General features: G+C 39.4%; 1 protein-coding gene across 1 annotated transcript; it reads right to left on the bottom strand.

The window, feature by feature from the left end:
- Positions 1–15997: 15997 nt before the first annotated feature.
- Positions 15998–51926, bottom strand: LOC147822569 (cytochrome P450 3A14-like). Its single transcript, XM_087196538.1, has 9 exons — positions 51819–51926; positions 51474–51562; positions 49833–49981; positions 40826–40953; positions 38383–38449; positions 37344–37504; positions 35164–35390; positions 18635–18797; positions 15998–16492 (listed from the first exon to the last, which is right to left on the bottom strand). Exons 1-9 carry the CDS (start codon positions 51909–51911, stop codon positions 16397–16399), a joined length of 1173 nt encoding a protein of 390 aa, XP_087052664.1. The 5' UTR covers positions 51912–51926; the 3' UTR covers positions 15998–16396.
- Between the last annotated feature and the right edge of the window lie 1143 nt (positions 51927–53069).

The raw sequence follows: 53069 nt of genomic DNA, 5'->3' as shown, positions 1-53069 counted from the left end.
AAGATAGCCTATTTAATAAATGGTGTTGGAACAACTGGATTTCAACCTGCCAGAGATTAAAAGTAGACCCATACCTATCACCATGCACTAAACTACCCCCATCTCAGGGTTCGCTGGTGTCCACACTCACGTGGCCACAAGGCTAAAACGGCCTCATCCGCAAGTGGGACCCGGCGTCTCATGGGGCCGGGAAAGGCCAGGCTGGAACCACCCGTGTGAGGCCTCGGACCCCCGCACCTCAAGGACCATGGTCACCGCACAGGCTCGGGTGTGCCTTGCTGGCCGCGCAGGCTCGCTGCGTGCTCTGCCCTTTGGCATCCAGGGGAGCGAGGAGCTTCCGGGGCGCAGAAGCCCAGCAGAGGCGGCCCCCCTACAGGCCTCCTCCCGGACCAGGACAGCGGGGACACTGCCACGCAGAGGACCGTGTGGAAGCCAGGAGAGCAGCTCAGAGAACAGGCAGGGAGGAAGCCGGGACCAGCGCGGCGCAGAATGCACTCTCCCTGTCAGCTCAGCGCAGCCACCGGGGTCCCTGAGAGGCCTTCGGGACAAGGAAGGAAGCGCCTGTCGCAGGACGCGGAAGGCCCCGGGCCACAGGAAGGCAGAGCGCCAGGGCGGCGAACAGCTCACTTGAGACCCCCCTGTGCCACTGCCGAGCTCAGCTCAGGCGCCCAGCGGAGCCCTCAGGGCGATGATCCCTGCGGGGGGCGTCACTGTGGCCTCAGGAACAAACCATCAGATAACCGGGAAAGGGCAGGGTCCTCCTAGGCAGAGGAGTAAGGAGTGCTTGTTGGAGATGCTCCGCCCTCTGGGGAGCCCAGGTCCCCGCCCGCCCTTGCTCGGAGCTGTGCCAGGCCAGCATTCTCTCGGTTTTCCTGGAAGCTAAACCTCTTCCAAACAAAAGTTAATCAAGAAATTTAAAGACCTACATTTAACAAGCAAAAGTTCAGGGTGTGATATCTAAGGTCACTACGGAAAAACCAGAGACCAGATACATCACTCCTAACTGCAAGAGCAAAGGAAAAGTCAGGTGTGGTGGTGCTTCCCAGCAATCTCAGATCTGGAACACTGAGCAAGACCTATACTCTCTCTCTCTCTCTCTCTCTCTCTCTCTCTCTCTCTCTCTCTCTCTCTCTCTCTCTCTGAAAAAGAAACAGTGAGGTGAATTACTTCTGAAGAAATAACGAAAAGCTTCAAGCCTACTTCGAGGAAGCAAGACAGAGAGGAAGACAGAATAAGGTGGTAGAAATAAGCACGAATATACGAACATATTCTCTTTCCCCTGGCAACCTGAGCGCGGGATCTCAGCGCAGGGCTCTGCTGCCCTCCGGTGGCCGCTCGGTGTCACTGCACGCCCCGCCTGCTCTGGTCCCAGGAGGAGAGAGCTCCAGCTTGGGAAGCTGACCTGCAGGGATGCGCGCCCCTCCTCCTGCCCCCAAGGTCACCCTCCCATCCCTCTCCCTTGGGGACAGCTTAGAGCTACCTGTCCGCAGAGCCTCACGCACTCACAAGCCGCCTCTGGGAGGTGATGGCCTCATGGGCGTGGTACACCTGGGTTGTCAGGAGGTGGGATCTGGGCTGAGAGAAATCGCCTGGTTCAGGGCCCGGAAGCCTTCATCTCGCTGCCTCTGCTCCCTGGACTCTGCTTTCTGTCTGCCAGGCCCCTCTGCCATGCCGCGCTGCCTTCGAGCTGCTGACTAGGCACTGAAACCTCTCCCAAGTGCGAGCCGAGATAAACCTCTCCCCGGTTAACTTGTGTGTGTCCGGTAGCGTGTCTCGGTGACCAAGTCACTCCCCTCGAGGTCCTGCCCTTGACACCTGCACGGCACGTGAGTGACACCTCTCGGGGGCAGGTCCAACCTTGGCTCTTGGGGAGGTTCTGGAGACGCGGTGGGGCAGCCCCTGGTGAGTCCTGGACGGGTCTAGGCCCCTGCCCCAGGTGTGTGGTCAAAAACAGTAGGGTGTGTGGGTGCAGGAGTGGCTCTGCCTGTGTCCGACGCTCTCCACAAGGCCCCCGGCAGCTTCCCGGCCGCACCCGTGCCCACCTCAGCCTGAGGGTGCGGGCCCACCTGAGCCACACTAGAGCTCCTGACCTGGCAAGACCCGTGGGGTCCTGAGCCTTCCACGAGCTCTAGAAAGGCTCCATCGGTCTCTGGGAGGGCCTGACTCCCCTGCTGCTCAGCCACCACACAGCGCCCAGTCATGTCCTGTCCTCCTGGGATTTCTTCCACAGCTAGCAAGTGCAGTCATTGAATTCTGACAAACATGCCATGGCCACTGAGGGGGTAAAAATAGCCTTCTCAAAAAATGATACTGGGAGAACTGGATGGTCACATGTAAAAGAATAAAAGAGGACAACTGAATACAAATCCTAAGTCAAAATGTATCAAAAATATAAATATAAGGGCTACAATTATACAAGTCTTAGAAGAAAGCAAAGGGAACAAATTTTTATGATCTCAGATACACAGTATAGCTACAGATAGGCATAAGTAAAGGCATAAGTAAAAATAAAAGCTACATGCATTGTACATCATCAGGATTGAAAATTGTAACTTCAATAGACACTACCAGGAAAGTAAAAAGACCCCTACAAAATAGGTGAAAAACGTTGCCAGTCATGCCTCTGGTAAGGGACTTATACCCAAAAAGTATAAACAAATCTTACAACATAACAAGCACAAATATTTCAGCTGTATGTGATCAAAGTACTGGACCATATGTTTATCTTAAGAAGATATTGCACAGGATTTGCATCAGGAAAAGAAAATCAAAACCACAGTGCTATACCATTTCAGATCAATGAGGATGGCTATAATTAGAATCATGGGAAAATCAAATGTTGGATGGGATTGGGAAAAGTTGAAGACATCTCATAAGTTCCTTAATAAGATAAATAGTGGTCGTGGGGAAGATGCCGAATCAGCCTGCTGCAGACAGGCAGGTCTGTGCACATCCTACCGAGGTCCCCAGTTGCACGAAGATGCCAAATCACACCGCAGCAGACAGGCAGGTCTGCCCACGCCCTACCGAGGTCCCCAGTCTTGCAGAATGTGCCAAATCACCCCGCTGCAGACCACAACGCCTACCGAGGTCCCAAGTGGCACGGAACACGGCGAATCAGCCCACTGCAGACAGGCAGGTCTGTGCACACCCTACCGAGGTGCTGAGTTGCGCGGAAGACACCGAATCACCCCGCTGCAGACAGGCAGCCACCTGGTTCCACACTACAAAGACGCAGAGTTCACCAGACCACCAGACCAAGGTACTGAGTCCCGCTGCTCCCCCGGCCCAGAGGTAGGGGCTTCTGAGCGACCGTCCCACTGCTCCTGGTCCAGAGGAAGGGGCCTCCCAGTCACCATCCCTCCCGCTGCTCCCAGCCCAGAGGAAAGGGCTTTTGGGCCACCTTCTGTCCTGCTGCTCCTGGCCCAGAGGAAGGGGATTCCAGGCCACCATCCCTCGCACCGCTTCCAGCCCAGAGGGAGGGGCTTCTGAGCCACCATCCCACTGCTCCTGGTCCAGAGGAAGGGGCTTCCCGGCCACCATCCCTCCCGCTGCTCCCAGCCCACAGGAAAGGGCTTTTGGGTCACCATCCCTACCACTCCTCCGGGCTGCTGTCTCACCTCTCCCAGCTCAGAGGAGATAATCCATGCACGTGCCAACAGCCCACACCCCAGTTGAAATGAGAAAACACTTAAATAAGTCTCAAAAACAGACTTCCAGATCACCTACAGCAACCCCAAAGGGAAATGACATGGAACACTCTGATACTCAACCACCTGGACCCACTGAACTGGCAACAAAAGGGGATCTGGAAAAAAGGAAATCAGAAATAATTTCTCAGATAACAGGAGAAATTGTGCCCCTAGTGCAAGACATGATTAATAAATCTAGAGAGGAACTCAGGAACATGATGGAATCCCAACATAAGAAACAAATGGAATCCATAAAACAGATGCAAATACATTTCCAGGACATGAAAAACTCCATTGAAATTCTACACAGCAGAATGAGCCAATGTGAGGGCAGAATTTCAGATATAGAAAATAAGATTGCAATTAGTGACCAGGAAAAGAAAAATTGCTTCAAAATTATAAGGGAACATGAGAAATCAATCCAGCAGCTGCTAGATGATGCAAAGAAGAATAACATAAGACTGACTGGGCTCAAGGAAGAAACAGGAGAGAGTGGAGATGACATAAAAAATCTCTTCACAGAAATAATGGCAGAAAACTTCCCAAGCAGGGGAAAAGAGTTTGACATACAGATAAGTGAGGCATATAGGACTCCAAATAGCCTTGATCAAAAAACATCTACACATAGGCATATAATTGTTAAGATTCTAGAAACTCAACAGAAGAACAAAGTTCTCCAAGCAGTCAGAGAAAAGAAACAAATCACATACAAAGGAAAGCCCATCAGAATCACAGCAGACTTCTCAACACAAACCATCAAGGCAAGAAGAGCTTGGACTGACATATTCCAAGCCCTAAAAGAAAACAGCCTCCAACCCAGATTGAGGTACCCTGCAAAACTATCTTTCAAAATGGATGGAGAAATAAGATACTTTCATGACAAAGAGCACCTTAGGAACCTCGTGAATACCAAACCAGCACTCCAAAGAACTTTACACAATATCCTAGGAACAGATATTGAGGATCACAACCCCAGGAAGTAAAGCAGAATGAACCCATCTGGCATGACAAGAAATTAAATGTAAAGGGGGAGAACCAAACAAAAAGAAAAAGTCATGGCAATGACAAGTCAATGCGTTTCAGTTATAACCATTAATGTTAATGGTCTCAATTCACCAATCAAAAGAAATAGACTGGCAGAATGGGTCAAGAAGCAAAATCCAATAATATGCTGCATATAAGAAACACACTTAATTCAAAAGGAAACTCATAGACTGAAAGTTAAAGGGTGGAAAACAATACTCCACGCGACAGGAACCAGAAAAAAAGCAGGAGTAGCTATCCTCTTTGCAGATCAAGTAGATTTCAAACCAACATTGATTAAGAGAGATAAAGAAGGACACTACATCTTTGTAAAGGGAAGAATCCAAGAGGAAGAGATGACAATCATAAATATCTATGCACCAAACACTAGTGCACCCAACTATATAAAACAAATACTAACGGACATGAAAAGTCATATATGCACTAATACAATTGTAGTGGGGGACCTCAACACCCCACTGTCACAAATAGATAGATCAACTAGACTAAAAATAATGAAATACTAGAACTCAATCAAACTCTTGAACAAATGAACTTAACAGATGTTTACAGAGTCTTCCACCCCACAAAATCAGAATACACATCCTTCTCGGCTGCATATGGGTCATTCTCAAAAATAGACCACATACTCACACATAGAACATGTTTAAGTAAGTGCAAAGGAATTGAAGTTATCCCCTGTACATTATCAGACAAAAGTGCGATGAAATTAGAGATCCATAGCAACAGAAGCTCAAAAACTTTCATAACCACGTGGAAATTGAACAACACACTTCTGAATAACCAATGGGTCACAGAGGAAATTAAAGAAGAAATCAGACAGTCCCTTCAATTAATTGACAATGACAATACAACACATCGGAATCTATGGGACACAATGAAAGCAGTCTTACAAGGGAAATTCATAGCAGTGAATATGCATATTAGGAAAACAGAACGACCCCAATTAAATAACCTGATGCTCAACCTCAAGCTTCTAGAAAAAGAAGAGCAGGACAACCCCAAAGCTCATACAAGGGAGGAAATTATAAAGATCAAAGCAGAAATCAATGCAATGCAGACTAAGAGAACGATACAAAAAATCAATGAAGCCAAGAGTTGCTTCTTCGAAAGAATCAACAAAATTGACAAACCTTTGGCCCACCTTGGGAGAAAAAGGAAAGAAAAGGCCCAAATCCATGCAGTTAGGAATGAAAAGGGTGAAATTACAACAGACCCAGCAGAAATCCAGAGGATCATAATTACCTACTTTCAGAACCTATACGCCAGTAAGATCAACAACACAGAAGAAATGGACAGATTCCTAGATATATATGAATTACCAAAGTTGAACGGAGAAGACCTAAAAATTCTGAACAACCCAATATCAACCAATGAAATTGAAAAAATGTAATTAAAAACTTATCAACTAAGAAAAGCCCGGGCCCTGATGGCTTCACTGCTGAATTCTACAAGACATTTAGAGAGGGCCTGCTGCCACTACTGTTTAAACACTTCAATGAAATTGAAAGGGAAGCAATACTCCCCAATTCATTCCTGGAAGCAAGCAGCACCTTGATCCCCAAAGCACAGAAAGACCCAATTGAAAAAGAGAACCATAGGCCAATCTCACTAATGAACATAGATGCAAAAATCCTTAATAAGATAATGGCAAACAGAATGCAGAAGATCATCAAGAAGATCATACACCCTGATCAAGTGGGATTCATCCCAGGGATGCAGGGATGGTTCAATATATGCAAATCAATCAATGTAATACACTATATCAATAGAGCCAAGGACAAAAACCATATGATTATCTCCATAGATGCAGAAAAAGCATTTGACAAAATCCAACATGCATTTATGATAAAAACCCTACAAAAAATTGGAATAGATGGTCTCTACCTCAAACTGATAGAAGCCATCTATGAAAAACCAACAGCCAATATCATACTAATGGTCAAAAACTGAAATCTTTCACACGAAAATCAGGAACAAGACAAGGATGTCCACTATCACCACTCTTGTTCAATATAGTTCTGGAAACAGCCACGGCAATTAGACAAGAGAAAGAAATAAAAGGAATAAAGACAGGTAATTAAGTCAAATTGTCACTATTTGCAGATGACATGATACTCTATATAGAAGACCCCAAGAACTCCACCAAAAGTCTTCTAGACTTAATAACCAAATTCAGTCAAGTAGCTGGTTACAAGGTCAACACACAAAAATCAATAGCTTTCCTCTACACCAATGACAGACTCACTGAGAGAGAAATAGGGCAAATGATTTCTTTCACAATAGCATCCAAAAAACTGAAAGGCCTAGGAATCAACCTAATGAAAGAAATCAAAGACCTCTTCTCTGAAAACTATGGCACTCTGAAAAGAGAGATTGAAGATGATATCAGAAAATGGACAGACATCCCCTGCTCCTGGGTAGGAAGGATTAATATAATGAAAATGGCCTTACTTCCAAAACTGCTATGTAGATTTAATGCAATTCCAATTGAGATCCCACCAGCATACTTCATGGACCTTGAGTAAACAATCCAAAAATTCATTTGGAACAAGAAGAGACACAGAATAGCAAAAGCAATTCTAGGTAACAGGGACATGGCAGGGGGTATCACAATCCCCAACCTGCAACTATACTACAAAGCTACTGTGATAAAAAAAAAAAAACAGCATGGTGCTGGCAAAGAAACAGACTTGAGGACCAGTGGAACAGATTAGAAGATGCAGAAACAATGCCAGACACACTCAGCCATCTCATCTTCGATAAAGGAGCCAAACACCCTCACTGGAGGAAAGATAGCCTCTTTAATAAATGGTGCTGGAAAAATTGGGCTTCAACTTGCCAAAGATTAAAACTAGACCTGTATCTCTCACCATGCACTAAACTAAAATCAAAAAGGATTAAAGATCTAAATATTAAAATAGAAACTCTGAACCAGTTGGAACAGAGGTTAGGTAGAACCCTTGAAGACATCGGTGTAGGAAAAGATTTTACGAACAAAACCTCCGTTGCCCGTGAACTAGCACAAACAACCAACAAGTGGGATCTCTTCTTATTAAAAGGCTTCTGCACAGCAAGAGAAACCACCAGCAGTGTGAAGAGACAACCCACAATGTGGGAAAAAATCTTCACCTGCTCTTCCTCAGACAAAGGTCTACTATCTGGAATCTATAAAGAACTTAAAAAGATCAGACCTCCCAAATTTAAAGACCCAATCCAAAAATGAGCATTGGAAATGAACAGACATTTCTCAGACAAAGAAGTAGAAATAGCAAATAAATACATGAAAAAAATGTTCAACATCACTGGTCATTTGAGAGATGCAAATGAAAACAACGCTGAGATTCCACCTCACTCCAGAAAGAATGGCTGCTATCATAAAATCAACCAATAACAAATGCTGGCAGGGCTGCGGGGAAAGAGGAACCCTGCTCCACTGCTGGTGGGAGTGTAGACTGGTGCAAGCACTGTGGAAATCAGTATGGAGATACCTCAAAGAACTAGGACTGGAAGTCCCATTTGACCCAGCTATTCCACTGCTGGGGATCTTCCCCAAAGAATTAAAAGAATCATACCACAATGATATATGTGAGCCCATGTTCATAGCAGCACAGTTTGTAATAGCTAAAACTTGGAAACAGCCCAAATGCCCATCAACTGGAGACTGGATAAAGAAAATGTGGTGTTTTTATAAAATAGAGTACTACTCAGCCATAAAAAATGAGAAATTAGAGACATTTATAGCTAAGTGGATGCACATTGAGGCAATACTCTTAAGTGAAATAAATAGGACACACATGAATAAATACCAAATAGTTTCTCTGGTGTGAGAAACTGAAAGTGTAAATAAGGACCAAATGTATAATAGGTAATGTGAAATAGGAAGAAAAGGGGCAAAGGGGAAGGAAGTGGGAGGGCTAGGGGAAAGGAGAGAAGGGAATGGGATTAATATGAGAAAATGGAAAATTAGGAACAAAATCTTTGTAAATAGGGAGGACTGGAGGGGTTGAAGGGAGGGCTGGGCAAGGGTGAAAAATAAGAACCAAGAGAGACTATGTAAAGGTGCAAATTTCCAATGATGAATGTCATTATATTGTATACCTAAAATGTACCAATGATTAGAATGAATAATCAATAATGTAAAATAGGAAGAAAAGGTCCAAAGTGGTAGGGGTATTGGGTGGGACAGGGGACAGGAAAGAAGGGAAAGGAAAAATGATGAGAAATGGAAATAATGGAAATAATGGAAATAAAGTCTTTGTAAATAGGGAAGGGTGGAGGGCATGAAGGGAGGGCTAGGAATGGGGAAAAAATAAGAACCAAGATGCATTATGTAAAAGTACAATTCCCAATGAGAAATGTAATTGTGTTGTATACCTACAATTTACCAATAAAAGAATTTAATTTAAAAAAAGAACTTGACATACTGATAAGTGAGGCATATATGACTCCAACTAGCCTTGATCAAAAAAAAAATCTATACATAGGCATATGAGAAACCCAACAGAAGAACAAAATTCTGCAAGCAGGTAGAGAATAGAGACAAATCACATACAAAGGAAAGCCCATCAGAATCACAGCATACTTCTCAATGCAAAACCTCAAGGCAAGAAGATCTTGGAGTGGCGTAGGCAAGCCCTAAAGGAAAACAGCCTCCAACCTAGATTGATGTACCCTGCAAAACTATCTTTCAAAATTGATGGAGAAATAAGATACTTTCATGACAAGGAGCACCTTAGGAACTTCATGAATACCAAACCGGCACGCAAAAAAATTTTAGACAATATCCTAGGAAAAGACAATGAGGATCACAACCCCATGAAGCCCAGCAAAATGAATCTGTTGAGTGGGACAAGAAATTAAATGTAAAGGAGGAGACTCCAATAAAAAGAACAAGTCATGACAATGATAAGTCAATATGTATCAGTTATAAAAACCATCAATGTTAATGGTCTCAATTCACCAATCAAAAGCAATAGAGTGGCAGAATAGGTCAAGAAGGAAGATCCAACAATATGCTGCATAAAAGAAACACACTTAATTCAAAAAGAAACTCCTAGGCTGAAAGTTAAGGGGTGGAAAACAATACTCCGTGTGACAGGAACCCTAAAAAACACAGGAGTAGCTATCCTCTTTGCAGATCAAGTGGATTTCAAATGAAAATCTGAAACACTTCTGGTCCCAAAAATTTAAGATAAAGGATAGTCAATTTGTATGTACAAATATAGTGTGGATATGTGTTTTCATCCATTTTAAATAAAAACTTAAGAACAAAACTGTTGGTTCTTAAGTAATACAAGTAATTTCTACATGATTTTCAAAGTGGTTTTATCATTTTATATTCACATTAGCAGTATTCGAAAGTTCTAACTGGTTCACACCTAAGCTGACATCTATTCTTTTAAAACTTTTAACTTCATCTCCCTAATGAGTGTATAAAATTCAATCTTGCTATTGTACCAATTAGTATTTTTCTGATTCTAGTGTTGCATACCTTTCCTTGTGCTATACTGGCTATTTATTATTTTCTTGTGTCTACTTTTTAATTGGGTTGTCTATTAATGAGCTGTAAGGGTTCTTTATATATTCTGGTCTTAGGTTATATGTACTATAAATATTGTCTCTTTAAGGACTACTTTTCATTTTCTTAACGATGTCATTTAAAGTTCTAAATTTTGAGGGAATCTCATTTATCAATATTTTTTCTTTTATACATCGTGCTTTTGTATCCTAGGAAATTCTTGCCTGCCATAACATTTTCCCTTATAATTTCTTCTTAAAGTTTTATAGTTTTAGTCATTCATATTTAGGTTCATAGATCCTTTCAAGTTATCTTTTTGTTGTTGTTGTTGTTTTTGGTACCGGGGATCGAACTCGGGTCCTTGTGCTTGCAAGGCAGGCAGCGGAACCACTGAGCTAAATCCCTGGCCCCCTTTCAAGTTATCTTTATGTATGATAATAAAGGGTTGAGGTTATTTTTTTACATTCAGATAAGAGTTGTTCTAGTACAATTTGCTGAAAACACTCTCTTTTCCTCTGCTCTTGAGTTGAGTTTATGTTATATAAAATGTTAATGTTAAATAATCTTTCAAAACTCAGTGGACCATTATGTGTGGTTCTATTTCCTGATTTTCTGTTTTATTCCAACGATCTATATGTCTTTCCTTATGTCAACACTGCCTTGATTGCTGTAGCTTCAGAGGAAGTCTTAAAATTAGGTAATAAGGGCCGACGATTTAGCTCAGTGGTTCTGCCACCTGCCTTGCAAGTGCAAGGTCCTTAGTTCGATCACTGGTATCACACACACAAAAAAGGTAATAAATGTCTTCCAACACTGTTGTTTTTTTTTTTTACTTTTCTAGGTCCTTTGTACTACTACATAATTTTAAATTTCAATATTCAATTCTTGATTTATAGCAAGTATACATAGACCTGAATTTTTCCACATACCTTGTGTTTTCTACTCCTGCTAAATTCAAATACAAGTTCTAGGGGCTACATGAGATCTCAGCATTTTCTCTGTAGATGATCATTTCATCTACATATAAAGATTTTACTTGTACCTTGCCAATACTATCCTAATTGTGTCATTTTCTTGCCAGACTATTTTGGTTTAGGCCTATGTTTCAAAGTTTAATGGACAGATGAAGAGTAGGCATATCTGTCCTTGTTCCCCACCTTAAGGAGAAAGCATTGTATCTTTTCCATTCATATAAGGCATTTTTGCTAAAGTGTTGAGTACATGTCTTATCCATTGAGAAGGTTCTGTTCTACTTCTAGTCTCCTGATAGCTTTTACCATGAACAGCTGTAGAATTTAGTCCAGAACTTTTTCGCCAACTAGTGACAGGATCATATGGCTTTTTCCTTTCCTCTGTTAAAATGATGACTTATGGGGGTGGATCTTCCAATGCTGAACCAACACTGCAATCCCTATAATAAAATCACTTTCTACCTACTGGCAGATCTGATTTCTAATAGTTCGTTTTGTTAAAAAGAATTTTATCTATGTTCATACTTTCTCTTCTGTTATCTTTATCCAATTTCAGGATTAGCACAATGTTGATTTCCTAAAATGGGGGAGAAGTGTTCCTTTCTTTCTGCTTCAAATGTTTCATATAATTCATCAGTTAAAATGTATATTAGCCTATTGTTGTCATATGGGTAGGTTTTCAAGCTAGGAATATACTTTCTTTAATAGGTGCTATTCAAATTTCATATCTCCTTCATAGTCAGTTTCATTAATTTGTCTTCCAAGGTACTTCTTAGAAGTTGTCAAATTTATTTCAAAAAGGATTTTTGTAATATGGTTTCCATATCTTTATAAATTCTGTAAAATCTGTAAAGTCCTCTAAATTTTAATATTATAATTTAAAAATTTATAATTGATATTGTGTAATAGGTAGAAAAGGTCTAAAGGAGTAGGGGAAGTGGGAGAGGTAGGGGAAAGAAAGAAGGGAAAAGAAAAAATATGATAAAGGAAAAAATGGAAACAAAGTCTTTACAAATGGGGATGGGTGGGGGGGTGAAGGGAGGGCAGGGGAAGGGGAAAAAAATAAGAATCAAGATACATCATGTAAAGGTACAAGATCCCAGTGATGAATGTAACTATTTTATATCTAAACTGTATCAATAAACAATTAAAAAAAGAATGAGAAACTAGAAACATTAATAGCTAAATGGATGCACATTGAGGCCATAATTTTAAGTGAAATAAAAGCACACACATGTGTAAATACTGAATAGTTTCCCTGGTGTGAGAAAATGAAAGTGTAAATAAGGATCAAAAGGTATAACAGATAATGTGAAATAGGGAAAAAAGGTCCAATGGGGAAGGGGAAGTGGAAGGTGTTGGGGAAAGGAAAGAAGAGAAAGGCATAAATATGAGAAAAGGAAAAAATGGAAATAAAATCTTGTAAGTAGGGACTGGTGGAAGGGTTGAAGGGAGGGCAGGGGAATGGAAAAGAATAAGTACCAAGATATATTATGTAAAGGTATAAATTCCCAATGATGATGTCATCATATTGTATACCTAAAGTGTACCAATGAACTTAATAAATTTTAAAAACACTAAGATTCCATCTAACTCCAGAAAGAATGGCTATTATCAAAACAAATCAACCAATATCACATGCCGTTGAGGTTGTGGGGGAAAAGAACACTTCTTCACTGCTAGTGGGAGTGTGGAATGATACCACTGCTGTGGAAGTCAGGTTGGAGATTTCTCAAAAAACTAAAACTAGATATTCCTTTTGACCCAGCTATGCCCCTTCTTGGTATCTTCCCAAAAGAATTGATATATACATACCCATGTTTATAGCAGCACAATTCATAATACCTAAATCTTGGAAACAGCCCACATTTCACAAAATGGACGAACGTATATAGAAAATGTGGTATTTATATACAATTGAGTACTACTCTGCCATAAAGAGAGATAAACTTAAGTCATTTATAGGTGAAGAGATGCACATCAAGACCACCATTTTAAGTGAAATAAATAAGACATGCAAGTTTAAAGATAGAATTGTTTCTTTTATATGAGAAACCATAAGGGTAAACAAGGAGTAAAATGGAGGATAGATATTGGCAAGTAGGAAAAACATGTTCAAATGGGAAGTGGGGAAAGCGAGAAGGGAGAGGGAAAGGAAAAGGAAAGAGAGAAGAGAAAGAAAACTAAAAACAAAGCTTTTGTAAATAAGGATTGGAAGAAGGGTTGAAGGGAAAGGAGGGAAATGGGAGATAAGATGAATAAAGATATATTATGTAGAGGTGCAAATTCCCTATGATAAATGTGATCATTATATCAAAAGATGCCAATAAAATTAATTTTTAAAAAACAAATTTCTGTTCCTACATCCCATCAACAATCTGGAATAAGAGGATGGCTTTCTAACTATAAAGTCTAGAGGTAGTCTATCTTGCCAAGCAGGTTGCTGTCATTCATTGCAAGCAACACTAAAAGGATATGTTTAAAGTCTCTTTGAAAAATCAAAAGGTTGGTAGAAAGGCAAGTATGGCAGTCTTGTAGTCACTCAAGACTCCAGCCTTATTCCCAGTTCCTGATGGACAATCCTTGTCCTTCCTCAAGGGATGCAGAGACAAGCTGCAAAAACCCTACATGGGAAATGATAACTCAAATTTTCACAGGAGTAGGATTCCTGTAACCACTAAAAGACATTAGGCTCCTCTTCAAATAACAAGACTCCAGTTCTGGTCTGAGTACAGTTAAGTCAAGTCACCATAAGTAGACACTGGTAGCCTATATAATATCCCTCTTTGCTTCTACTGGCTCTTGAAGCGTTCACCAAGCTCTCTTCTCTTAAACAGGCAGCTCGATATTTCTCCATATATAGACACTAACTCCTCTCTCATTGTCTTCGGATAGGTTTTCTCTTCAATCCAGCCATCATCCTAAATGAGACAGTACATAATCCCCAGTTTGTAGGGCCTACAATTCTTTTCAGCAAGAAGTAGCTTTATGAAGACAGAGACCTCCACTTCCTCAACAACTCATAAAGAATTATGGGGATTTATATCTCTCCAGGGAAAAAGAGGCAGGTGATTAGGGCATAGCAAAGTACAGGACAATTGGGCATGACCCTTCAATCACAGAGATCTACTAATCACAGAGATTCAGGACACATGCATAGAACAAATTCCCAGTCCTGCACCTGATACCAATCAGAGAATGCTGTCTTCAGTTTTTCTGGTATGAGATCAAGCCAAGCATTGCACCTGATATCACTCTTCTGTCATGAGACCAAGTGGGGATTTGATAGCATGGCTTAGATCTGATGTCAGGGCAGGGAATATGAAGTACAGTGTTCACTAAGTGTTCGTGGCTGCTGTGAGCCTTGTCACCAGACCACCATGCACTCATCAGAGCAAACTTCTTTTTCTACTTTAAGTGGCCCACACTCACTCTACAGAATGCTTCTTTTCACAATACCTTTGCTTTTGGAGCATTTCTATTGTGCTTCTTTTTCCTCTTTTCTTCTTCTTTTTTTCCCCTTAATAAATATTAAACTTTCATATTCATCAACTGTCCCATCCAGTTCTTTGAATGGGACAGTAAGAACCCAGGAAGGCCCCTTGCTCATTACAATACCTGAAAACTGGTATACATACACGCATTCACACACACAGTCTACATCTCTTGTACATCTATGTAGAAAAGTATGAATTTACATCCCATTCCAGTCTGACTTTACAGGGATTATTCCAGTTTTCTCTCTTTTTGGATTAGTGACTCCCCTCACCAATAGTGAAAAAGCAGGCTTCCATTATCATTGGTAGATTCGTTTATTTGAGAGATTCCTTTTCACAGAGTCAACTTCTATCCACCCCTTCTCACTCATATGTGCCCTCCTTATTACAATCGGGTTCTCCACAGCCTATTTAGGCAATGGCTGCTGGTGCCAGGACACCTCTTGGTGTGCATCCTTTAACACCTTGCCGGGCCTATCAGATCCATGATAGGCTGCCCTTGCACGTGGATGCCTTCCTATCCTCCTTGGTCTGACGTGGGCTCACCATGACTCTCTCCTCCAATCCAATGTGTGGCCACCTTGTTGTGCCTTACCTACTGACTTTAGGACTGAATTATTGAGAAAGGCCAGGAAATGAGCAAAAAAAGGAAGAAACCTCTGTGACTATTGGTGCCAAAGGAGCTTGGCAAATTCTTTCAGTTTTGACCCCAAATCACCTGATTAAAAAAACTGGTATGTATTTGGTGGTGCTGTTGTTGTTGTTGTTGTTGTTGTTGTTGCTGCTGCTGCTTAATTTTGATTGTATTAAGGGATCAGGGAGTTAAAGATAGAATATAAAGAGGTATAACAAAACATGTTTCTAGGGCTGAGGATGTAGCTTGATGTTAAAGTGCATACCTAGCACATGCCTGTGTTCCATTCCTAGGAGGGAAGGAAGGAAGGAAGGAAGGAAGGACGGACGGACGGACATTTTCTTGCTTCCCAGAAACATCTGGGAAGATGATGCTAAAGCAAAACTAATAAACTAATGAATGCCTCACTTGAATTTCACAAAGCATATGCTTCAGAATGGCAGAATTAAATCACAGATATACTTTCCAAACAATGGTAGAAATCAGGAATAACTCCCTCCTAACTTAATAAGCAAATGGGATCAGAAAAAGGGCCCTCACAACCAGTGACTATGATGACCAAAAATCATTTCTGTTCCTGATTAAGTTCTCTAGCTTCCCTCTTAATATACATGAATAAATCACGTTTACAAAAGATATGATTGTTTAAATTTTTAAATAATACTTTTCCATAATATTACATATATTTCATAGAAATTTTACACTAAAGTCACAGCAATAATTCTCATTCTTATTTAAAATTGCTGATAAAATTACTGAGAAACATTTCCTCTGCTCAGAGCTCAAATGGAATTGGTGGTGCTCACAAGGCATAGATGGAGATAGACCTGTGAGAAACAGAGAAGGTTAATGTACAGGTCTGACACTCATTTACTCACAACAGATAGAATCTATACAGATACAGAGCAAGCTCAAAGAGTGCACTGGATCCCTAATAATTCTTCAAGAGCAGTTTATTAATCTCATCTTCATCTGGCTTTTATTCAATAGTAAATTAAAGTCTCCCTAAAGAGTACAGCAAAAGCCCCTAGGGAACATCAGGCTCCTCTTATGGTCTCATCTCTTGACACAACCTTCAGAATAATGGGTTTCTTCGGCTTAAGAATACCTTCTGTGGCTAATATCAGAGGGATCTGAAAACATTAAATAAGGATATTTAGAAGCAATAAATAAAACACCAACAATCACAAAAGCAAAATAGAAATGATACATTAGAGAGAATAATGCTTTGCAAACAAATAAAAATCAGTTTTTAAATCATTTATCTTGGATTTCTTATATATTGTCTAAGATATGTCAAGATCTAATAATGAAAGCATTCATCTAAATGTTCATTCAGTAAATTACCGAGCACCTATTTGATAAGATGCTGAGACAAAATCATGTTGACTTCTATGCATTATTGACTTAAAAGTAAAAGAATAAGTTTTAACAATTCTAACCATATTTTTGCATACTGAAAAACTGTTTTTAATAGGCTATACAAAGTTAAATTTATGTGGTTAAAACTTCCAAGATTATCTTATGTCGGTATTTGTTGTATATTTTAATTTTTGGTCAGTACTAAATTCTAAAGTATAATGCTGAGAAATATTTAAGAAGCATTATGCTTTTGATTCATTACATCTCCTATTGACTCCAAAAGTAGGGAAAGTCTCAGTTCTTCAGCACTTGGACTAATTTCCAGCCACACTCTCTGTTCTTCTCAGTGACAAGGCTAGAGCCTCAGAGTAAAGTTCTGATCTTAGTAGAGCAAATGGGATGTTTTCTAAACTGCCATGGAGATTGAGAAGTGCCAGCGTGTAGATGACTAGGAGCTTACCAGGGAGGATTTGCCCAATCCCAGGTGTCCCAAAGGCCTGCTTTCTCCCTAGACTATGCCTATTTGTAGACATTTACAGGACACCTACACAGCTGCTCTAAGCCAAAATATCAGGTGATCACCACCACTACCCTGCCCTTCTCCCAGGAAGAAAGTCTATTCATTAGAGACAAGTTGCATATTACATGCAGTCACAACTTCAGATTAAGCTTATCAGTCATTGTTCATATTATTCAGCGATCACTGTTATTTTTCAGGAGAGGTATTTCAAATCTTCTTGTCTATACACCATCTTATGATTTTGCCCTACCGTATATTTTCCCAGGAAACAGACAGATATATTAACAAACAGATGCACATATACAAATAACATTTGTTAAATTTTTTAAATTAAAATAATTTCAAACTTGTATTAAGACCTCCAAACCAACAACAAATGATTCTTCAATATTCTCTGAATGCTTGCAAACTGAGCAAACTCGCTGGAAGGCACCATTGGGAGTTTACAGAAAGAGTAAAATGAGGTAATACAGAAGGAAGGGGACATTCATCAATATGGAGAAAACTAGAGAAACAAATTGTATGGTTTAACGGCAAAGCATTAACATAGGTAATGGTAACAGACTGCATCAATCATTAACAGAGTAGAGGAATAAATGGGTCATAGACAAGATGGATAAGGCCTCCATCTTGAGGTGGGATTAGAACTTGAAGATAAGAACACAATGAGGAAGAGAAAGACATGGAGATCCCTACACTGATAATGAGAATGAAAAAACTACATAGTTTTTCTCTAGCAGAGCTCCTGAAATGTGTGGTCCAATAGCGAGAATGTCCCTGAGAGGTGGGAGTCATTCATATGCAGCAGTAAACAAGTGATTCTCAATTGGCTGCAACTGACAATCAATGGGGAGCTTTTAAACCATGACTCTGGGGGAACTGTCTTAGGATATCTAAAATTACCCAGGCATGAGGAGATTTTTTTCAAGCTCCTCAGAGAGTTCAAGGTAGAGCCAGGAGTTGAGAACCACTGTTACAAGAGAGCTTCTGTAAGATCTAGTAAAGGAGAGCACCACTCAGACACCACGCTGATGTGAACACTGCACTTTATAAATTTTGCACAACACATTCCATCTCCACTTCACTTGAAACTGGAAGATAAGATTTTGAACCTAAAACTATGCTGAATCTCAAAAGAACTGCACATAACTATATTATGCTAATTTGCATAAACTCTACATGATCTTTGTAGCTGTGCTTTATAATTGCACACAGATTTACATCAACACAACTAAAGGAACCTTCAAGTTTGTACCAACTACAAATAGATCCTTTTGCCACAGAACAAATTCTGAAAAGGTCAATAAGCATGTTCACTTTCGCATATACACATTTGTTTTTTAAAAACACCTCCCAATAAAACACTGTTTATGAAGAAAGTTAATTGGCTGACCTGTGTTTCTTTACAAGGTTGGAAGGAGAAGTTCTGCAGGACTCGGATGAGAGCAAGTTTCATGTTCATGAGAGCAAACCTCATGCCGATACAGTTCCTGGGTCCATTCCCAAAGGGCATGTATATGTAAGGGTTAATGTTCTCCTTGTTCTTCTTACTGAACCTGGTGGGAAATAGTAGATGAAAACAAATGCAGTGAGGGATAGGTGGGGAAGGGCATAGAAAACACAATTAAGACGTGTTCTTATGTGCACAAACTTCTCATGATAAATATAATTACTGTCTATTCCAAACATGGACTAATAAAAATTTTTAAATATAATTATAAGAAAGAAAAACAAACCAAACCAGTGAATGAAAGAAATGCATAAGAGATACAGATTTGGATTTTTCACCTAAACCTCTCTACCAAGAGTATGCAGGATATTTTGTGGGCTGCTCACTGAATCCTGCTGTAGTTATATCACTGTGAGAATTATACACCAAAGGACCTTTCCACTCCTCTTACCATTTACGAGGTTCTAGTCCTGTAGGGATGAGATGAGGTGAATGCTGTTTGAAAGAAAATGGATCTCTAAACGCTAAAATCGCATTCAGGATGAGGATGTGTTTCCATTCAGAAGGCACATAGGAATTAGGCTGAACGACAAGAAAGTGTGTTCCCACCTCCACTCACACTTATGTTGGTCAGATGCTCATTGAGGAAGGAGGGGGAAAATGATTGTTTTTCCCTACCCTTCTCTCCTCCCCTCTCTTCTTTTTTCATCAGTTTTGTCATTATTATTCTTCACCCACTCCTCCTTGTCATTTCCAAAACTCCTTTTTCCTTTGTCTCCTGCTCCTCAGAACAGTGAAAGTCAGATTATATACAAGGACAAAGGATAATTCTCTACTCTATTATTATTACTGACTTCTTTCTCTATCTCCCACTAGGCTAAAATTATTTAAAGTTTAGAGCCATGATTTATTCAAATTTAATTTGTCATTATTTGATTATATTAATATAAATATTGATTTAGAAAACATGATAATTGTGGCTTTAGAGAAAACCAAAGCACATTTAATTTCCCAGATAACAATAGAGATGATAAGGCGTGCTGCGGCTCCCAGCCTAGAGGAAGCTTCTGGGTAGGCGTTCCACAGCTCTGAGCCCAGAGGAGACCTCCAGATAGACACAACACGGCTCCCAGGCAACACAAGGCTTCCGGGTAGGCGTGCCACGGCTCCGAGCCAAAAGGAGGTGAGCTGTGCTGGCGCCAAGAGCACAGACCCACACTAATCGCCCCCCCCCCCCCCCCCGCCACGAACCCACCCCAAAGCGTCAAAATGAGAAGACAGGCAAACAAGACACAGAACCAAACTTCCAGATCACCTACAGCAACCACAAAGGGAAACAAGATGGAACACTCTGATACTCAACCGCCTGCACTCCCTGATCTAGCAACAAAAGAGGATCTGGAAAAAATGAAATCAGAAATAATTTCTCATCTAACAGCAAAGATCATGCACATAGTGCAAGACATGATTAATAAATCTAGAGAGGATACAGATTAAAAAAATAGAGGACCTGAGGAACATGAAGGAATGCCAACATAGGAAAGAAATGGAATCCATAAAACAGATGCAAACAGATTTCCAGGAGATTAAAAATCCATCGAAAGTCTACGCAGCAGAATGAGTCAATGTGAAGACACAATTTCAGATATAGAAGATAAGATTGCAATCAGTGACCAGGAAAAGAAAAAATTCTTTAAAATTTCAAGAGACCATGAGAAATCAATCCAGCAGCTGCTAAACAATGCAAAGAAAAATAACATAAGACTGATTGGAGTCAATGAAGAAACAGGAGAGAGTGCAGATGACATAAAAAACTGTTTTACAGAGGTGATGGCAGAAAACTTCCCAAACAGGGGAAAAGAATTTGACATACAGATAAGCGAGGCATATAGGACTCCAAATAGCCTTGACCCCAAAAAATCTACACATAGACATATAATTGTTAAAATTCCAGAAATCCAACAGAAGAACAAAATTCTACAAGTAGTTAGAGAAAAGAAACAAATCACATATAAAGGAAAGCCCATCAGAATCACAGCAGACTTCTCAGGGCAACCCCTCAAGGCAAGAAGAGCTTGGAGTGATGTGTTTCAAGCCCTAAAGGAAAACAACCTCCAACCCAGAATGATGTACCCTGCAAAAGGATCTTTCAAAATTGATGGTGAAAAAGATACTTTCATGACAAAGAGCACCTTAGGAACTTCATGAATACCAAAACAGTATTCCAAAAAATTTTAGACAAAATCCTAGGAAAAGACAATGAGGATCACAACCCCAGGAAGACCAGCAGAATAAATCCACTGGGCACAACAAGAAATTAAAAGCAAAGGGGGAGGATCAAACAAAAAGAAAAGTCATGACAATGATAACTCAATACATATCAGTTATAACCATCAATGTTAATGGTCTCAACTCACCAATCAAAAGAAATAGACTGGCAGAATGGGTCAACAAGCAAGATCCAACAATATGTTGCATAGAAGAAACACACTTAATTAAAAAAAACTCATAGACTGAAAGTTAAAGGGTAGAAAACAATACTCCATGTGACGGGAACCCAAAAAAAAGCAGGAGTAGCTATCCTCTTTGCAGATCAAGTGGATTTCAAACCCACACTGATTAAGAGAGACAAAAAAGGACACTATATCCTTGCAAAGGGGACAATCCAAGAGGAAGAGAAGACCATCATAAATATATATCCACCAAACGCTAGTGCACCCAACTATATAAAACAAATGCTAATGGACATGAAAAACCATATAAGCACTAATACAGTAGCAGTGCGGAACCTCAATACCCCATTGTCACAAATAGATAGATCAACTAGACAAAAAACAAGAAATGAAATACTAGAACTAAATTAAACTATTGAAGATATGAACCTAACAGATGTTTACAGAGTGTTCCACCCCACAAAATCAGTATAAACATTCTTTTCAGCTGCACATGGGTCATTCTCCAAAACAGACCACATACTCACTCATAGAACATATTTAGGTAACTTCAAAGGAAATAAAGTTATCCCCTGTATATTATCAGATGATAGTGTGATGAAATTGGAGATCAACAGCAAAAGAAACTGGAAAAACTTCATAAACACATGGAAATTGAATAACACACTTCTAAATAACCAATGGGTCACAGAGGAAATTAAAGAAGAAATCAGACAGTTCCTTCAATTAAATGACAATGACAATACAACATATCGGAATCTATGGGACACAGTGAAAGCGGTCTTATGAAGGAAATTCATAGCAGTGAATAATCATATTAGGAAAACAGACTGTGCCCAATTAAACAACCTGATGCTGAACCTCAAGCTTCTAGAACGAGAAGAACAGGACAAACCCAAAGCTCATACAAGGGAGGAAATTATAAATATCAGGGCAGAAATCAATGCAGTGGAGGCTAAGAAAACAGTACAAAAAAAAATCAATGAAGCCGAGTTGGTTCTTCAAAAGAATAAACAAAACTGACAAACCCTTAGGCAACCTTATCAGAAAAAGGAAAGAAAAGGCCCAATCCATGTAATTAGGAATGAAAAGGATGACACTGCAAAAGACCCAGAAGAAATCCAGAGAATCATCAATACCTACTTCCAGAACCTACACACCAATGAGATGGAAAACACAGAAGAAATGGACAGATTCCTAGACACCTATGAATTACCAAAGCTGAACAAAGAAGACCTAAAAATTCTAAACAACCCAATATCTATAAATGAAATTGAAAAGGTAATTAAAAACATACCAACCAAGAAAAGCCCGGGTCCTGATGGCTTCACTGCTGAATTCTATAAGACATTTAGAAAGGAACTACTGCCACTGCTGTTTAAACTCTGCAATGAAATTTAAAGGGAAGCAGTACTCCCAAAATCATTGCTGGAAGCAAACATCACCCTGATCCCCAAAGCACAGAAAGACCCAACTGAAAAAGAGAACCATAGGCCAATCTCACTAATGAACATAGATGCAAAAATCCTCAAGGAAATGCTGGCAAACAGAATGCAAAAGATCATCAAAAAGATCTTACACCCTGACCAAGTGGGATTCATCCCAGGGATGCAGGGATGGTTCTACATATGCAAATCAATCAATGTAATGCACTATATCAATACAGCCAAGTACAAAAACCATATGATCATCTCAATAGATGCAGAAAAAGCATTTGACAAAATCCAACATGCATTTATAAATAAAAAACCCTACAAAAAATCAGAATAGATGGTCTCTACCTCAATCTGATAAAAGCCATCTATGAAAAGCCAACAGCCAATATCATACTAAATGGTCAAAAACTGAAATCTTTCACACTACAATCAGGGACAAGACAGAGATGTCCACTATCACCACTCCAGTTCAATATAGTGTTGGAAACATTAGCCACAGCAATTAGACAAGAGAAAAACATAAAATGAATAAAGATAGGAAATGAAGAAGTCAAATTGTCATTATTTGCAGATGACATGATACTCGACATAGAAGACCCCAAGAACTCCACCAAAAGTCTTCTAGACTTAATAACCAAATTCAGTCAAGGAGCTGGTTACAAGGTCAACACACAAAAACCAATAGCTTTCCTCGACACGAACAAGAGAGTCACTGACAGAGAAATAGGGCAAAAAATTCCTTTCACAATAGCATCCAAAAAACTGAAATACCTAGGAATCAATCTAACAAAAGAAATCAAAGACCTTGTCTCTGAAAATTATAGCACTTTGAAAAAAGATATTGAAGGGGATATCAGAAAATGGAAAGACATTCCTTGCTCCTTCTTAGGAAGGATTAACATAGTGAAAATGGCTATACATCCAAAATTGCTATATAGATTCAATGAAATTCCAATTGAAATCCCAGCTGCATACTTCATAGACCTTGAGAAAACAATCCAAAAATTCATTTGGAACAAAAAGAGACTCATAATATCAAAAGCAATTCTAGGTCACAGAGGCGTGGCAGGAGGTATTACAACCCCCAACTTGAAACTATACTACAAAGCTACTGTGATAAAAACAGCATGATATTGGCAAAGAAATAGACCTGAAGACCAGTGGAACAGATTAGAAGATGCAGAAACAACTCTAGACACACTCAGCCACCTCATTGTTGACAAAGGAGCCAAACACCCTCGCTGGAGGAAAGACAGTCTCTTTAATAAATGGTGCTGGAGAAATTGGGTTTCAACTTGCCAAAGACTAAAACTAGACCTATATCTCTCACCATGCACTAATATAAAATTGAAATGGATTAAAGATGTAAATATAAAAACAGAAACACTGAATAGGCTGGAACAGATGTTAGGTAGAACTCTTCAAGACATTAGGATAGGAAAAGACTTTTTGAACAAAACCTCAGTTGCCCATGAACTAGCACAAACAATCAACAAGTGGGACCTCTTTTTACTGTAAAGCTTCTGCACTGCAAGAGAAACCACTACCAGTGTGAAGAGACAACCCACAATGCAGGAAAAAATTTTCACCAGTGGTCCCTCAGACAAAGGTCTACTACCTCGAATCTTTAAAGAACTGAAAAAAATCAGACCTCTCAAATTTAAAGACCCAGTCCAAAAATGGGCATCTGAAATGAACAGACATTTCTCACACAAAGAAGTAGATGTGGCAAATAAACACATGAAAAAATGTTCAACATCACTAGTCATTCGAGAGATGCAAATGAAAACTACCCTGAGATTCCACCTCACCCCAGAAAGAATGGCTGCTTTCAAGAAATCAACCAATAACACATACTGGCAGGGCTATGGGTAAAGAGGAACACTGCTCCACTGCTGGTGGGAGTGTAGATTGGTGCAACCACTGTGAAAATCAGGATGGAGATACCTCAAAGGACTAGGACTGGAAGTCCCATTTGACCCAGCTATTCCACTGCTGGGGATCTTCCCCAAAGAATTGAAAGAATCATACCAGAATGATATATGTGCACTCATGTTCATAGCAGCACAGTTTGTAATAGCTAAAACTTGGAAACAGCCCAAGTGTCCATCAACTGGAGACTGGATAAAGAAATGTAGTTTTTTTAATAAAATGGAGTACTACTCATCCATCAAAATTGAGAAATTAGAGACCTTTCCTGCTAAATGGATGCATATTGAGGCAATACTTTTAAGTGAAATAAACAGGACACACATGTGTAAATACCAAATAGTTTCTCTAGTGTGAGAAACTGAAAGTATAAATAAGGACTAAAAGGTATAATAGATAATGTGAAATAGAAAAGGGGCAAAGGGGAGGGGGAAGTGGGAGGGGCAGGGGAAAGGAAAGAGGGGAATGGAATTAATATGAGAAAATGAAAAAATGGAAACAAAGTCTTTGTAAATAGGGAGGAATGGAGGGGTTGAAGGGAACGTAGGGTAAGGGGGAAAATTAAGAACCAAGAGAGTATGTAAAGGTGCATATCTCCAATGATGAATGTCATTATGTTGTACACCTAAATTGTACCAATAAAAGCATATACAAAAAAAAGAAACAATAGAGATGATGGCCAGAATGAAAGACATGCTTAGGCTCCCAGCACAGAGGAAGGGGCTTCCAGGCTGCTATTCCACCACTCACAGTACAGAGGAAGGTGCTTCGGGCTACCTTTCCACTGCTCCAATCCCAGAGGAAGGGGCTTCCAGCCCACAGCTCCACAGCTCCCAGTCAAGAGGGAGGGGCTTCTGGCCCACTGTTCCACTGCTCCCAGCACAGAGGAGGTGAGCCACCCAGGTGTCAACAATACCCCCACCCCCAGTTGAAATGAGATGACACATAAGTAAGTCACAACCCCACACTTCCAGATCACCTAGAGCAACCCAAAAGGGAAGGGAGATAGAACACTCTGATACTCAACCACCTGGACTCCCAGAACTGGAAACAAAAGAGGATCTGGAAGAAATGAAATCAGAAATAATTTTTCAGATAATAGTAGATTGTGCTCATAGTGCAAGACATGACTGATAAATGTAGAAAGAAGCTGAGTAGCATGATGGAATCCCAACACAGGAAACACATGGAACCCATAAAACAGATGCAAACAGATTTCCAGGAGATTAAAAACTCCATTGAAAGTCTACACAGCAGAATGAGCCAATGTAAGGACAGAATTTTAGATATTGAAGATAAGATTCCAATTAGTGACCAGGAAAAGAAAAATTGCTTTAAAATTGTAAGGGACCACGAGAAAGCAATCCAGCAGCTGCTAAACGATGCAAAGAAGAATAATATAAGATTGATTGGAGTCAACAAAGAAATAGGAGTAAGTGCAGATGACATAAAAAAACTGTTCACAGAAGTGATGAGAGAAAACTTCCTAAGAAGGGGAAAAGAACTTTAACTACAGATAAGTGAGGCATATAGGACTCTAAATGGCCTTGATCAAAAAACATCTACACATAGGCATATAATTGTTAAGATTCCAGAAACCCAACAGAACAACAAAGTTCTACAAGCAGTTAGAGAAAAGAAACAAATCACATACAAAGGAAAACCCATCAGAATCACAGCAGACCTTTCAATGCAACCCCTCAAGGCAAGAAGAGCTTGGAATGATGTATTCCAAGCCCTAAAGGAAAGCAGCCTCCAACCCAGATTGATGTACCCTGCAAAACTATCTTTCAAACCTGATGGCGAAATAAGATACTTTCATGACAAAGATCACCTTAAGAACCTCATAAATACCAAACTAGCACTCCAAAAACCTTTAGACAATATCCTAGTAAAAGACAATGAGGATCACACCCCAGGAAGACCAGCAGAAAAAAATCCATTAGGCAAAACAAGAAATTAAATGTAAAGGGGGAGAATCTAATGAAAAGAAAAAATCATGACAATGATAAGTCAATATGTATCAGTTATAACCATCAATGTTAATGGCCTCAACTCACCAATCAAAAGAAATAGACTGGCAGAATGGGTCAAGAAGCAAAATCCAACAATATGCTGCATACAAGAAACACAATTCAAAAAGAAGCTCATAGACTGAAAGTTAAAGGGTAGATAACAATACTCCATGTGACAGGAACCAAATGAAGGCAGGAGTAGCTATCCTCTTTGCAGATCAAGTGGATTTCAAACCCACACTGATTAAGAGAGACAAAGGACACTATATCCTTGTAAAGGGAACAATCCAACAGGAAGAGAAGACCATCATAAATATATATCCACCAAATGCTAGTACACCCAACTATATAAAACAAATACTAACAGACATGAAAAGTCATATATGCACTAATACAATAGTAGTGGAGGACCTCAATACCCCACTGTCACAAATAGATAGATCAACTAGACTAAAAATGAGTAATGAAATATTAGAACTCCATTGAACTCTTGAACAAATGAACTTAACAGTTGTTTACAGAGTGTTCCACTCAACAAAATCAGAATACACATTCTTTTCAGCAGCACACAGGTCATCTCCAAAATAAACCACATACTCGCTCATAGAACATGTTTAGGTAAGTGCAAAGGAATTGAACTTATCCCCTGTATATTATCAGACCATAGTGTGATGAAATTGGAGATCAATGACAAAAGAAACCGTGAAAATTTCATAAACATGGAAATTGAACAACATACTTCTGAATAACCAATCGGTCACAGAGGAAATTAAAGGAGATATCAGACAGTTCCTTCAGTTAAATGACAATGACAATACAACATATCGGAATCTATGGGACACAATGAAAGCAGTCTTATGAGGGAAATTCACAGCAGTGAATACACATATTAGGAAAACTGAGTGAGCCCAATTAAACAACCTGATGTTGAACCTCAAGCTTTGAGAAAAAGAAGAACAGGACAACACCAAAGCTCATACAAGGCAGGAAATTATACAGATATGAGCATAAGTCAATTCAATGGACACTAAGAGAACAATATGAAAAATTAATGAAGTCAAGAGTTCCTTCATCAAAAGAATAAACAAAATTGACAAACCCTTAGCCAACCTTATGAGAAAAAGGAAAGAAAAGGCCCAAATCCATGTAATTAGGAATGAAAAGGATGATTACAATGGAACCAGCAGAAATCCAGAGGATCGTCAATACCTACTTCAAGAACCTATACACCAATAAGATGGAAAACACAGAAGAAATGGACAGATTCCTATATACGTATGAATTACCAAAGTTGAACGAAGAAGACCTAAAAATTCTAAATGACCCCATATCAATCAATGAAATTGAAAATGTAATTAAAATCTTACCAACTAAGAAAAGTCTTGGTCCTGATGGCTTCACCACTGAATTCTACAAGACATTTAGAGAGGAACTACTGCCACTACTGTTTTGAAAGAGAAGCAATACTCCCAAATTCATTCCTTGAAGCAAGCATCACCTTGATCCCCAAAGCAGAGAAAGACCCAAGCAAAAAGAGAACTATAGGCCAATATCACTAATGAACATAGGTGCAACAATCCTTAAAAAGATACTGGCAAATAGAATGGAGAAGATCATCAAGAAGATTATACACCCTGACCAAGTGCAATTCATCCCAGGGATGCAGGGATGGTTCAACATATGAAAATCAATCAATGTAATACACTATATCAATAGAGCCAAGGACAAAGACCATATGATCATCTCTATAGATGCAGAAAAAGCATTTGAGAAAATCCAACACACATTTATGATGAAAAACTTCTATAAAAAATTGGAATACATGGTCTCTACTTTAATCTGATAAAAGCCATCTATGAAAAACCAACACCAATATCATGCTAAATGGTTAAAAACTGAAATCCTTCATACTAAAATCAGGAACAGTACAAGGATGTCCACTATCACCACTTCTGTTCAATATAGTTTTGGAAACATTAGCCACAGCAATTAGACAAGAGAAAGAAATAAAAGGAGTAAAGGTAGGAAATGAAGAAGTCAAATTGTCATTATTTGCAGATGACATGATACTGTATATAGAAGGCCCTAAGAACTCCACCAAAAGTATTCTAGACTTAATAACCAAATTCAGGAAAGTATCTGGATACAAGGTCAACACACAAAAATCAATAGCTTTCCTCTACATGAACAGACTACTAAGAGAGAAATAGGGCAAACAATTCCTTTCACAATAGTATGCAAAAAAAGCCCTGAAATTCCTAGGAATCAACCTAACAAAAGAAATCAAAGACCTCTATGCTAAAAAACTATAGCACTCTGAACAGAGAGATTGAAGATGATATCAGAAAATGGAAAGATATCCCCTGCTCCTGGACAAGAAGAATCAACATATTGAAAATGGCTATACTTCCAAAACTGCTATATAGAATCAATGCAATCCCAATTGAAATCCCAACAGCATATTTCATAGACCTTGAGAAAACAATCCAAAAATTCATTTGGAACAAGAAGAGACCCACAATAGCAAAAGCAATTCTAGGTAACTGAGACATGCCAGGAGGTATTACAACCCCCAACTTGAAACTATACTACAAAGCTACTGTGATAAAAACAGAATGGTACTGGCAAAGAAACAGACCTGAGGACCAGTGGAACAGATTAGAAGATGCAGAAACAACTCTAGCCACCCTCAGCCACCTTATCTTTGACAAAGGAGCCAAACACCCTCACTGGAGGAGAGATAGCCTCTTTAATAAATGGTGCTGGATAAATTGGGTTTCAACTTGTAAAAGATTAAAACTAGACCTATATCTCTCACCATGCACTAAACTAAAATCGAAGTGGATTAAAGATCTAAATATTAAAATAGAAATGCTGAACTGGCTAGAACAGAGGTTAGGTAGAACTCTTGAAGACACTGGTGTAGGAAAAGATTTTATGAACAAAACCTCAGTTCCTCAGTTGCCCATGAACTAGCTCAAACAATTAATAAGTGGGATCTCTTCTTTCTAAAAAGCTTCTGCACAGCAAGAGAAACCACCAGCAGTGTGAAGAAACAACCCACAATGTGGGAAAAAATTTTCACCAGTGGTCCCTCAGACAAAGGTCTACTATCTCAAATCTATAAAGAATTTTTAAAAATCAGACCTCCCAAATTTAAAGACCCAATCCAAAAATGGGCATCTGAAATTACCAGACATTTCTCAGACAAAGAAGTAGAAATGGCAAATAAACATAGGAAACAATGTTCAACATCACTGGTCATTCAAAATATGCAAATGAAAACAATGCTGAGATTCCACCTCACCCCAGAAAGAATGGCTGCTTTCAAGAAATCAACCAATAACACATACTGGCAGGGCTATGGGTAAAGAGGAACCCTGCTCCACTGCTGGTGGGAGTGTAGATTGGTGCAACCACTGTGAAAATCAGGATGGAGATACCTCAAAGGACTAGGACTGGAAGTCCCATTTGACCCAGCTATTCCACTGCTGGGGATCTTCCCCAAAGAATTGAAAGAATCATACCAGAATGATATATGTGCACTCATGTTCATAGCAGCACAGTTTGTAATAGCTAAAACTTGGAAACAGCCCAAGTGTCCATCAACTGGAGACTGGATAAAGAAATGTAGTTTTTTTAATAAAATGGAGTACTACTCATCCATCAAAATTGAGAAATTAGAGACCTTTCCTGCTAAATGGATGCACATTGAGGTGATACTCTTACGTGAAATAAATAGGACACACATGTGTAAATACTGAATAGTTTCTCTAGTGTGAGAAACTGAAAGTGTAAATAAGGGCTAAAAGGTGTAATAGAAAATGTGAAATAGGAAGAAAAGGGGCAATGGGGAATGGGAAGTGGGAGGGGTAGGGGAAAGCAAAGAGGGGAATGGAATTAATATGAGAAAATTAAAAACAGCAAACAAAGTCTCTGTAAATAGAGAGGGATGGAAGGGTTGAAGGGAGGGCAGGGGAAGGGGAAAATAATAAGGACCACGAGATTATGTAGAGGTGCAAATTTCCAATGATGAATGTCATTATATTGTATACCTAAAATGTACCAATAAAATTAATTTTAAAGAAAACAAATTCAGTAAAGTAGCTGGATACAAGGTCAACACACAAAAATCAATAGCTTTTTTGTACAAAAAACAGACTCACTGAGAGAGAAATGAGGTGATCAATTCCTTTCACAATAGCATCCAAAAACTTGAAATACCTAGGAATCAACCTAACAAAAGAAATCAAAGATGTCTACACTAAAAACTATAGCCCTCTGAAAAAAGAGATTGAAGAGGATATCAGAAAATGAAAGACATCCACTGCTCCTGGGCAAGAAGAATCAACCTAGTGAAAATGGCCATACTTCCAAAACTGCTATATAGATTCAATTCAATCTCAATTGAAATTCCAGCAGCATACTTCATGGACCTTGAGGAAACAATCCAAAAATTCATTTGGAACAAGAAGAGACCCACAATAGCAAAAGCAATTCTAGGTAACAGAGACATGGCAGGGGATATCACAACCCCCAACTTGAAACTATACTACAAAGCTACTGTGATAAAAACAGAATGGTACTGGCAAGGAAACAGACCTGAGGACCAGTGGAACAGATTAGAAGATGCAAAAACAATGCCAAACACACTCAGCCACCTCATCTTTGACAAAGGAGCCAAACACACTCACTGGAGGAAAGATAGCCTCTTTAATAAATGGTGCTGGAAACATTGGGTTTCAACTTGCCAAAGATTAAAACTAGACATATATCTCTCACCATGCACTAAACTAAAATCAAAATGGATTAAAGATCTAAATATTAAAACAGAAACACTAAACTGGATGGAAGAAAGATTAGGTAAAACTCTTGAAGACATTGGTGTATTTAAAAATTTCATGAACAAAACCTCAGTCACATGGAAACTAGAACAAAGAATCAACAGCTGGGATGCCATCTTATTAATAAGCTTCTGCACAGCAAAGGAAACCACCAACAGACTGAAGATACAACCTACAATATGGGGAAAAAAATTTTGCCAGCTCTTCCCCAGACAAAGCACTATTTTCTAGAATATATAAAGACTTGTGCTTGCTTCTGCAGCACATATACTAAAATTAGAATATATAAAGACTTAAAAAATCAGATCCTCCAAAATTTAAAAACCCAATCCAAAAATGGGCATCTGAAATGAATAGACATTTCTCCAATGAAGAAGTAGAAACAGCAAAGAAACATAGAAAAGTGTTCAATATCACTGGTTATTTGAGAGATGCAAATGCAAACAACACTCCAATTCCATCTCACTCCAGAAAAAATGGCTGCTGTCAAGAAATCAACCAATAGCAAATGCTGGAGTGCCTCTGGGGAAAAAGGAACCCTTCTCCACTCTTGGTGGGAGTACAGAGTGGTGCAACTACTGTGGATATCAGTGTGGAGATTCCTCAAAAAGCTAAGATTAAAAGTCTCATTTGACCCAGCTAATTCCCTTCTGGGTATGTTCCTGAAAGAATTAAAACAATCATACCACAGCAATATATGTGCCTTCATGCTTATAGTAGCATAGTTTGTAATAACTAAATCTTAGAATCAGCCCATATATTCATCAACTGGTAATTGGATAAAGAAGACGTAGTTTTTTTATAAAATGGAGTAGTAGTCATAAAGACAAACTAGAGACATTTATAGTTCAATGGATGCACCTTGAGGGGATACTCTTAAGTGAAATAAATAGGACACACATGTGTAAATACCAGTTTCTGTGGTGTGAGAACTGAAAGTGTAAATGAGGACTAAAATGTATAATAGATATTGTGAAATAGGAAAAAATGTTCAAAGGTGATGGGGAACTGGGGGGGGGAGAAAGAAGGGAAAGAAAAATGCAGAAAAGAAGAAAAATGGAAACAAAGCTTATGTAAATAGGAAGGTTTGGAAGAGTTGAAGGGAGGGAAGAGGAATGGGTATAAACAAGAACCAAGATATAGCACGAACAGGTAAAAAAAAAAACCCAATAATGAATGTGATCATAACGTATACCTAAAAGGTACCAATAAACAATGAAAAAAGTGATAATGGTGTCAAAAGTTATATTACACACACACACACACACACACACACACAATTTAATAGTGGAATACGAGGCTTAAGCCCAAAGCTTTCTCATTAAATGTCTAAGTTATTCAGGTTGGGTTCAAACTTACAATCTTCCAGCCTCAACCTTCCAGAATGCTGGGATTACATGCATGTGCCATCATGCCCAATTCAAGTTATATATTGTTGGGCCGGGGATTTAGCTCAGTGGTTCCACCACCTGCCTCACAAGCATAAGGTCCCGAGTTCAATCCCCAGTACCAAAAAAAAAAATCAAATTATATATTGTTAAAACAGTTCTTAGGCTTTGGAGAAAATTTTTCAATATTTACAAGTGATATGCTATAAAATAGCTTGGGAGTCAGGGAAATGTTGTCATGATGTATAGATGATGCAGCTGGCATAGGGGAATGATTGTTTTGGCAGCTGATAAGCACACAAGGCACACTGAAAATATTCTGTATGCATGGGACATAGATAGTATTGGGTCAAATATTCTCAAAAAAGAGATTTTCCAGTATGTGGATTTCTATCTTCCTGGCTCATGCCCTGACACATGCTGAGTACTTACTATGAACCAAAGAAAAGTGCTGAAGGTACGAGAGGTGCAAGTGTGGAGGAGCTCTGAGGGAACCCAGAAGCCCCCTGGGTTCTGGGTTCTGGAGAAATCAGTCAATTCTGATTGGCTCTTATAACAAATACTCTGTATAAATTCAATACTACCCCTGGGGTCACCAAGGTCAAGATGACAAGGTCCCTGCCATCAGAAACTATGATAGAAGTCTAGATGGCTGGACTCTTGCCCTGAAAACTTCATTCTCTATTTTTCTCACCAATACAATAACAAGAAAACATCAAGTAATTCCAGGGTGCAAACTGCCCAAAACATGACTGTTATGTCTTATATCTTGATGTCCCCTCAAAGTCTCATGCATTCATAGGTGGGTCTTTGGGGAGGTGATTTGATCATGGGTGAGTGATAATAAATCAGCCCACTGATGGATGTGATATTGTGATATTGGGAGGGGAATCCTGGTAGGCAGAGGTGGCTCACTGTAGGTATGGCCTAGCAGGATGTATATATGCGTCCAATCCTTCTCCTTGATGCTAATCTGCTTTCTGCCTGCCATGCCATGAACTGTTTCTGCACTGCCATGCCTCTCTACCATGCTCCCCTGCCTTGGAACTAGCTGAGTATGTACTGAAACATCTACAAACTGTGAGGTACGATAAACCTTTCTTCCTCTAACTTGTGGGTGTCATGTATTTTGTCCCAGCAATGAGAAATTAACTAAAACAGTGACCTTGGATTGAATTCCCAGAAGAACCTACTTGAGACCATCATGTTAAATGAATATATCAGAAACACAAGTTTTAATATTATATGGCATGGTTTTTTCTTATATAAGAAACTCAAGATATAGGTAAATTAAAGAACAAAATAAAAGATAAATTATAGGAAGCACAGAGATAGATCTGTTGCAAAAGGGAAGGAGACAAAGGAGGGAGGAGAGGGAAAGGAGATGAAAAAAGAATTATATTACGTACATGTAGCAGCTTCCTATGATGAATGTAATCATTACGCACTGCAAGCATGTACACATAAAACATTTTAAAAGAAAGCTGATAAAAGACATCTCCAAGGAAGAATTTCTCAGATATCAGAAGAGCAAATGACTTGATTTTGGAAGAGTCAAAAACCACAGAGTATATGAGAGAGTTGGTCAAGGAGGACAATCAGAGAAAAGACCAAAAAGGCCTGTGCCCTCCTCTGTCTTATCATCTCTGTAGGGTGTTGAATCATGAAGCAGTAAAACTGTTTAGGCTCTCAGCCTGTGTTTTTATATCCACACTGAAGGAAATGGGAACAAATTACCAAATGAAAGGACATGGAAACGTCTCCTAAAGCTGGTGGTAAATTATGGGAACTAAAGGGAAAACCTGAAAGGAGTAAGCATGCTAAAACCCTGAAATAACATAGTGGCTAAGCAAATTATGGATGATGCATGCAATCACCAAGGGTTGGTAACCAAAATACACACACACACACACACACATTTGTGTGTGTGTGTGTATCATTATATATGATGAAATAATGAATAGTTTCCCATTCACTGTAAGTTACCCAAGTAACCATTCAAAGTACAACTATAATGTGATATCATACTAGTTTTTAAAATTTCTAAATGCACAGAAATATAACCATAAAGACATATATCTACTATTTAAAAAATTGAATCCAGGGCCTCAAACATGTCAGGTAAGCACTCTGTCCCCAAATTTCACAACCAGTCCTACATAACTTTATTAATAGGCTTTATCTTACAGTTTGGGGACTGTAGGTTAAGCATATGTTTAGTTTTTCTGCCATAAGGATATCATAGTTTCAATAATTATTATTGTGATTTTTTTAAATTTCTAAAAGCAAAATAACATGTAAGCAAATGATTGCACAATCACATGTCTGTTATCTCCATTATGAGGTATTCATAGAATGCCTAGGCCAACAAGGTTCAGGTTGGGTTCCTTTCTGCAGGTCCCTTTACCTTTCAGGGTGGAACTCATCAGGTTCTGGCCAGTACTTTGAGTCTTTTTGAAGAGCAAAAGTTGGTACCATCACCACTGTCCCTTTGGGAATGAACATTCCATTGATTTCAACATCTTTTTTACACATCCTCTCAATTCTGTTAGCAATTGGATATAACCTGAGAGTTTCATGCACCACCATATCCAAATATTCCATCTCCATCATGACATCATATGTAGGAAATGCCTGGAAAGGAAGAATCAGATCTTGGTAATTGGAGGTTTGAAATTAATGTTTAATGCAGTCTGTGTAATACTATTGAATTGTTAGGAGCTCCAAACGTTCGTTCATACTGGTAGAGGACACAATAGTTACAGAGCACTTTCATAAGTATCTGTGGGACATTGGCCAAAGATATGTATGAGATGAATATGCAGAGATAAGGAACTTTTGAAGCTACACACCCAAAACCTCCTGGAATGCAAGGTTAAAGATTAAAAGATAGCCTACAGGGCCACAAGTCCAAGTAGGATCCAAACTCATTGGCTTAAAGAGTGAATGCTCTGGTCCTCATCCTCCCCATACTCTGATTTATTGCTTAGATTGGCCCTAAGGTCAGTCATGTAATGGACCACCTTGACCTTACCATGTTCTTCTCCTGTCCTTCCTTTTTCCCCTATGAATTCAATCACTAACATCATTCTTTGTCCTCTATCCTTGTTTCCTGGTTCTATCAATAAGAAGCCACAGAAGCTTCAGTTTGGGGTTGTCTTTATGAAACTCTCTCATGATGAGTGGTCTTCATTAAGGGCAGGCTCTCTCGGCCCTTGGGAATTTGAACTGGATATTTACCTTCAAGTAATCTTTCATCCTTTCCTGTGCCTTAGTCAGGAACTTTAAAAAAAATCATATTCATGAAACTTCTGGGAGGCCATTGAAATGTGGACTGTAGTTATGAATGTAGGATACATTTCAGACAATCCCTACCCAGGACCTGAAATCCCTACTTACTATGTAGTGATTTTCTTTTTCATATGAGGAAATCTGATTAATAGATTATGACAATTACACTTTAGAAAATATGCCAAAGACAATGTTGCCTTTCAATAGAGAAGCCACACATAATGGAACATGAAGAGAAACAAAATTCCTCATTCCCATCTCATTCCCTCATGCCCAGGCTGGGCTTGAACGCACAATCCTGTAGCAAGAGCCTCCCAAGAAAGTAGACTTAAAAGTGTGCATGACCATATCCAGTTTATGTCAAGCTTTTTAATTCGCAACACCTGCTATTAATTCCTTTCAGTGCATACATAAGATTTGGACAGAAATCCAATATTAAATAAATACTCTATAAATACTTGGAGAGAGAAACTAGTTTCTTTTGATTCCATTTTGACAAAAGAAGTTTTGATTGGATGCTTCCAGGGCAGACAATTTTAATTCTAGTGAAAGTTTGAAGCAAGCTAGGAACCCATACTCAGCCCCGTTCTTGGTTACTTTACCCATCCCTTGGTTGGTGCTTCAGGGCTTCACTGTGAGCACTGAAGAAGATGCTCTGTGCCTACCTCATTGCCAAAACAGCCATACCTACCCCAGAAGCTAGTTATGCTCACACTACACAGCCTCCCCATTTGGAAAAGTCTGAAGATAGTGTGTATACCATGTGGTTATCACCTGCTATGACAATGGACAGGATACAATATAGATGTTAAGAGTTTGTCTCAGTGCCAGAAATCTAGAGCATACCTTGGCCTCCTTATGTCTCACTATGTAACTGGACTTTGTAGATGTGTAGACAGAGCTAAGTCATCCTGCCTAGCCCAGCTAAGGCCAATCTTGTTCAGCCAACAACTAAGCCATGAACATCCCGCAACAGGATCAGAGATCTCTATCCAGACACTTGAACAATGAAAGCTCACTTGTAAATGACACGGAGATGTTAGTATTACTGTGGTAATAGACAATGGATATGGCAGGACCAGCACTGTATTACAAAGTTCTCAGTTTCCTGCAAATAGTATTCATTTTCTATGTTTCACCCTTTGTTTCTAACTTTGGATCCTTCGTACTTGTAAATAGTGCTGGTGAATGAATCAACACTGACTCTGTGTGGAAAAATTCTTATTGCAAGTGATGAGGAGGGTTTCCTCTTAAGTACTGATTTCTTCCCTCTCCTTCCACATACTGTACACTCACCTTATTGGGCAAAGTAGTATCAATCTCCAGCTGCAGTTTCTTCTGTACATCAGGGTGAGTAGCCAACATATGCATAATGAAAGAAAGAGTGTTACTAGTGGTGTCATAGCCAGCAGAAATAAAGATAATTGATTGTGCCAAGATCTCCACATCAGACAGAGCTAAAAGAAAAGGAAACGTATTTCAGGTTAAGTGGATCAACGTAGAACAACACTGTTTAGATCAGAACACTACAAATAAAGCTCCCACATACCTAGAAAGAAATATGGAAAAGCAATTCAGAGTCATGCTGGGACTGGTTTTCACTATGTTGTCGATCTCACAGAACCAGAAAACTGTGAAATTGTATTAATTCAGTTTCACTGATATCTATAGTTCTCTTAGCCATCTCCCCCTCTTTATCCTATCTGCACCACCTCCACAGCTATGTAATTTCATAAATTTTCATAAGTTGGATGAATTATATGTATGGGAATTATATCTCAATAAAGCTCTTAAATTTTATTTTTAAATCCATGGGTGATAAAAATAATGGTTGAACAAATGAAGAAGAAAAATGTATTTACACTGTCAAAACTGTTTCCCCCAAAGCTTATTCATTGTGAAAGGGAAAATAGGTCTTTATAGTCCATTAACCTAATACACATACTTTTACAAAGTACTCCCAGTGAACAACATTGCTATTCAGGAACTATGTCTCTGATTGGATATCTAGATGGAAATTTCCAGGCAGAGTTTCTGACTCCGCAAGTATTGGATGGGGCTGAAAATCATCACTATTGGTTATGATGTAGGTGATCCTAACAACTCCCAGCCTTGAAATGCTTAGTTATGGTTACCCTTCAAGCTTTGAACATACTTAAGCCTGTGTGCCTCCAGATAGTGGCTCCAGCTACCAGATATAATATCTGAGTTTGTATCCTTCTGAAATTGGGCAGAAATGCTCCTCCACCTGGAAATCCTCTTGCACTCACTCTTCCAGAACAACCTCCTCCCTCTAAGCTTTGCCATCAGTACACCATAGAGCATCCTTGCTTACCTTTGTGGGACTCGGTGTCTTTAGAATTCTGGGAGTTCATCATCAGCTGAAGAAAATCCACTCGGTGCTGGAAGAAAGAGAAATTTCAAGGACAGAAGGTCAGTCGTGAGGTCTCAAGTAACTCGGGAGTGCAGAACTTCACTTCCCTTCTCAATATAGCCCCTTGCTGAGTAAGGAGTGAGAGACACTGTCCATCTGCACACCTTGGAGATTAGTATGTTTCCTTGAGCAAAAATCAGCTATCAGCCCATCACCTTTCGGCCTTTGCCCTCCCAGATTCTCACTTTTCCTGGTTTCTGGACACAGACTCCTGGCCAGTTACTTACTTCTTTCCCTATCACACCTGATTGTTCAGGAAAAGTTCCTGGACTCCAATACTTTCTGTCTTCCTCTCTTAATTTTTTTTTTTTTTTTTTTTGTACCGGAGATCAAACTGAGGACCTTGTGCTTGTGAGGCATGTTGCAGAACAGCTGAGCTAAATCCCCGGCCCCTCCTCCCTTAATTCTTAAAGCAATGGTCTATAGATTAATTGACTGCCATTTCTAGAGCTCATTATGAGCTCTGTGATCATCTTCAAATATTCTACACTCCCAGAACACTACAAAATCCTCAGTAACATCTAGAGTACCCATCCTGTCTCCTTGTCCTGCTGACATCCTTATGCTGGCCATTAGGCCACTTGAAACAAAGCTGGGTTACCTAGCATTAAATATCTTTTCCTAGAATACACCCCTGCACATTCCAGGCCAAGAGAGAAATTCAAATTTAACACAAACCAAATTCCACCAGGTTCCCTGATAGGGGCTTCCACTGGACAATGTATCACATAAGATGCTTCAAATTGAAATAATTCCTTATCGATGTAAGATGGAGGAATTTAGACCACCAGTAATTTTAATTTTTAAACATCAATTTTTATACTTTAACACTTTTTGAGGGAAGGAAAGTGGTAAAGTTACTATCTTAACAATACTTCTGCCATGACACACTAAATTTTACTCCTATTTTCCAATGTCAGACTTTCTCTCTGACTCATTCTCATTCCTACTTCCCCACTTCCAACATCTTATTTCCCAGAAAATGTAAAAACTCTCCTGCTCTAAAACTAGATTTTCTATTAAACAGAGACATGTACAGATAATAGGTTTTTATGGCTTGTGTTTGTATGTCCCCCACCCACAGCCTCATGCTTTTTTAGAGACGGCTAAATCTAGAGTGGTTGATTCACAGTGGGAGTAGGCCCTTGTTCCTCAGAATTGTATTCAGAGTGCTCAGCAATCCAAGCACTTGATTCCTACAGTCAAGAGAGAGAGAAGGCTGGCTACTACTGCTCTAGCTATCAGCTGACCTTGACGTCATCCACATGGAGCTGTTTTTAGTTGTATGCAGAATTCAAGAGGTGTGGGTTCAGAAAGGCGTCCACCCAGATTTCAGAAGAAGGTCTAAGAGTCCAGGAAGTGTGCCCCTGAGAGGGCAGTATGAGAAGATATGAGTGTTAAGCCAAAGGGGTAGTGGAGATCCCAGAAGTTTGGAAACTCCAGGAGTGTGGATTGTCTGAGGAAAACTGCAAGGAGGGAGCAGAGCCAGCCTAAGAGAGAAGCTGTGCAAGCTGCAACCATCTGAAGTGCCATAGGGGTGGAGCCACCCAAGACCTTAGAAGCTTACAACTTGCCACAGATTGTCAGGGATACTGGAAGTGGAATTGTGGGATTTAATGTTTGCCCTGATGGATTTTGGACTTGCTTTGTTCCCATTCCTTGCTATCCCCCTGTTTGTAACTTTTGGAATGGAAATGTCTATCTTGTGTCATAGAATGTTGGAAGTGTTTCGTTTTCTTTTCAATTGTACAGAGGCTTGCAGCTAAGAGTTTGCCTTAACTCTCAGAAGAGACTTTGGACATGGAATTTTCAGAAATGCTGAAACAGTTAGGACTTTTGCAACTCTTACAGAAGGTAAATGGTTTGGATTTTTTGCATAATGGGACATGCATGAGGCTTTGTGGGACAGAATGTTATGGCTTGTGTTTAGAAGTTCCACCAAAGCCTCGTGTTTTTTCAAAGGTGGCTGAATATAGAGTGGTTGCTTCTTGGTGGGGTTAGGCCCAAAAGTATTAGGGTTAAGGGCAGGAGTAATACCCACCCTAAGAGGTCTGATTAAAATAAAAGGGGCAAAAACACTCTGCTAAGGTCCCTTCTTGCTTTTGGTGTCTTCCACCACCATGAACTGTTCTCCCTGTGCCTCCCTGCCTTGGAGCCCACCAACCATGGACTGAATGAAACCTCTATGAACTCTAAGTCAAATAACCCTTCTTCCTCTAACTTTGGGTATCAAGTATTTTGTCTCAGCAATGAGAAAAGTAACTAACACATATGTATACAGCTTGGAATATTATGAAAATGTTAACATCTTCATGTCACCACCACCATCACCACCACATTTTACCTTCTGGTTAGGTGCCAGGCGATTTTCTTTCATCTGTTTTACAAATTTTGTGAAAAATTTCAATGAATCCCATGGAAAAATAAAGATACGTAACATCTCATATACTGGAGTGAGGAATGGAAAGAGTACTACACAGAAAAGAAAATACAATCTTTAATGAAAATGCAAAATTTACTTCTTTCAATTATACTTTCCTGAAACAATCAAAACAGTACAATTCATCAGTCTCAACCAGGAGCCATTTCCTCTCTGACACAGGCTCCAGGATGTCAGCAAGGACTGAGCAGGGCTGTGTCACATAGAAGGCCACCGACACAGTGGTGCAGTTGCCCTTTCTTCACTTTGGAGTGACCAAAGGAGAAGAATTAAATTCCTTAACTTTCCACCCTTTTATCTATTGGAGTACAGTCTCTTTGGGTAAACCAGACCATAGTCTGCTGCTTTCATTAATCATGGTGGCCCAGAAAGAGCAGCCAGGGTAAAACTAATTCACCATGGTATAAAGCCAGAAATCAAGGACACAAAATCAAAAACTCCTGAATTCATGCTAATTAATGGGTACATTCAGAAAAAAACAATGGGTCAAAGAAGAATTTAAAGAGCAATTAAGAGTTTTGTTGAGAGGGGTAAAAATGAAGGCACAACATACCAAATATCTGAGAGTGTGTGAAAGCAGCAGAGGAAACTTCACAGCTATAAATTTTTAAAATCTCAAATGAATAATCAAACTTTACCCCATAAGTCACTAAAAATAGAAAGAGAAAACTAAACCTAAAACAAGCAGAAGGATGAAAGTAGTAAAGACAAACGAGAAACTAATAAAATATAAAAACACAGAAATCCATAAAACAAGAACCTGGTTCATGGAAAATACCATCAAACTTGGCAAATCTCTATGCAGACTCACCAAGAAAAAGAGATGACTTAAGTTACTAGTACTCAAAATAAAAGAAGGGAAATTACTATTGACATTTAGAATTCTAAGTATTTTCTGAAAGAGATAAAGACATCATGTTACAATGATACATGCATATCCATATTTATAGCAGCAAAATTCATAATAACTAGATCTTAAAAGCAGCCTTTATGTTCATCAACAGATGAATGGATAAACAATACATGGTATTTACATACTGTGGAGTACTACTCTGCCATAAAGAAAGAAAACTTGAGTCATTCGTAGGAAACATGGACACATTTTGAGAGCACTGTGTTAAATTAAATAAACCAGGCACATCAACTTAAACATCACGTGGCTTCTCTTATGTGTGAAACCCAGAGTAAAAGTAAAGAATAAAAGAAAAAAGTAGGAGGTCGGGAGCTAGATGTTTCTCAGGTGGTAAGGGAATCAAGAGGTAGTGGGAGGGAGAAGGGTGGGATGGAAAGGAGAGGAAAACATTGAGCTGTGTCATGTGTGCATACCAACTCCACACAAGAAATGTAAACAGTATGGACTACAAACATGTATGAATAAAATAATTTTCTAAAAGTGTGTATGTCCATGGTCCATTGAATTCTGACACACACGCCATGACCACTGAGGGGGTAAAAATAGCCTTCTCAAAAAATGACACTGGGAGAACTGGATGGTCACATGTAAAAGAATAAAAAAGGACAACTGAATAAATATCCTAACTCAAAATGTATCAAAAATATAAATATAAGGGCTACAATTATACAAGTCTTAGAAGAAAGCAAAGGGAACAAATTTTTATGATCTCAGATACACAGTATAGCTGCAGATAGGCATAAGTAAAGGCATAAGTAAAAATGAAAACTACATGCATTGTACATCATCAGGATTGAAAATTGTAACTTCAATAGACACTACCAGGAAAGTAAAAAGACCCCTACAAAATAGGTGAAAAAAGTTGCAAGTCATGCCTCTGGTAAGGGACTTATACCCAAAAAGTATAAACAAATCTTACAACATAACAAGCACAAATATTTCAGCTGTATGTGATCAAAGTACTGGACCACATGTTTATCTTAAGAAGATACTGCATAGGATTTGCATCAGGAAAAGAAAATCAAAACCACAGTGCTATACCATTTCAGATCAATGAGGATGGCTATAATTAGAATCATGGGAAAATCAAATGTTGGATGGGATTGGGAAAAGTTGAAGACATCTCATAACTTCCTTAATAAGATAAATAGTGGTCGTGGGGAAGATGCCGAATCAGCCTGCTGCAGACAGGCAGGTCTGTGCACATCCTACCGAGGTCCCCAGCTGCACGAAGATGCCAAATCACACCGCAGCAGACAGGCAGGTCTGCCCACGCCCTACCCAAGTCCCCAGTCTTGCAGAACGCGCCAAATCACCCCGCTGCAGACCAGAACGCCTACCGAGGTCCCAAGTGGCACGGAACACGGCGAATCAGCCCATTGCAGACAGCCAGGTCTGTGCACACCCTACCGAGGTGCTGAGTTGCGCGGAAGACACCGAATCACCCCGCTGCAGACAGGCAGCCACCTGGTTCCACACTACAAAGACGCAGAGTTCACCAGACCACCAGACCAAGGTACTGAGTCCCGCTGCTCCCCCGGCCCAGAGGTAGGGGCTTCTGAGCGACCGTCCCACTGCTCCTGGTCCAGAGGAAGGGGCCTCCCAGTCACCATCCCTCCCGCTGCTCCCAGCCCAGAGGAAAGGGCTTTTGGGCCACCTTCTGTCCTGCTGCTCCTGGCCCAGAGGAAGGGGATTCCAGGCCACCATCCCTCGCACCGCTTCCAGCCCAGAGGGAGGGGCTTCTGAGCCACCATCCCACTGCTCCTGGTCCAGAGGAAGGGGCTTCCCGGCCACCATCCCTCCCGCTGCTCCCAGCCCACAGGAAAGGGCTTTTGGGTCACCATCCCTACCACTCCTCCGGGCTGCTGTCTCACCTCTCCCAGCTCAGAGGAGATAATCCATGCACGTGCCAACAGCCCGCACCCCAGTTGAAATGAGAAAACACTTAAATAAGTCTCAAAAACAGACTTCCAGATCACCTACAGCAACCCCAAAGGGAAATGACATGGAACACTCTGATACTCAACCACCTGGACCCACTGAACTGGCAACAAAAGGGGATCTGGAAAAAAGGAAATCAGAAATAATTTCTCAGATAACAGGAGAAATTGTGCCCCTAGTGCAAGACATGATTAATAAATCTAGAGAGGAACTCAGGAACATGATGGAATCCCAACATAAGAAACAAATGGAATCCATAAAACAGATGCAAATACATTTCCAGGACATGAAAAACTCCATTGAAATTCTACACAGCAGAATGAGCCAATGTGAGGGCAGAATTTCAGATATAGAAAATAAGATTGCAATTAGTGACCAGGAAAAGAAAAATTGCTTCAAAATTATAAGGGAACATGAGAAATCAATCCAGCAGCTGCTAGATGATGCAAAGAAGAATAACATAAGACTGATTGGGCTCAAGGAAGAAACAGGAGAGAGTGGAGATGACATAAAAAATCTCTTCACAGAAATAATGGCAGAAAATTTCCCAAGCAGGGGAAAAGAGCTTGACATACAGATAAGTGAGGCATATAGGACTCCAAATAGCCTTGATCAAAAAACATCTACACATAGGCATATAATTGTTAAGATTCTAGAAACTCAACAGAAGAACAAAGTTCTCCAAGCAGTCAGAGAAAAGAAACAAATCACATACAAAGGAAAGCCCATCAGAATCACAGCAGACTTCTCAACACAAACCATCAAGGCAAGAAGAGCTTGGACTGACATATTCCAAGCCCTAAAAGAAAACAGCCTCCAACCCAGACTGAGGTACCCTGCAAAACTATCTTTCAAAATGGATGGAGAAATAAGATACTTTCATGACAAAGAGCACCTTAGGAACCTCGTGAATACCAAACCAGCACTCCAAAGAATTTTACACAATATCCTAGGAACAGATATTGAGGATCACAACCCCAGGAAGCAAAGCAGAATGAACCCATCTGGCATGACAAGAAATTAAATGTAAAGGGGGAGAACCAAACAAAAAGAAAAAGTCATGGCAATGACAAGTCAATGCGTTTCAGTTATAACCATTAATGTTAATGGTCTCAATTCACCAATCAAAAGAAATAGACTGGCAGAATGGGTCAAGAAGCAAAATCCAACAATATGCTGCATATAAGAAACACACTTAATTCAAAAGGAAACTCATAGACTGAAAGTTAAAGGGTGGAAAACAATACTCCACGCAACAGGAACCGGAAACAAAGAAGGAGTAGCTATCCTCTTTGCAGATCAAGTAGATTTCAAACCAACACTGATTAAGAGAGATAAAGAAGGACACTACATCTTTGTAAAGGGAAGAATCCAAGAGGAAGAGATGACAATCATAAATATCTATGCACCAAACACTAGTGCACCCAACTATATAAAACAAATACTAACGGACATGAAAAGTCATATATGCACTAATACAATTGTAGTGGGGGACCTCAACACCCCACTGTCACAAATAGATAGATCAACTAGACTAAAAATAAGTAATGAAATACTAGAACTCAATCAAACTCTTGAACAAATGAACTTAACAGATGTTTACAGACTTCCACCCCACAAAATCAGAATACACATTCTTCTCAGCTGCACATGGGTCATTCTCAAAAATAGACCACATACTGACACATAGAACATGTTTAAGTAAGTGCAAAGGAATTGAAGTTATCCCCTGTATATTATCAGACAAAAGTGCGATGAAATTGGAGATCCACCGCAAAAGAAACTTCAAAAATGTCATAAACACATGGAAATTGAACAACACACTTCTGAATAACCAATGGGTCACAGAGAAAATTAAAGAAGAAATCAGACAGTTCCTTCAATTAAATGACGATGGCAATACAACATATTGGAATCTATGGGACACAATGACAGCAGTCTTACAAGGGAAATTCATAGCAGTAAATACGCATATTAGGAAAACAGAACGACCCCAATTAAACAACCTGATGCTGAACCTCAAGCCTCTAGAAAAAGAAGAGCAGGACAACCCCAAAGCTCATACAAGGGAGGAAATTATAAAAATCAGAGGAGAAATCAATGCAATGGAGACTAAGAGAATGATACAAAAAAATCAATGAAGCCAAGAGTTGGTTCTTCGAAAGAATCAACAAAATTGACAAACCTTTGACCCACCTTGTCAGAAAAAGGAAAGAAAAGGCCCAAATCCATGCAATTAGGAATGAAAAGGGTGAAATTACAACAGACCCAGCAGAAGTCCAGAGGATCATCAATACCTACTTCCAGAACCTATACGCCAGTAAGATCAACAACACAGAAGAAATGGACAGATTCCTAGATACATATGAATTACCAAAGTTGAATGAAGAAGACCTAAAAATTCTGAACAACACAATATCAACCAATGAAATTGAAAATGTAATTAAAACCTTATCAACTAAGAAAAGGCCGGGCCCTGATGGCTTCACTGCTGAATTCTACAAGACATTTAGAGAGGAATTGCTGCCACTACTGTTTAAACTCTTCAGTGAAATTGAAAGGGAAGCAATACTCCCAAATTCATTCCTGGAAGCAAGCAGCACCTTGATCCCCAAAGCACAGAAAGACCCAATTGAAAAAGAGAACTATAGGCCAATCTCACTAATGAACATAGATGCAAAAATCCTTAATAAGATACTGGCAAACAGAATGCAGAAGATCATCAAGAAGATCATACACCCTGATCAAGTGGGATTCATCCCAGGGATGCAGAGATGGTTCAATATACACAAATCAATCAATGTAATACACTATATCAATAGAGCCAAGGACAAAAACCATATGATTATCTCCACAGATGCAGAAAAAGCATTTGACAAAATCCAACATGCATTTATGATAAAACCCTACAAAAAATTGGAATAGATGGTCTCTACCTCAGACTGACAGAAGCCATCTATGAAAAACCAACAGCCAATATCATACTAAATGGTCAAAAACTGAAATCCTTCACACTAAAATCAGGAACAAGGATGTCCACTATCACCACTCTTGTTCAATATAGTTCTGGAAACATTAGCCATGGCAATTAGACAAGAGAAAGAAATAAAAGGAACAAAGATAGGTAATGAAGAAGTCAAATTGTCATTATTTGCAGATCACATGATACTCTATATAGAAGACCCCAAGAACTCCACCAAAAGTCTTCTAGACTTAATAACCAAATTCAGTCAAGTAGCTGGTTACAATGTCAACACACAAAAATCAATAGCTTTCCTCTACACCAATGACACACTCACTGAGAGAGAAATAGGGCAAATGATTCCTTTCACAATAGCATCCAAAAAACTGAAAGGCCTAGGAATCAACCTAATGAAAGAAATCAAAGACCTCTTCTCTGAAAACTATGGCACTCTGAACAGAGAGATTGAAGATGATATCAGAAAATGGACAGACATCCCCTGCTCCTGGGTAGGAAGGATTAATATAGTGAAAATGGCCATACTTCCAATACTGCTACATAGATTTAATGCAATTCCAATTGAGATCCCAGCAGCATACTTCATAGACCCTGAGAAAACAATCCAAAAATTCATTTGGAACAAAAAGAGACCCAGAATAGCAAAAGCAATTGTAGGTAACAGAGACATGGCAGGGAGTATCACAATCCCCAACTGGTAACTATATTACAAAGCTACTGTGATAAAAACAGCATGGTACTGGCAAAGAAATAGACTTGAGTACCAGTGGAACAGATTAGAAGATGCAGAAACAAAGCCAGACACACTCAGTCACCTCATCTTTGATAAAGGAGCCAAACACCCTCACTGGAGGAAAGATAGCCTCTTTAATAAATGGTGCTGGAAAAATTGGGCTTCAACTTGCCAAAGATTAAAACTAGACCTGTATCTCTTGACATGCACTAAAGTAAAATCAAAATTTATTAAAGACCTAATTAAAATAGAATCAGTGAATTGGCTGGAACAGAGGTTATGTAGAACTCTTGAAGACATTGGTGTAGGAAAAGATTTTATGAACAAAAACTCCGTTGCCCGTGAACTAGCACAAACAATCAACAAGTGGGATCTCTTCTTATTAAAAGGCTTCTGCACAGCAAGAGAAACCACCAGCAGTGTGAAGAGACAACCCACAATGTGGGAAAAAATCTCCACCTGCTCTTCCTCAGACAAAGGTCTACTATCTGGAATCTATAAAGAACTTAAAAAGATCAGACCTCCCAAATTTAAAGACCCAATCCAAAAATGGACATCTGAAATGGACAGACATTTCTCAGACAAAGAAGTAGAAATAGCAAATAAATACATGAAAAAATGTTCCACATCATTGGTCATTCCAGAGATGCAAATGAAAACAATGCTGAGATTCCACTTCATTCCGGAAAGAATGGCTGCTATCATGAAATCAACCAATAACAAATGCTGGCGGGGCTGTGGGGAAAGAGGAACCCTGCTCCATTGCTGGTGGGAGTGTAGACTGGTGCAAGCACTGTGGAAATCAGTATGGAGACACCTCAAAGAACTAGGACTGAAAGTCCCATTTGACCCCACTATTCCACTGCTGGGGATCTTCCCCAAAGAATTAAAAGAATCATACCACAGTCATATATGTTTGCCCATGTTCATAGCAGCACAGTTTGTAATAGCTAAATCTTGGAAACAGCCCAAATGCCCATCAACTGGAGACTGGATAAAGAAAATGTGGTGTTTTTTTTTAATAAAATGGAGTACTACTCAGCCATAAAAAATGAGAAATTAGAGACATTTATAGCTAAGTGGATGCACCTTGAGGTGATACTCTTAAGTGAAATAAATAGGACACACATGAATAAATACCAAATAGTTTCTCTGGTGTGAGAAACTGAAAGTGTAAATAAGGACTAAACGTATAATAGGTAATGTGAAATAGGAAGAAAAGGGGCAAAGGGGAAGGAAGTGGGAGGGCTAGGGGAAAGGAGAGAAGGGAATGGGATTAATATGAGAAAATGGAAAATTAGGAACAAAATCTTTGTAAATAGGGAGGACTGGAGGGGTTGAAGGGAGGGCTGGGCAAGGGTGGAAAGTAAGAACCAAGAGAGACTATGTAAAGGTGCAAATTTCCAATGATGAATGTCATTATATTGTATACCTAAAATGTACCAATGATTAGAATGAATAAGCGATAATGCAAAATAGGAAGAAAAGGTCCAAAGGGGTAGGGGTAGTGGGAGGGGCAGGGGAAAGGAAAGAAGGGAAAGGAAAAATGATGAGAAATGGAAAAAATGGAAATAAAGTCTTTGTAAATAGGGAAGGGTGGAGGGCATGAAGGGAGGGCTAGGAATGGGGAAAAAATAAGAACCAAGATGCATTACGTAAAGGTACAATTCCCAATGAGAAATGTAATTGTGTTGTATACCTACAATGTACCAATAAAAGAATTTAATTAAAAAAATAAGATAAATAGATTTACATTGTAACTCAGCAATGCCACTCCTGAACATACACCAAGAAGAAGCATTGAAAACAGGCATTTAAACACAATCTTATAAGCAATTGTTCCTAAAACAATGTTCACAATAGCAAAAATACAAAAATATCTCAAATATTCATCAACTGATGATGAGTGGATAAACAAAATGTATTATGTAAATACAATGAGATATTATTTGTCCAAAAAATGAAGTATTGAGTACATATTTATCTTGCAAATATAGTGCTAAATGAAAACATCCAGTCACAAAAGACCTCATGTTCTGTGGTTCCATTTATAGGAAATGCCTAGAAAAGCCAAATCTGCAGAAACAAAGAAAATCAGTGACTGCTTAGGGCAAAGGGCCTGGGAGTTGAAAGTGAAAAGGCACAGTGTTTCTCAGGTGATGAAAATATTCTACAATTGACAATGTTGATGGATGTATATCTCATTGAGTGTACTAAAAATTCTGTGAATTGTTCATTTTTAACAAGTGAATTGTATGATATGTGAGTTACATCTCAATAAACTACTACAATAAAAAGAGACAGACAGGAAGTGGGAGAGCAAGAAATATAATAGTCTTCATACCGACTGAGAGAAGCAGTGGATCAAAAAAATCAAATTTTAAGAGCTTCCTGGCTTTTTCCACAAAGGGATCCTCTGGGTTGTTGAGGGAATCAACATTCACCCCAAATGACGTTGCAGTGATCACATCCATGCTGTAGGCCCCAAAGACTCTGAGTGGAGAAAGACAGAGAACATGAAAGTCTGTACCTCTTCTACTGCAAATTCTTCAAGCAGTGGGATAAATGATACACCAGCAAGACAAGCAGAGACCCACACACTGTCAGAACTATCTGCTAGGCCAGCTGAACACTCTGTGCTCCCCTCATGCTCACTCGTGGGTATTTATAAGGGGCCAGTGATAGAACTGCTCTTGTTTTTGGGGTGATTGGGACACTAGGAGACTTAGACTCTGAACTTGTGGAGCTCCATCTCAGAGATAGAACCCCACAATCAGACACACTATAGCAGTATGTGTGGAGTGTAGAAGATACTAGAGGTGTAAGCACCATGTTTAACAGGACAAGGGGGGAATAAGACTCTTCCTAGGGGACTCAAAAGGTGACACTGATCTAGATCTTGTCTCATCACAGAGTGTGCCCTGAGCTGATTTCTCTTCACATCACACAACAGCTGTTCTGAGCAGCTAGGAACATCATCCCTCCTTCTCTACATCCCCTGTTCAAGCTCTGGATAGATCTGCTGCTCCCATAGGAGTCAGAGGTTGCCCTGAGGGCAAAAGCAGTTTTGTATAATGTAAAAAAAAGAAATATCCTTATTAATAATAACTATATTTAACTTGTGGTGACACGTGCTGGTCATCTCAGTACTTGGGAGGCTGAGGCAGAACGATCATGTGTATAAAGCCAGCTTGGACTACACAGTGATTACAAGCTCAGCTGGGACTACTTACCAAGACCTTGTCTTTAAAAACCACTAATGATAATAATTATTGCTACTGTTGCACTTCTGTAGAAAATAGATTTGGAAGACCCCAGAGCTAAGCAACCTTTTGTCCTCAGTTTTCCCAGTACATTCTCTAGGGTATCTGTATATTCCAAAATATCCCATTTACACAGTCAATGATATGGTTGTCCTACCATAGCCTTGCACATTTCCCTCTCTCTCTCTCTCTCTCTCTCTCTCTCTCTCTCTCTCTCTCTCCCTCTCTCTCTCAAAGGAAAAACGGTGTGAAGGTTTAATATTTAAAATTTTACTATATCTCAAAACACCATGAAGAGTTTTAAGTTGTTCCAAGTTCCACAGGGTAACTCCTGCCCCACCCACTGACTCTCACCGTGTACCAAGTAAACTCTTCTCCCACTATTCCCCAACATTTGCATTTACAACTTTTTAAGATCATGCTTCTTCCTTCTAAAGTACATAGTTTATTGCTTAGAAAAGCCAAGATGATGAATAAGTAGTCAAATAATCTTGGTTCCTTTACTCAGGAAAGAAGATCCTTCCTCTCCCAAACGCCCTGCCTTCTCTTGGATCTGTCCCTTCTTGGACGGCCCACTGAAGCTCAAACACCACAACCTGCAGTAACACCTGGATCTAACACCTGGCCCTGGAGTAACTCAGCAGTGAGAATTTCAGCTTCCTGGCAGGCAGCTACATGGTCTCAGGGCAGCTCAGATGTCAAGCAGGTGCACTGATACTTACTCTTTCAAGTCAACAGGCTTGCCTTTCTCTGCTTGGCATTTCAGGTTTTTGACCAACACGTCTCCATACTGTTTAATGATGGGGAACATCTAAGCACAAGACACAACATTTACTGCTAAATCCATAGATTCAGGCCCCAGAAAGACAAGACATTCTCAATCATGAAGCAATATGTGTCACTTAATAATTGCATTTATAATGGGCCTTCTACACATAAAGACCAAAGATCATTCCTACAAATCTCCAACTCGAGTAATACAACTTGGAAGTAGACTAAGATCTTAGTTTCTACCTGTCCACAGATTCACTCTTAAGTGTCCTGTTAAAATCCTCTTATTTTCTTACTTCCTTGAGTTTTCCACTGGTGAAGGTTGAAGACAGCTGTGTTCGAATTCTCTTCCATTCTTCATCCTCAGATAGGGAGACGGCATTTTTCATAAATCCTACTGGACCAAAGGCTAGAGTTTGGAGTTAAAGACAATTTATCATACTTAAGTTTAAAAATCTCAGTAGAAATTCTGTTAAACAGACATCAATCACTTGTCTAACAAACATTTAGTGACTATTAGGTGGCAGGCCCCATGTCAGATGCTAAATAAGTATTTGTCATAGCTACCTTGCCACCTGTGAGTGTGCTTGGGACACACAACCACCTAGTGTGCTTTCTAGCCTTTGTGCTTCAGTGGCCTTTTAAATACAATGCCTATTGTCATGGGAAAATGTTATCCCCCGATGAACAGACTAGAACAGTGGTGGCATACTTATGGCACACATGCTGCCACCAACTGTTTATTACTAAAAGCTCTAAAAGCTTCACAATCAAGGGACTAGAACAAGACCTCCTCCATCTTCCAAGATTTTGCAGTGTAGAAATTCACTGATGACAGTTAGAAGGTAGCCTTGGAAAATTGTATAGTGCCTCAGATTACTCCAATTTATATCTATCTGCAGCAAGAGTAGTGCAAAAAATAGGATGCCTTGATGTGATGATTTTTAAAAATATAAAAGATTAGGAATGATGCACAATTCTTTGTGCAGTAACACAGCTAAAGAGAAATATAATTTTATTTCTGTCTATGTTATTTTAGAGATTTTGGTAGGACATCTAGACACAAAACATCATAATTTCCCTACTTGAAACTATCTTCCAGCTTCTCTAATCTATTCATTTTAAAATGTAAACTTTCATTCACATTCCTATTTCATCAAAACTCAGAACGGTAGGAAAAGAGAGAAACTTCCCCTACTTGAGAAATAGAATCTACAAAAAAGCATTCAGATAACATTATATTTCACATAACATGATACATTTTACCAAAATATTTAAAAGATTTTTTTTCAGATATGGACAAGATGTTTTTGTATTTGGATGGAAAACCAAAGGGTCTAACTAGAAGCTAAAACACTTCTGGGAAAAAATGTGGGAGCAATCACTTTCCATAACATAACGACTTACTATGTCACAACAATAAACAACAACATGACCACTGGAGAAGCCATAGACAAAGTAATCAAGGGGAAAAAAATAGAGAAACAGACCTACACAAATAAGCCAAACTGATCTTTGACCATATGCAAGAGGAGTTCAATGGTGGG

The sequence above is a fragment of the Heterocephalus glaber genome, unplaced genomic scaffold (assembly GCF_053883595.1).
Source record: "Heterocephalus glaber isolate CG9 unplaced genomic scaffold, H.glaber_assembly_v1.0 deba00001611, whole genome shotgun sequence".
Classification (NCBI taxonomy): Eukaryota; Metazoa; Chordata; class Mammalia; order Rodentia; family Bathyergidae; genus Heterocephalus; species Heterocephalus glaber.
Note: the sequence above shows the minus strand (reverse complement) of the source record. Positions and strands in the feature narration are given on the sequence as shown.

What these genes read in the sequence shown, in the direction of transcription:
- LOC147822569 (XM_087196538.1), bottom strand. Translation starts at nt 51,911, where the DNA reads ATGAAAAATGCCGTCTCCCTATCTGAGGATGAAGAATGGAAGAGAATT. An exon ending in TCCACTGCTTCTCTCAGTCG is followed by an intron (nt 40,954 to 49,832) that starts GTATGAAGACTA and finishes TTTTCTGTGTAG; the next exon opens with TACTCTTTCCATTCCTCACT. An exon ending in GCCTGGCACCTAACCAGAAG is followed by an intron (nt 38,450 to 40,825) that starts GTAAAATGTGGT and finishes TCTTTCTTCCAG; the next exon opens with CACCGAGTGGATTTTCTTCA.